General features: G+C 35.1%; 2 protein-coding genes across 3 annotated transcripts; one reads left to right on the top strand and one right to left on the bottom strand.

Moving 5' to 3' along the window:
• Positions 1 to 10,592: 10,592 nt before the first annotated feature.
• Positions 10,593 to 21,829, bottom strand: LOC123526578 (60S ribosomal protein L22-like). The gene is made up of 4 exons (XM_045305811.2): positions 21,708 to 21,829; positions 13,814 to 13,939; positions 12,996 to 13,117; positions 10,593 to 10,820 (listed from the first exon to the last, which is right to left on the bottom strand). Exons 1-4 carry the CDS (start codon positions 21,717 to 21,719, stop codon positions 10,673 to 10,675), a joined length of 408 nt encoding a protein of 135 aa, XP_045161746.1. The 5' UTR covers positions 21,720 to 21,829; the 3' UTR covers positions 10,593 to 10,672.
• Positions 21,830 to 30,785: 8,956 nt separating this feature from the next.
• LOC123526577 (AP-2 complex subunit mu) lies at positions 30,786 to 56,252 on the top strand. 2 transcript variants are annotated; one of them, XM_053523076.1, is made up of 10 exons: positions 30,786 to 30,903; positions 43,313 to 43,431; positions 43,679 to 43,783; positions 45,051 to 45,211; positions 45,672 to 45,754; positions 46,201 to 46,478; positions 52,143 to 52,274; positions 52,931 to 53,066; positions 54,669 to 54,766; positions 56,104 to 56,252. In XM_053523076.1, exons 2-10 carry the CDS (start codon positions 43,358 to 43,360, stop codon positions 56,219 to 56,221), a joined length of 1,185 nt encoding a protein of 394 aa, XP_053379051.1. In that variant the 5' UTR covers positions 30,786 to 30,903; positions 43,313 to 43,357; the 3' UTR covers positions 56,222 to 56,252. The 2 variants fall into 2 exon arrangements, with proteins under 2 accessions (XP_053379051.1, XP_053379050.1); XM_053523075.1 differs by having other exon boundaries at positions 46,201 to 46,499.
• The last annotated feature ends 12,394 nt before the right edge of the window (positions 56,253 to 68,646 follow it).

Raw genomic sequence — 68,646 nt, 5'->3', positions numbered from 1 at the left:
GCTTTCAGGGTTCGTAACTCCTGAACCTGATTGGATCGGACGGATTCATCATGGAATCCAAGATCTATTTTTGTTAAAGACATTTTGCACATTTGTATCAAATCAAACCCTAAATGTAGTCTCTATATGGCTGCAAAAGCCAAAATAGCAAATTTTGGCACTTTAAGAGGCCATAACTCTGGGGCCCATGACGGGATCTGACCAGTTTTCGAAAGGAACATATGTGACGCACCATGACATTTTGGGTCCAAATTCGGCGTTACGTCATTTGAGAAAACATCGATTAAAGTTACGTCACAAAAAAAATGGTGGACGTTACCACGTGTTCGCGGCAATTAATGCATTTCTTGTTTTCAATAATACTCTACCTTGCCACAAGAAAAAAATGAAGTGACATTTATAAACATTTCCGTGTTTTGCAATTCCGTTTCTTTAAAAAATTTAAATGATTGATAATTTATCGCCCTTTGAATCGACACGCCATTTGTAAACATCGAAGGTCGCGGAGAAAATGAAACTACCAAAAACAATTATTTGATGATTTATTTCGATTGTATAAAGAATGACAGTTAGCGAATCTCAAGGTAAGTAAGTATTTAAGCGATATGTAGTGTTAAAAATATTATTTGAGTTCATATCGACTGTTTTGTCCGATATCTTTTCCAAAAATAGCCCGAAATTGACACTAATGACATATTCGAGGTAGATTTAGCGCAGTTCACATTTTATTTAAAAAGTGTAAATATTGTGTTTTATTTTTTTATGAATTGCCAGGGAAATTAAAATTTTTTTAAATGGGTTTTTTGCCTCTTATTTCCAGTAAAAATGTATGAAAGGACAGTTAAAGGGAAGCCTGGGGCCCGGGGTGCCAGAAAAAAATTACAACAGCAGTCAAAATTTTTTTTTTATTTTAAAAATTTTTTTTAAAATTTTAAAACCCCTGACCCATTTATAAAAATACCCTTTCCCATAAAAGTGACTGATTAAGAATATTTGGAAAAAATTTTGCCCAGTTAAAACCATAAATTTTACATTGAAAGTCAAACAGTCCATCCCAAAAAACCTTCAAACAAGGATAAAAAAATTTTTTTTTCCCCTTGGAAAGGGGAAATTTTTTTCCAATTTTTCTTTTTTAAATTTTGCATCCGTTCACTTGGCCATTATTTGGATTCTCCCCTTTTGTATTTTTTGGGCAAGGACAAAAAAAACCACTGATAAAAAAAAATAAACTTTAGTTTCATTTTTTTAAAACCCCTTGCCGGGAAATTCAAACCTATTACTTTTTTTATGAAGTTTTGGCTAAAAAAAGTACAGAGCTAATCCCCGGGGGCCTTTTTTATCTCCCCTTTCGTTTTTTCAGTATTTTTTTTTCATTTACGATAACCATGGGTTTTTGGGGGGGTTGATGAAAATGCCCCAAACATTGAAATGATTTTCCGGGAAGGTCTTTACACAAAACCTGGGATTTTATGGGGGTTTGAAAAATTTTCCTACTTTTTTAACTTACTATATGCTATTTTTGGGAAAGTAAAGCCCTTAAAGTCCCAAAAACCCTTAAATGATTATTTCTTTTCAAAACCTTTTTAAAAAGAAAAATTGATTTTGTTTATAGCCCCCCAAAAATTTTTGTGAAATATATTAAGAAGTGAAAAGTAATGACCAAAAATAATTAAATATATCAGTAGGTTTTTTTTTCATATTTAAAAAATTTTTTTTTAAAAGTATTTGTTTTTAATTAAGTTTGATTGAAATAATTGAAGTTGTCTTTTAGGAATTTAGTAGTTTATGATTTTAAAAAGCTCTTTTTCGCATAAAACACTGTAAAAATCTGGAGAGTTTATATTTAAAAAAAATCTGTTTTCAGTAAGTTTTTTAAAAAAAAGACCTCAAAGCAAAAAAAAGGATGTTCAGTCTTATATTCGTAACTTTATACAAATCTTATTAAAAGAAGTTCTAAGTTGATAAATTTTTTGTTTTGCAAAAGATAAAAAGAAACCTATGAATAGGTAAGGGGGAAATGAAAAGAAGGAAAAATTATTTTTAATGATTCCAGCTGAAATCATGTGGGGAAAATTAGAGGGCAGTCACAAATATTTATGAGAAAATTAACCCAATTGCCCCAAATAATGTTTGTTTCCGCCTCATGACCTGAAATTTTAAAAAATTCTAGTTCAAATTAAAAAATTTGTTTTTAAAAAAAAGCAAAAAAAAAATAAAACGTGAAAATTTTGGGGTTTTTTAAAAGTAGTGTTTTGATGTATGACAGTGGAATTTGGGTTTTGAAGCCCCCTTTTTTTAAAAATTTGTTCTAAAAATACAAAATTTTAACAAAAATTTTTCCAAAACTGAAGGCTTTTGAAATACAAAGGGAATGTCTTTTGGGAAATAAACCCCTAGTTGTTTCAAAACTAAAAAATGTGTGACTTAAAGCAAAAACCTTTGGAGGTAAACATTTTTACAATAAAAACGTTTTCCCAAAGTGTGGTGTGGGGAAGGGGTTTTTTCCCAAAAAAAGGGCCCAAAAAAACTACCAATATGCAAAAAAATTTTTTTTACTGGTTGAAAAAAAGTTTAAAAATTTCAAAAATTATCATTTTAACCATGGTTTTTAATTGTTTTTTAAAAGATATTTTTTACAAAATTTGAACTAAAAAAGAAATAGCTTTTTTTTTTGCAAAAATTTTTGTGAGTTGCCTTGGTCCCCACAAATTTGATTTAAATTTAGATTTTTTTGATTATGTAACAGAAGTGTTTTCTTTATATTCTGCAAATTCAAAATTTCTGAAAGGGAAAAAAATTTTTATGTTTAACCATCAACAAAAAATTAACAAAATCTGTAAAAAAGGGAGAGTTTGTAATGCAGGTGGGCAAAATCAGGAAAATATGTATTTTGGGAAAAGACAAGTTAATTTAAATAAAATGATGTTTTTTTTTTTATAAATGATAAAATTTGCCCATTTGTGGTGTAAAAAAATTTTTTTTATAAACAGATGCTAAAAAAAGGTTTGTTTCCCTTTCGGGAAAATTTTACAAAAAATATTTATTTAAAGAAAAAGTGTATTGTCCCAGGGTAACATTAATTTAATTTTTAAATTTTTTGGTTTTCTCAATGAAAACAAACTTTCTTTTTTATTGTTAAATATTTTAAAAGCTGTATTAGGGTTAGTGAATTTTTTTTAAATGTAATTTGGGAACCCAAAAAAGCAAAGGGTTAATTACAAAGCCTCCCTTAAAGTGGAAAAATTTCTTGAAAATGGAGAGGTGTATCGAAAATTTGTTTTTCTAAAACCTATTACTTTTAATTTTCCCCCGGAAAATGAGCTATTTCCTTTTTTTTTTAATAAGAAAAAGACAGTTTTTTTAAAGTAAAAAATAGGGAAAAAAATTCCAATTTTAAATTTTAAAAAAACAAATTCCCAAAAAAATATTAGTATTTTTTTAAAAAAAATACCAATTTTTGCCTTGGTAATTTTTGTTTTTTTGAATGGTAATGTTCATGTTCAGTAATCTAAGATTTTAAAATTTTTAGCAAATCCATTTGATAAAAAACCCGTCAATAATTAAAATTTTTTGCGTTTATTCTTTTTTTGCGGGTTTAATGATAAATTTGTCTTTTAATAATAAGATTAATGTCCTAGTTTTTGGGATGTTGTCTAATCTGATATCAAATGAATTCTGTATCTTGTTCAAAAGAATGTCATAAACAGTTGTCTGTAAACTGTAGCACACTAGAAAAAGTTAATTGTTTATTTATTTCACATTCTATGTAATTTATTGCCAGATTCATCAAAAAACTGTTAAAAAAGAGGTATAACAACAGTGTTGCTATAGAAACGATTTTTAGAACATAAATATTTTTATACTACATGAAAGAAAGAGACAAAAAGAAATACATTCCATTAATTGCATGTTGCTTTTGTTATTTTATCATGTATTTTATCTTGATATTATTTAAATATGGTGTCGTTATTAAGATATACTGCCTCAATTTTGATACAGTTAGACAAAAACATGGTGTCCGAAAAGTGGTAATATCTCCATGACAACGTCTGATTTTTGTTGTCAAATTGAAGATTTTTACTCAGAACGGATCAGTCTGTCAGATTAGCCCAAAACCACATTTTTGACCAAAATTGCATTTGGACCCAAAATCTCATGCTCTGTCACATATATTATGCAAATACACGTAAGTTTGATTAAAATCAATTGCAAAATGTGGTCTCTATCGTGTTCGCAAGCTAAAATAGCAATTTTTGGCCCTTTAAGGGTCCATAACCCTGGAACCCACGATGGGATCTGGCCAGTTTTCGAAAAGACCCAGATATTATGCCAATACGAGTTGTGTACAAGTTTCATTAAAATTGACTGCAAAATGTGGTCTCCATCATGTTCACATGAAATTGTGGACCGACGATCATAAAAGCTCACCTTGTCACTATGTGACAGGCGAGCTAGAAATGTGGCCTCTAGAATTTTTTTACCTAGATCTCAGGAAATCATTTCAAACTTGACCTAGATTTTACAGATACATTGACAAATTTATATGAAGACGAGGTGGAAAGTGTGGCCTCTTAAAAGATTTCCTATTAATTGACCAAGTAAAAATATCAGCAGACTTTAATGAGGGTTACATGCCGACATGGTTTCATCAAGACTGGGTCAAAATTGTGATCTAGAGTGCCAAGAGTCAAACTGTCAACGAAGTACAAGGACACAGGGCAATCACAACAGCTCACACCTTAGAACTTTTAGTTATAAGTTTGAAACCATTCTTTGACACTTCATCCTAAAAAAGGGATTATAATTATACGGACCATAATAATATAAAGTATGATGGCTGTTGTCCCGTAGTGTTCTTCTGTTAACGATTGCTAAGGATCAAGGTCACTAAAAATTAGGGTCATGTAGTGACTACAGGCAATCATTCAAGCAGTCTGCATAAATTGAACATGAATCAATTGCAGTCTTCTGATTGTAATGTGATCTGTTGACCATCAAACCATTGGGGTCAACTACTGAACATAAGCAATCCTATTTTGACTTCAGGCAAAAAGAACTGGAATCCAAATTATCTATCAACAGACCAAGAAATGAACAGGGGCAAAACATTATACCAATTATCATTCAACGGGTGATGATGATATTACAAAAGTACTGTTCCTTTGTGCGATTAAAGACTGCAAATATTTCTTTATACCAGTAAAACAAGACGGCAAAGATGCCCCCATGTCGCTCACCTGTGTAACACACCACAACAGTGTAAACATGTTTTACCTAGTGATTTCATGGAGACAAAATATTCTGACCAATTTTCATTAAGATTGGACCAAAAAAACGTTGCCTCTCGAGTGTAAACAAGCATTTTCTTTGATTTGACCTAGTTTTTTACCCCACATGACCCAGATTCGAACTTGTCCAAAATTTCATGAAAACAAACGGGAAGATTGGAGCAAAAAAATGGCCTCTAGGGTGTATACAAGCTTTATGATTTGACTTAGTGACCTAGTTTTTGACCCACCGTGACCCAGATTTGAAAGCATCAGACTTAATGATAACATTCTGACTATGAAAAATGTGCCCTCTATGGTATAAACAAGCTTGTTCTTTGATTTGACCTGGTGACCTAGTTTTTGACCCCACATGTCCCAGATAAAAATTCATTCGATATTGCAGACAAACATTCTGACCAAGCTTCATGCACACCAAATGAACAAGAATGTTAACAAGCTCTTCCTTTCATTTGACTAGTTTTTTACCCCATATAAACCCAGTTTAAAAACTTGGCCTAGGAAATCATCAAGATAAACATTCTGACCAAGTTTCAGAAAAATAGGGTCATAATGTGGCCTGAAAAATGTTAACAGTTTTTCCTTTGATTTAAAACTATGCCTAGTTCCTGACCCCATATGACCCAGTTTCAAACTTTGCTTACATATCAAGATAAACATTCTGACCATGTTTCATGAAGATAGGGTCATAAATGTGGCCTCTAAGTTGTTAACAAACTTTTCCTTTGATTTGAATTGATGACCTAGTTTTTGACCCGACATGACCCAATTTCGATCCAGGCTTAGCAATCATCAAGAAAATCATTCTGTGCAGGTCAGTATCAAATCAAAGCATAAATGAAACTTCTGTATGGCTGAAAGGGCCAAACTAGAAAATTCAGGGGCAGTAACTCCAGAACCCATAATGGAATCTAGCCGGTTTTCGAAAAGAACTGAGATTTTATTTAGACTTAAGTTGGTGTAAGTGTGGTTAAACAAGAGCTCGTCAAACACGAAATGCCCCACTTATGCATTCAGAAAATGCAAAAAGGGAACAGAAATTATATGCTCACTTTTAAACAAAAGTTCTACCATTTTGGTTTAATCTGACCTTGACCTTTAACCTAACAAGAGATTACAGAGTGATTTTGGCGCCATCCACTGAGCCATTTTTTGAATGTTCCAAATTTCAAGACTAGCTCAAGGCCCAAATTTCATTTCGGTACAAAACAATGTGTTTTGTTGGTCCAACTATGGCTTGAGAAATGTGAAAGCAGTCACTGATAAATTTTTCAAGGTCAAAGTTCATTTCGGTAGACAGAACTGCATGTGCTTTAAATTTGGAGGCTGTAGCTTGAGAAATGTGAAAGTAGGTTAGGTAAAATCAATGTCAAATTTCAATTCAGAACAACAAAAATATGCATGTAAATCCAAATTTGAAGCCTGTAGCTTCAAAAATGGGGAAAGTAGGTCCACTAGGTCAATCTCAAGATCAAAGTTCATTTCGGTACACAAAACTATGCATGTGGTTCAAATTTGAAGGCGGGTAGCTTGAGAAATGTGAAAGAAGGTCACTAGGAAAAAATCAAGGTCAAATTTTATTTAGGAACACAAAACTATACAAGTGGTCCAAATTTGAAGCCTGTACCTTCAGAAATTTGAAAGTAGGTCACTAGGTCAATCTCAAGATCAAAGTTCATATGAGTACATAAAACTATGCTTGTGGTTCAAATTTGAAGGCTGTAGCTTGAGAAATGTGAAAGTAGGTCACCAGGTTATAATCAAGGTCAAATTTTATTTTGGAACAAAAAACTATGCATGTGGTCCAAATTTGAAGCCTGTACCTTTAAAAATGTGGAAGTAGGTCAGAAGGTCAATAACAAGATCAAAGTTTTTTTCGGTACACAAACCTATGCATGTGGTCCAAATTTGAAGGCTGTAGCTAAAGAAATGTGAAAGTAGGTCACTAGGTCAAGATCAAGGTCAGCTCATGTCAAGGTTCATCTTGCCACTCAAAACTATACATGTGGTCCAAATTTGAATGATGTAAGTTATGGACATGAAGATTCTAAGTTTTTCCCTATATAAGTCTATATGAACCACACAAACATGCACGTGGTCCAATTTGAAGGCTGAGCTAAAGAAATGTGAAGTAGGTCACTGGGTCAAGATCAAGGTCAATCATGTCAAGGTTCATCTTGCCACTCAAAACTATACATGTGGTCCAAATTTGAATGATGTAAGTTAGGGACATGAAGATTCAAAGTTTTTCCCTAAATAATCTATATGAACCATATGACCCTGGGGCGGGGCCCAAAATTTTTGACCCTAGAGAGATACCTTGAACAACTTGGTAGAGAACCACTAAATGATGCTACATTACAAAATATCAAAGCCAGTCTTTTGGTTTGGAAAAGAATATTTTCCCATATGTCTATGTAAACCCATGTGACCCCAGGTGGGAGCCATATCTGACCCTAGGGGAATAATTTGAACAACCTTAGTAAGGACCACTAGATGATGTCATATACAAATATCAAAGCCCTAGGCCTGTGGTTTTGGACAAGAGTTTTTTTCAAAGTTTTTTTTCCTATTAAGTCTATATAAACCATGTGACCCCCGGGGTGGGGCCATTTTTGACCCCAGGGAAATAATCTGAACAATCTTGGTAGGGGAAACCACTAGATTTTGCTACATACCAAATATCAAACCCCTAGACCCATGGTTTTTGGACAAGAAGATCAGAAACCGTTTTAACTGTTCCTGCCCATGTGACCTTGACCTTTGACCTAATGACCTCAAAATCAAAAGGGGTCATCTGCTGGTCATGGCCAACCTAATTATCAATTTTCCTGACACTAGGCCCAAGCGTTCTTGCCTGGAAACCATTTTACTGTTCCTGGTCACTGTGACCTTGACCTTTGACATACTGACCTCAAATCAATAGGGGTTTATCTGCTGGTCATGACAAACTCCTTATCAACTTTCGTAACCTAGGCCAAGCATTTTGAGTTTAATCCGGAAAACCCTTTTACTGTTCAGGGTCATGACCTTGACCCTTTTAAATATGACCTCAAATCAATAGGGGTCATTGCGGTCATTCACGACCTCCTTATCAACTTTCATGATCTTAGGCCCAAGTGTTCTTGAGTTATCATCCGGAAACCGTTTTACTATTCAGGGTCACTGTGACCTTGACCTTTGACCTCAAAATCAATAGGCGTCATCTGCTGGTGATGACCAACCTCCCTATCAACTTTCATGATCCTAGGCCCAAGCGTTCTTGAGTTATCATCCGGAAACGTATTGGTCTACATTCCCACCGACATCTGCAAAACAATAAACCCTTCCTTCTTCGAAGGGGGGCATAATCAAATATAAAATGCCACTTCTATTGTGTTCACAAGGCAAAAATTAACAAATTTTAGCTCTTTCAGGGGCCGTAACTCTGGAACATATGATTGGATCTGACAAATTCATCATGGAATCAAGATTTAAATTTTTGTGAAGATATTTTTGCAAGTTTGTATCAAATCAAACATAAATGAAGTCTCTTATAATATGGCTGCAAAAGCCAAAATAGCAAATTTTGGCCCTTTAAGGAGCCATAACTCTGGAACCGATGATAGGTTCTGGCCAGATTTCGAAAGGAATCAAGATATACCAGTTCAAGTTGTGTGCAAGTTTTATTAAAGTTGACTGCAAAATGTACTCCCTATCCTGTTCACAAGGCAAAAATAGCAGATTTTGGCCCTATAAGGGGCCATTACTCCGCAACCCATGTGATCTGGCCAGTTTTCGAAAGGAACCAAGATCTTATGCCAATACAAGTTTGATTGAAGTCGATTGCAAAATGTGGTCTCTATTGTGTATGTTCGGGTTTAACGTCTTTTTCAACATTTCAGTCATATAAACGACGGTGTCTACTTGTAGCAGTGAGCGCAATGCCCAACTTTATAGTACTGCCTCACTGGAATATCACGCCAGACACGTGACACGATACCCCACCCAGTCACATTATCACAGACACCGGTCCTAGCAATACCTTTGTAATGCTGTGCGCCAAGCGAGGAAGCTGCTAGTACCCTTTTTATGTCTGGTATGCCACAGCCGGGGATCGAACCCACGACACCCCGCACTCGAAGTGGACGCTCTACCACTAGGCTACCGAGGTCTCTATTATGTTCACAAGCCAAAAATAGCAAATTTTGGCCCTTGAAGGGGCCATAACTCTGGAACCTATGATAAGATCTGGCCAGTTTTCGAAAGGAGCCAAGATATGCCAATTCAAGTTGTGTGCAAGTTTTATTAAAGTTGATTGTAAAATGTTGTCTCTATCGCGTTCACAAGGCAAAAATAGCAAATTTTGGCCCTTTACAGGGCCATAACTCTGGAACCCATGATGGGATCTGGCCAGTTTTTGAAAGGAACCGAGCTCTTATGCCAATACAAGTAGTGTGCAAGTTTGATTAAAATTGATAGCAAAATGTGGTCCATCTTGTTCACAAAAAAATGTGAACAGATGACAGACAAAATGCTATCACAAAAGCTCACCCTGTCACTACGTGACAATAAAATGTCACTTATAGTGTTCACAAGGTAAAAATTACCAAATTTTAGCTCTTTCATGGGCCGTAACTCCAGAACCCGTGATTGGATCCGACAGATTTATCATGGAATCCAATATTTGTTGAAGATATTTTGCAAGTTTGTATCAAATCAAACCATAAATGAAGTCTCTATATGGCTGCAAAGCCAAAATAACAAATTTCAGCCCTTCAAGGGGCCATAACTGTGCAACCTAAGACAGAATCGGGCCAGTTTTCAAAAGGAACCGCGATATTATGCCAATACAAGTTGTGTTTAAGTTTTATTAAAGACGATTGCAAAATGTGGTCTCTATCATGTTCACAAGCCAAAAATTGCAAATTTTGGCCCTTTACAGGGCCATAACTCTGGAACCCAAAATGGGATCTGGCCAATTTTCAAAAGGAACAGAGATATTATGCCAATACAAGTTGTGTGCAAGTTTGATTAAAGATGATTGCAAAATGTTGTCTCTATCATGTTCACAAGCAAAAACTGGCAAATTTTGGTCCTTTAAGGAGCCATAACTCTGGAATCCATGATATGATCTGGCCAGTTTTCGGAAGGAACCGAGATATTATTCCCATACAAGTTGTGTGCAAGTTTGATAAAAATCAAAAACAAAATGTGGTCATGTTGACAAGGAAATTGTGGACGGACAGACGTACAATGGATGATCACAAAAGCTCACCCTGCCACTACGTGACAGGTGAGCTAAAAGAAGAAACTACAAGCAAGTGAAATGTCATCCCACTTTTATTGAAGTATAGTACAGAACAATGCAAGTGTCAGGATGACACGTCAAGTAGGACAGATTCCTACTCGTCAGCCTCGTCTTCCTCCTCATCTTCATTGTTGATCTGGAAGTAGCGCAGCTCGTACGTATCCTTGGCAGCGGCCACCACTCTCAACCAATCTCTCAAATTGTTCTTCTTCAAGTACTTTTTTGTAAGGTACTTCAGGTATCTGAAATATCAATTCTAACACTTTGAAGAATTTCTTTTATATAAACAAAGGATTTTACCGTGTCCTGTCGAACATGTTTCGCAAAATGACCTACTTTTGGCTATTCTGCCTAAAATAGGATTACAGATTAGTACCCCTTCCTGGTGTAATTCTAACATGTAAGAATGGAAACAGTTTAGTTTTGCATGCTTTGTTGGCATATAAAACGCGTTTTTTTTTTGTTCAGATGCGTCGTAATTAATCACTCGGGTATTCGTGATTAGATTACTATGCATCTGAACTCCAAGCAGTGTTTTATTTGCCGAGAAAACACGCAAAACTAAAATATATTTCCTGAATATAACGGAACACTTTTTTGTATTTATTTACTTAGGTTACTAACAAATTGAAACAAAGCTGTCCATAAGACAGCCAAGCTCGACTATTCGAAATATGTCACAGAAGCTGGAAATTAAATTTCCAAAATGTTAAATATCAAAAAAGTTTTAAGTTCAAAAGGGACATATCAGAGTTAAAGGGACTTGATGCCATCAACTAGTTTTATAACCCCGAAGAAACATGTTAAGTTTCAATTCAATATCTGCATTAGTTTTGGGGATAGTAACTTGCATGTAAAACTTTAACCAGAATTTTCTAAGTCCAAAAGGGGGCATAATTTGCTCAAAATACATGTTAAGAGTTATGGAACTTGACCCAGTGAGGTAGGTAATTGATCTAGAAAAAGAATAAATAAGTTCCAAATCTATATGCCTTTTAGTAATAGCTGTATGTACTTGCACACAAAACTTTAACCAGAATTTTCTAAGTCCAAAAGGGGGCATAATTTGGCCAAAATACATGCCAGAGTTATGGGACTTGACCCAGTGAGGTAGGTAATTGATCTAGAAAAAGAAAAAATAAGTTTCAAATCTATATGCCTTTTAGTAATAGCTGTATGTACTTGCACGCAAAACTTTAACCAGAATTTTCTAAGTCCAAAAGGGGGCATAATTTGGCCAAAATACATGCCAGAGTTATGGGACTTGACCCAGTGAGGTAGGTAATTGATCTAGAAAAAGAAAAAATAAGTTTCAAATCTATATGCCTTTTAGTAATAGCTGTATGTACTTGCACGCAAAACTTTAACCAGAATTTTCTAAGTCCAAAAGGGGGCATAATTTGGCCAAAATGAAGGTCAGAGTTATGGGACTTGGTGCTATCAACTAGTTTTATAACCCCGAAGACACGTGAAGTTTCAATTCAATATCTGCATTAGTTTTGGAGATAGTAACTTGCATGTAAAACTTTAACCAGAATTTTCTAAGTCCAAAAGGGGGCATAATTTGCTCAAAATACATGTTAGAGTTATGGAACTTGACCCAGTGAGGTTGGTAATTGACCTAGAAAAAGAATAAATAAGTTTCAAAGCTATATGCCTTTAAATGATAGCTGTATGTACTTGCATGCAAAAACTTAACCAAGGTGTGACGCCGACGCCGACACCAGGGTGAGTAGAATAGCTAGACTATTCTTCGAATAGTCGAGCTAAAAAATAAACTGTGTTGTTGGAGGGCAGCAACAATGGCAGGGTTGCTACTTAGTTGAGAAAATGAAATTCACTGACTTTTCCCCAACTAAACCATACTTTTCAATGACCAATAACACCATATTTTTTTGGCCTCTTCCTCCCTACAGCCGTTCAATCCACCCTTTTATACTATTTTGTTTCAGATATAACAAACTTCCATAAGCAAAGACTCATTCTTCAAACTTCCAAAGTTGACATAAAAACGAAATTGATTCAAACTCATTTAAATTATTTTATACACAACTACATCAAAATGTGTTTGGAAATACTTATAAATACTGCTTGAAGACTGCCATAGCCACTGAACATTTTAAACATTGACCCAGAATTTCATTTTTCCCAGACTTCCCCTCCCCCCATCTTTTCTAAAATTTCATTTTTCCCTTACCATTATCAAGATTTCCCTGACAATTCACTGACCTTTAAAAAAAAATCATTTCTCTATGACCACTTGATAAGTGGCAACCCTGAATGGACTCGACACTGGAAGTTCAATTAATTAAACAGGGCATAATTTTTGGACCCATATGTCTAGGGCGAATCTTTTTCCAATCTTTTTAAGCTACAACCTGACTGAATACCCATGAATCATACTAAGCTACACGTACCTCTTTGAGAAAGGTATGTCAGCATTGAGAATGACCTTTGACTTCTGTCTCTCCAGGGATACATTATTTCCCATGTTGTTTGTCTTGCCTTCTACCTTGATGCGTTCATTCAGGAACTTCTCCTACGGAACAACAACCATACACAGGTTAGGGAAGAGAACCCTAACCCAGGCCAGGGGAATTAACCCCGGCCTAGACTAGGGAAGGTTACCCTAGTTGTGTACAAGTATGTTAGTAAATTATGAAGCAACCTTGCTACAATACAAAATATTTTGCTGTGCATAGAAAAGCAACATTTCTTCAAATTTATGCAAGTCATTTCTAATTGGTCATAAGCTCCTAGAAATAACCTAAAAACTCAAGACGAACTAAAACTGAAGATGCCGGACACATCAAAATGATAAGTGAGAAAACTCTCTTCGAATTGTGTCATTTTTAGTCCTAACAAAGATATACAAAACTATTACCATCAGATCATCTTTAATATCACAAATGTCAACAGGGGGCCTCCGTGGCCGAGTGGTTAGAGTCGTTGACTTCAAACCATTTGCCCCTCATCGATGTGGGTTCGAAACCTCATTTGGGGTGTAGAATTCTTCACGTGAGGAAGCCATCCAGCTGGCTTACGGAAGGTCGGTAGTTCTACCCAGGTGCCCGCTCGTGATGAAATTGTGCACGGAGGGGCACCTGGGGTCTTCCTCCCCCATTAAAGCTGAAAAGTCGCCATATGACCTAAAATTGTGTCGGTGCGACGTTAAATCCAACAAAACAAAACAAATGTCAACAGAAACATTTGTATAGAAAACTTGAAAGCTTACAAAGCTGGCTACGTCCATGATTCCATCCTCTACAGGGTGAGTACAATCCAGTACATAGTGAATGGCAATCTTCTTCTTCTTGCCCTTACCACCTGAACGGGGCTTGCTAGCTGGCTTGGCTACTTTCTGCAATACATGTATAAGACATTAAACAACATCTAAGTTTTATGAAACATAATTTGTATTCTGTATTCTACCGTCTGTTTTTTTTTCTGTGTGATTTACTGCCATCAACTTAATCCTTCAAAAGTCAACTGTCTACCAGGAATTTAAAAATACCAGAAAACAAAAGCCAGCTCAGAGCTGACTATCTACAGCTCACTCCTTGGTCTTTATAATAAACATCAAATTGATAGAATTTTACCATCATTGTTAAATAACTTGAACATATTATGCAGCCAGTTAGTTCAGTCTAGGGGTCCAGTAACCAGATTTTTAAACATGCAGGTATTATTTTGGGGTGTGATTTCCGTGATATCAAAGAAATCGCACCGAAAATGAGAGAAATTCTCGCACTAAAATGGGCTGCCTCAAGGTAAAGTAATCAACGGTAATATCGAAAATGATAGTTGAGATAGTTGCAAAATCTATCTAACAGGAACTGATTTCAACAAGAGCACCGCCCTGCGGGAGCAGAAGCTCATCTGATTTTTTTTGTCTCTGTACAATATTTTCCAAGTCCAAAAGGGGCCATAATTCTTGCAAAAAGCAGGATGGAGTTATGTTTCTTGCTGTACATACAGAGTCAGCTATTGAACAAGTGTTGCAATTTTGCAACTATCTCGAGTCGACATCATTTTCGATATCACCGTGAAAAAATGCTAGGGTCGGCGGGTTTAACTAGGTAGGATCGGGTTACCCAAAATAATTGAGAATTTGAACCAGTCCATTTTGGCCGGTTCTTATTGACAACACTGCAAGTGATCACAGACACTTGGTGGTCAGAACCTGTCCTCACTCCCAATCTGCCCCTGCCAACCTTCAGCCAATATATTTTCGCCTTTAAAATCAAACTGAGCACGTCTCGATCATACAACAACTTCTGTTACCATTTCAACATGTTTAAAAAATCTCCCATATACTATCAATGCTCAGAAAAACTAAAGACAACTTACTTCGAGCGTTTTTAACACAAAAATAATATTTTCATTTTCTTTTTAACAATACATTCTCAAGAAAAAAAAATCATTTAAAAAAAAAAAAAAGAATAGAATAAAAAGATAGCCCATAGCGCGGAGCGAACCCGCAGTCCTGCCCAAAAATAACCTCACAGAGCAGCATCTGTACTCGCTCGGCCATTGCGGCAGTTGACATTTTGAGCGAGTATTTTTATTATAACCACCAACGATACTGTCCGTGTCCAGCGTTCGACACAAACTTTTTTGCCAGGTATCCCAAAGGAATACCTGCTGGGAAATTTAGGAATCCCTGCTGAAAATTAGGAGTCCCTGATAACAAAATGTGGTAACTAAGATCATGAAAAATCTAAAATCTAACAAACACAACTGTTTACAGTACTACATGTATTTTATTTCCACTTTATTTCCATTTTACATCAATGACAACAATAGACTGTATGACTTTTGCTGTAAAAGAATAATGTCATTTCTGTCCAAGTCCTCTTCCCCCTCATCTTCACTACCATCGCACTCCTCTGCCATTTGTTGTAGTTCGTCTAAATGTATGCCGCCTAGTTCATTCCCCCTTATAACCCCCTTATTTGTAATCATTTTTTTGACATAAAAAAAATTCCGAAAAGTCTCCCTTAAATAAAAAAAAAATCAAAAAAAAAAATGTTCCGACCTACCCAGGGCCCTCTCTACATTTTGGGGGATTGGGGCCGGGCCCTTGAAAGGGGGGAATTTCGCGTCGTTTTCAAGGGAGGGGGGAATTCATTCTGGAGATATGACATTGAACATAACCCCTTAAATTAAAGGTCAGTTGAGTAATTACAGATATCAAACTAATGTAAAATATATCTGAAGTATTGTACAGAACATAATCTATTGAAAACAGGCAACTTTTATTTTCTTTTATTAAATCAATTAGGTGACATCCAATCGAGGTTCACATGTCGTCATTAACGGAAGCACTAGCAGTATCCACGGACATTGTCTCAGCAGCAGCCGGAGCAGTGCTTCCCTTCATCATATCTACCTGATTGTGCATGTCTGGCCCTGATGAAACAGCGGTGCCCGTGACAGTAGTTTGTTTTTTGAGAGCATGCTGCTTAAAAAGCAAATCTATTTTTGCGCATTTCGCCCCAGTTGCATCTGTGATCTTTTTACTGTATGATGTACATTATGCAACATTTTTTTTTCAAAGGGAAGTAACTTTGCATACACGCATCCGGGGAACTGAAAAACGAGCGTATTATACGGATCAGTAAAACCAGGGGTTCCACTAGACCTGAAACCAAGAGTCCGGGACCCTTGGGTCCAATTTTGAAGGGTCCCTTTTCAAAATAAAAGAGTCCGCCCCAACACATCGATACAATTGACTATATTTTCTTTATAAAGTAATACTACGTAATTAAATAGCTACTAAAACCCAAAGACATGTTACAGCATAATAACAATTTCTGTTTCAGGTCATAAAAATCTCATATTGTAAATAATTTTTATCAAAATCCATTTTAATTTGATGAGGTTTTTCTTCAATATTTTTGTTTGTTAGCAGAAAAGTGCTAAAACACTCTGTAAAAATGTATCCAAAAACTTTACTATCCGGATTACTGGTACACTTCTGGAATGTCGTCTAAAATGTTGTTTTTTGCCAGTTCTTGGTCACTAAGGTAAACCAGAGATAGTTCCTAAAATAATGATGCTACTTTTCATTAAAATTGCATTGAAAGTCAAGTTTTTAAGGGGAATTTTGGAAAAATTTGCATATGTCATCGGGTGTAATTAGAATCGTGAATGGACATTCTTACTTATTTTTACTTTCCAAATTCATTTAAATTTGTGGATTTTCTCGTTGAAGTTAAGGTACAATCATTAAAAAAATGATCTAATTTAAAGTTTGCATGAAGAAATCTTGCAGGACACTTTTACATGCTCGGTAATCAGCTGGTCGCTTAATTACGAAAATTTAATAATTGGCGCCTTTTTTGACAGTATGCAGGCTCAATACGGGTAACGCTTTATCAATAAATTTAATGTTAACACTTCATTGATTCTCATTACCTTGTGCACTCGCCGTGACGAAAACTTGCTGATAAAGAAAAATCGCGTGGCCATGTCCACAGGATAAAGGGCGGGAATTTAGCAGAAGATCAAGGCAGGAAGGAGGGCATGACCGCGAGTGTTTACTTTGAATACGTGTTTATCGTGGACATAGTTTTACTTTGGGAAATGACTGATAAGAGGAGGATTATCAAAGGAAAATGTCTCCGGGTCCCGAGTGACGCACAGGAAATTATCATGGTCCTTTGAGCGTCGTTTGAAAACTCCCGGCCCCGGGCTCCTAAGGGGACTATCGGGTATCGATTTTTTTCTTGATTTTTTTTTCTTTCGAGGGGGAATTTTTCTATACTTGGGGGGGAAAGAAACATACTATTTCGAGGGGGGAATGGGGCCGAATTTCGGCCCCAAAAATCGGCAAACGAGGGCCCTGCCTACCTACCCCAATTTTTTGAGCATGTTACCAGATACAAAGATTTTTTAGGCCTTATTAATGCAACTCCCACAGACTTTATCTAAAACTAGTACATTGGTCATAACAGATTTTCTTAAACATTTCATATTTTAGTTGTTTTATTTTGCACATTGCCTAAAAGTGGGTGGGGTTTAGTGTTTGCATGCTTTTATTATCAGCAAATTCTTCTAAATAAGAGCTGCTTTGGCAACAGTGATCATATTTTTTCGTAAATGCAGACGTTTTATTGGCTTTTATTTTAGTTTGTACTAGAAAAATCTTGTAAGAAATGATAAAAATGTTCGAAAATGTCGGTCTAGAATAACGAGTGACAAATACGAAAAACAAAAGTAACAGTTAAAGTTCTTGAAAAGATAACTGTTTTAACTTTATTTTCTCTCATACCATGTATAATTTCTGCTTCTATTTAAGGCCTAAAAAAAATATGTTTGTTTCCTGTAACTGAACGACCGTAAGTTTTTACCGACCGACCGCATTTTTTTATGGGCTGAATTCGAAGATTCTGATCATGTCTTAATTGATTATAGGATAATTTAGTTGTACCCGACCTCGTCTGCGCATAGTCACGAACGTTCCTGGTTCTGTCGACATGAAACAACCATGGCGAAAAGTCTGTTTGTCGAGGTCCGGGTTTTAACCCGCGAAAATCGAGAAGTTTTCTTTGATACATATCGAGTTCAAAAGTTCTGCCCTTGTCAATCAAAATCTCGGTGAATTTCAATACTGTTCGCCCGCCACAAGCGGAAGTATGGCAGTAGGCGGAGCGTCATATACTAATTAGCTACTGACAGATGTCAATCACGCACGCGCCGACTGACACGTGGTTATCTCGCGGTTTGTATTTTAGTACGTCATTATGAAAGGTGTTTATTGATCAAGGTGTAAACGTTAATTGATAAACAATTCGTAGAAGAGCAGTCTATTATCATGTTTGTACCACTTGTTCAGGGGTCACGCTATCGGTTGCACTTGAGCCATTTGCGACAAAAGATTAATTGTGGCCCCGAAAATCTCTGATTGGCAAAAAACGGCCCGAAGCTATGTCTGTCTGCAAAATATGAACTTTGCCTGTTACACAAATGTTTACTGAACAAAGGAATCAGTGTAGAAAAAAAACTTGTAGAACAACATCTGTTATTGAAAGGGCGGGGAGCAAATTTTCAACAATTTTATTTGATTAGTAATTTAAAATTCAGGCCTCGACCTTAGCTGCGGGGACCGTTAGACCGACGCAACCCAAAAATATCGGCAGGTCCACTATCAAAGTTGGGTAGACCGACGGTCAAAACCAATTTTCAGTCACGGTCTGCAAATAAAATAAAACCATTAAAAGTGAAAAATTAGGGGTGGTGGGGGATCGTATCCATATCGGCGAATTCACAAAACGAAAGTTGATTTTGCCTTGTACGGCATTCTACAGTTATAAGCATTGGCGGTTAAAGTCAGGATAGTACGAATGGACTACTCCACCGATCGGGTGAGTGGTTTTTACGTGGTAACTTGACAATTGAGTAATACATCAGGCAAAATTACTGGATTGACTGGAATTTACCGCGATGTCGTAAAAATATCAAAACGTCATGCTGGTAATTTTCCATTCCACAAGCACGTGCGCCCTATCGTAATACTTAATTTACATCGCAGTTTACTTTTGACACAAAAAACGCGCGTAGTGCATTCATTTTTTAATATAATCGCTTCAGATATTCAACACCGCTTGAGAACTAATACAGTTTGAATTCTATAACAATTTTAATAAGATATCGACAGGAATGTAGGCAAAATTCTTTTAAAACGATCAAATTTTCATATAATGTTTCGTAAAATTTCAAACAGCGCGATCTTGATTATTAATTTCCTTTTTAAAGTAAATAAACGGTACATATATGGTAATAAAATTCAGACTTTTGACCAGAAAGTACAAAAAAACACAATTAAAAAATCTTAAATAATGAAAAAAGCGGCAGCAATTTAAATACATGGAGTAAAAAGATTTTTTGGCAAACAGATTTCTGTTAGCACGGCAGAATAGGTTACGTGACCTCATGAACGTAAATAGAAATGTGGTTTTAAAATGAGGCAGTATGATGTCGTTGCGATTTTTAATAAGTTTTAAATGAGTCTTCGTACATATATTTTTTGACACAACACTTTGTTAGATATTCTTCTCAACAATAATGTAAATTTCTTGAGGGCAAATAGGTCAGCATCGTTCACGGTCTGACACATTTACATGTCAGTTTATTCGGGATATTGCACATTTGCTTTTAAAACATTAAAGAAAAAACTTTTTTACTGATTTCTTCTCAACAATTAAAGGAATCGAGAAAGTATGATCAGACAGTGATGTGTCACATTGCGCAAACATGACGTAATGCAATGACAATCTCGTGGAAACTATACCGCTTTGATTTCCACTGCAGATGCCACAATAACCGACACACTTCTTTTAGCTCTTTGAGGGGGGTGTTAATTGATGATGAAAACGAGGCCAATTACTTAGTTTATCATCAGAATGATTACCGATAATTGCTGATGTTTTTTCTTTCACTTTCAACACTGGTGCTGATTGTGTCCATATTTTGGGACAATTTTCAAAATAATTATTTTTCGGGATAACAGATTGCTACAGTCTTTCATTTTTAATTATTTAGAAATAAGTCCTGTTTCTTTGAGTCATATGAAGTTATGACATCTACAGCATCACAATTTATGAGATAGAATTGGAGGTCCACTAAAGTCTGAGCAGGTCTACTAGATTTTAGCAGTTGGTGAACCTGCTGGCAACTGCTGAAAAAAGTTAAGGTTGAGGCCTGATTAGGCAGTTAATTGGCGATAATAAGGTTACTAAACACTGAAATGTTCTGGACACCTACTAAAAAAAAAATTAAAAAAAAAAAAAATTCCCTACCTACCGACCCCCATTTTTTTCAGCATGTTACAGGAAACAAACATATTTTTTTTTTATGCCTAATTTGTTTCGCCCAAACAAAGCCTCGGCAATGATAATAAATTTGTTATAGACCGTAACGGCCGACCAGCTCATGTAATCGTATCGAGCACACAAAATAATGGTACAAACACAATAATCTAAGGCTGCATTGTTTATCAATTAACTTGTAAACATTAATCAATAAACACCTTTGATAATGACAAGGCATATTGTACTAAATACAAACCGCGAGACAAGCACATGTCATTTGGCGCGTGGCGTGACTGACATCTGTCGGTAGCTAATTAACATACGACGCTCCGCCTCAGTACTGCCATATTTCCACTTGTGCCGGCGAACAATATTGAAATTCACTGAGATTTTGATTGACAGGGGGCAGAACTATCGAACTTGGAACGCATCTAAGTAAATTTCCGCGAGTCAAGCTGACGCACGTGCTGTAATTTATGCGGGTAAAATACGAGTTTTTCTCGATTTTCGCGGGTCAAAACCCGGGACCTCGGGTCAACTGAACGCCCTGGCTTAGCAAAAGACCGATGTTTGAGCGAACAAGACTGGGGAAATATAATTTTTTTAGAATCATTTTTATCTGAAAATCAAGAGTCCTGACGGAACACCGAAATTGTGAACTTTAGGATCCCTTGCGGATTTTTGGTGTCCTCGGGATCCCGGGACACCGTTAGTGTCGAACGCTGCGTGTCCCAGCTCTGTGTAGTAAATTTGACTGCGCAACATCAAGCTGGGATCTATTCTCCTATTCCTTGGACAAGAAAATCGTGTTACATTGCGAAGTAAGTCATCTTTGTGTTTTTTTGAGCACCGATAGAATTTGGTAATTCATTAAACATGTTGAAATGGTAATAGAAGCCGTTGGATGATCGAGACATGTGCTCAGTTTGTTTCAAAAAACGAATATATTTTGACTGATGGTTGTCAGGGGCGGCCTGGGAGGGGGAGGGATGATGACCCCCATGACCAAGTGTCCGTGCAAGTGATGACAATAAACTAATCGTTTTTTTCTTTTTTCAAAAATCAGATGAGCTAAATATTGTGGTTTTTAAACATGCTGAATTTGTAACCAGGCATATTCAAATAAAATTATTTTTGTTCGAGATCGGATAAATTTTGGCAGAGCACTTTCACTCTTCACAATAAAATTGTCAATGGCCGCGCGCTACTTTTTCATGAGACTGCGATTGTATAAACTTTTCTAAATCTAAAATATGAATAATTCTTTTGATGAACATATAAGTTTTCGAAAATGTTACATCAAAACTGCATTACCGCTGGTGCCATGGCGGTGTCGTTGATGAAAAGGAAGAAGCACGTGGTTTTCCGGGACTGGTTTATTTGAAATACCGACAAGGAATTAAAACTACTAAAAAGTGGACATCCGAATCGAGCATTCTGTGCCCGATTACTTCTGGAGTCCTTCCTTTTCCTTCTTTATAAAAATGAAACCCCAATTAGGTCACGTCCTAGGTGCACCTATTTGCAGATGAAACGGCAAAATATATCACTATAACTTCCTACTCAGACTGTACAAAAAAAACAAAGACAAATATCAAACAGGGAATGCCACGTACCAAAAACACAGCCTCCTCAAAAAGAAACCCACAGCACGCAGACGTGCACACCACAAACACACATATACATACGCACACACACAAAGCCAACACAAGAGGACAAAACGAACAAACAATGGAACACAGTGGAGCACCGCCTTGGGACGGTCAGTGGCAAAAACACCACTGGGGAGCTTAAACCGGTTTATGGTGCGCACCCAACCTTACTCTTACCCCCACCATATTCCAAAGACACGGGACAGTGTAAATAAAAGTAATCCCCTCCAGGTTAATCTCTAACACACGTAATGGAAACAAAAAGGCATGGCGCATGTAAAACACAAAAATACTCGTGTATAAATATATAAAAAGCAAACCTTTAGAACCAAAAACGTATGTACTCAATGCCTTTTCAGAAGACAGAGCAACAAGAGAAACACCCTTAAGGACCCGACGAAACAGGCCAGAAGACAGATATCAAAACAGTTCAGTCCTGGTAGGATTTAAAAACTGCTTATCATAGAGTCCTCCCCCTCTTCCGTCAGACACAATCAAAGAGGGAAGCGTAGCGTCCAACTGTAAACGGGTTGAACACTAAACATGCGGTATGTCTCAAAACAGTTGGGTCGTAACCTCTTTTAATAAAACGTTTTATAATTTTACCAAATACATTTGGAAAATTACCCTGACCCAATATCTTACGAACTTTGTAAACCACATCCCCATAAAAAACGGGTTTAGAAATACCTTCTCGCAGAAGTGTCTTTAAATTACTACTGAATTTTAAAACTAAATCAGAATTACGATAGTAAAATTTAGCAGGTTGCACAATGATCTTCGTTAAAAAATGAGAAAAGGTTGTGGGACAAGGAATTTAATCCAAGTTGGTGTAAGGAATTTCAAATTATCTGCAATAGGAAACCCACTGAATTCCCTAACATGTGTGCAAAACTTGAGGAAATATGACAGTTCCAAACAAACATATAATAATATATGTGACATATATGGAAGAAGTAATTAAGGATTTCAAAATGATCGACTATTGCAGATTGTGTATTACACACTATGGTTTTTTATTCGCTAATTTTCGCAACTCATGCAGTAAGTCAGATATTCGACAACATTGATATGCAGCATGCCTTAAATCACTAACACGTGCCACAGATTCTTAACATGATATCAAACTGCTAACCATGAAAACTGCTTAATAAATCCTAAAAGAAAATTACCTAATCTACCATATATGTCATAGAATCTTGAAAGAGAGACATGTAAGTGAGACAGGACGATAGTGTCCAGCTAAGTAGATAGATATCTGTTATTTCATCATAAGATGAGAAACATGTAATACAGACAATTGATAACAATTACACATATGAAAGTGAACAAAATAAACAAATTTAAGCTACTCATATTTCATAAAGTAATCAAGATATCTTGCGAGCAGAAATGGTGTTCTCTCTCTAGAATAATGTATAATGTGGATAACATTGTTTTTGTTTTTTATAATTTCAAAAATCTCTTCTCACAGAAAACATGTATCATATAATAAATGCGCAATGATGTAAAATGGAAAGGATCTTATAGGTGACTCCATCATATTTTACTTATGGCATTTTCGACAGCTTCTAAGTATGTGATTTAATTTCCCATTAAATGTTAAGATGAAAAACATTTCAGAATTAGTGGCTGAAACTGCTGTACAAAGTAAACTTTTAAGATACATTACGCTGTTGTGTAATCATCTTACGAAACAATGACCGCGTTGAACAATAGACTCGTGCAGTTTATTAACCAGGTTTTCAATGAAAACCTGAGTTATAAGATTGGGGTAGATGTCGGTCGGGCGGGCGGGCGGCGGCGGCGGTGGCGGCGGCGGCGGCGTCAAACTGGTGTTTCCAGTCAATAACTTTTGTTTCGGTAAAGATATTTGAATAAAACTCGGTATGTATGTAGCTTATATCAAGACAAAGGCTGGGATTGATTTTGGGGTTTCTGGGGTCAAGGTCAAGGTCACTGTTACTTAAAATAGAAAAAGGGTTTCCGGTCAATAACTTTTGTTTCGGTAAAGATATTTGAATAAAACTTGGTATGTATGTAGCTTATATCAAGACAAAGGCTGGGATTGATTTTGGAGTTTCTGGGGTCAAGGTCACTGTTACTTAAAATAGAAAAAGGGTTTCCGGTCAATAACTTAACTTAGGAATGAGCTATCATGATGAAACTTTGTGTATAGAAAACTTATATAAAGTTGTAGCTTGGGATTGATTTTGGGGTTTCTGGGATCAAGGTCAAGGTCATTGTTACTAAAAATAGGGTTAGGGTTAGATTTGGGTTAGGGTTAGCATATCTTCTACATGCATGGAGGGATTTTGATGAAAGTTGGCACAATTGTTCACCATCATGAGACGGAGTGTCATGCGCAAGAACCAGGTCCCTAGGTCTAAGGTCAAGGTCACACTTAGAGGTCAAAGGATACAAGAATGAAAACTTTGTCCGGAGCATATCTTCTTCATGCATAGAGGGATTTTGATGTAACTTGGCACAATTATACACCATCATGAGACGAAGTGTCTTGCGCAGTTCCCTTCTTTAGAATTACTTCCCTTTGTTGTTACTATAAAAAGCTTATATTGTAACTTTTTCATTACTAGACGTAGGGAAAAATCGAGACCACTTTTCTGTAGTACAACATGCATGTTACATCCAATTTTGAGGTGTATTTTGACTAATCTCTACCTGGTAAGGATTTCTGTGTGGACTTACAATTTTTTTTTTTTTGTATTTTTTTTTTTTTTTTTTTTAAGATTAACTTCCCTTAGTTGTTAATATAAATAACTTATATTGTAACTTTTTTATAATTGACCGTAGGGAAAAACCAAGACCACTTTCCTGTGGTACAACATAGTTGTTACTTTCTAATTTTAGGTGTATTTTAAGGTATCTCTACCTGGTAAGGAGTTTTTTTGTGGACTTAGAAAAACAAAAGAATTACAATGATTACTAAACAACCACAAAATTAAAATTACATCTGCAAATACAGGTGCTAGAGTAAAGAAATTTGCTGTGACGGGCGTATATCGTGACATTCTGGCACTCTTGTTTATTCTTATGAAAAGTGTTGAAAACCTGGTTTCGTGGCATTGCCGCGTTTCTTGTTTTATTCATTAATTTAGCAAGATCTTAAACCAATATTTTATAAAATGTTATGTAAAAATAAATATTGATTATCATTTTATCATGATAGACATGTCATTTTAAGTTTTCAGCCAACGCAAAACTACGTTTAAGAACATTAAAATAACGTTTATATTGAAAATAAAACAGAAAAATAAACCAGTTAATCACTAGTTTTAAGAGTCGAGTATTTTCTGTGCCCAATGAAAATGCTGCATTAAAATACCTTTATGTTGATGATCGCTGGGTAATCCTTATTGGAGCAGTCCTTTAACAATTTCAGTTTTGTTTTATGCCGGCTTAAATCTGTCGATTAAAGAAGATACGTGTGAAATGCACAGTAGTTAGTTAAAGAAAACACGTGTGATATAAATGGTAGTAACACGTTATTGTCCCCGCGCTTGACTAATAAACAATTTTCAATTGTGCCACATAATTTTGATTTAATCAAATATAATAATGCTTCTCCTAATAACAATTTGAACGCGGTTTCCTTTGAAATTTAAAGGTGTTAAATGGCATTAATTTTGACTTAGGGCGTAAGAAATCAAATCGATTTTGATTTTTTCTATTGATCTTAAATACCTTAATACTTAAATATTTTTTTCCATAATCATTACTGAAACTTTAAAGTATAGATAAAGAGGAAAGAATGCATAAGCATAAGAAAAACACCGATTGTCTTTCCCTTTAAATAATTACTTTAAACGGACGATAAAAATACCTCAAAACAGTAATATTCTAATAAATATTCGATTGTAAACAGCAGATGTAAATTTATTTAACCATATTATTATAAGTATCCTTATACATTGAAATTTGAAGAACTTATGAACAGTAGAAATAAAACACTTGACCCTAACAAGTCAAATCTGTAAATACACGGAGCACAAAGTACTAAATATCACTAAACAACCCGAAAATCCACCTGTGATTAATTAGAATTTATTTTATGTAAAAACAAATTAAGATAGCGCCGCTATTTCCACGAGGTCACGCCGGTCCTTTTTGATAAAAATGAAGCTAAAAGTTCGCTATTGGTGGTTATAACACTTTAAAACTACTTCATCACACTTTGAGCACTATCTTGCTTCACACTAGCACAACTAGAGTTTAAAAAACTTATCAAAACTTGATAAAACACTTTGCTTAATTTTTTTCTCCCCAAATCACGTCCGCCACCATTAACCTTCATCGTCGTTTTTTTGCTTCTTCTTCTTTTCTTTGCATTTTTTTGTTACTCAAATCACATGGCAGATCTATGCTTGGCATGTAGGTAGCATTATCATAATGAAATAACAACATGACAGAACGTTTCATGGAAACTTAGATCATTCACCACCACCAACACTACAATTTGGGGTCTCATTTTTTAGCTGATTTTGCAGCCCTCTTCTCTTCCCCCCCCCCCCCACCCCCCTCACAACACACACACTTTTCTTTTGATTTTTATTCAGCACTGACAATATTCTTCAAGCAAATGTAAGTTACAGCCATTTAAAATGGGTCCCAGCCTCTGTATCATTACAGAGAGGCTGGCGGTGGTTACATCTACATCTACAGGTTACTCCCCAACAATCAACAAAGATTATGACTGGGAGGTGCTAGTCAGGGAAACAGTGTTAGTCTAAAATAAAATAGTTAAGTGCATTGGTAAAAAGGTAATAAGATAAAAGGAGAGTGCAAAGTTAAAATTAAAATGAAGATAATGCACTAGAGGTTGACCGTCGCCAGCCTCTCTGTAAAGATATTGAGGCTGGGACTAGCTTGGATGTGACCTGGGAGAGTATTCCAGTAGCGGATAGCTCTAGGAAAGAAAAAGTTGAGATGGTACCGTGTTCGAGACTGGGGTATGAGGAAATTCAGGTTTCTAGTGTGGGTCAGGTGATCATGATCGACAAAAACTAACTGGTGTTGTATTTTGTAGAGGAATATTAGAGGAGTTATAGACCCTTCTTTGGTATAATGATTTCCAATGTAGTTCTTCTAACATCTGAGTAACACTGCTCGTAAAGTCATAATTGTTACAGACGTACCTGGCCGCAGCTCTCTGTACACTTTCTACCTTATTGGCAAGATGTTTCTGCCAGGGGTGCCAAACAATTGAACAATATTCCACCTGGGGTCTAACGTAAGTTGTGTAGGCAGCCTCCTTAACCTTTTTGTTTGTTGTTTTGATGTTACGTTTAATAAATCTAAGTGAATTGTTTGCTTTGGATGTTATGTTATCTATATGCTGTGACCAGTTTTTTTTTCTTTTGAAATGGTAACCCCAAGGTATTTTGCCGAGTCAGTTGCTTTGAGTATTGTGTTATTCAAGGTATAAGGGAATATTAATGGTTGTTTTTTCCTAGTAATTCGAATGACCTCACACTTGTCAGGATTAAACTCCATAGCCCAGTCTCGTTCCCTGTCTTCTAGTTTGTAAAGGTCATTTTATAGGGTCTGTGCGTCGGTCTGTGTGCTGATTGTTAAGTAAACTATAATATCATCAGCAAATAGACGGGCCTTACTCTTGATGGATTCAGGAAGATCATTAATGTATGTAATGAAGAGACAAGGACCAATAACCGAGCCCTGTGGGACACCTGATAGTACTGGGAGTTCCTCAGATAAGTGACCATCAACCGCTACTCTTTGAGAGCGGCTGTGTAGAAATGACCTAATCCAATTGACAGTTTCTGAGTTAACACCATATCTGTGATGTTTATGGATAAGCTTGTGGTGGTCTACTTTGTCGAAGGCTTTTGAAAAATCCATGACTATCACGTCTGTTTGTTGACCTTTTTCTAAGCTATCACATACTTCTTGTGTAAAGCTGACTAGTTGTTTCTCACAGCTGCGTTTTGACCTAAATCCATGTTGGAAGGGACTAAGAATGTTATTGCTATCAAAGTAGTTCATCAAGCTGGAGACTATTATATGTTCCATGAGTTTGGAAGCAATACAGGTCAGTGAAATAGGCCTGTACCCAGATAGCAGACAGGCGTTGGCCCAACGTTGGGCCAACTGCAGACTCTTCGTTGGACTGGCGAAGATTTCCAACGTTGGCCCAACGCCATTTTGCTAATTGGTGCAACGTTGGCCCAACGGTTGGTACACTGTTGGCCCAACGACTGGTATCCTACACTTATCGTTGGCCCTCCATTGGGCCAACAAATGGTAACCTACATTTATCGTTGGCCCTCCATTGGGCCAACATCAATTTTTCGTCTATTATGGTTGGTCGAACGTTGGGCGAACTCTATTTCTTTGTTGGCCAAAAGGAGAATGCCAACCCTATCCCAACGATCACGAATTTGTAAAAGAAACTAAAACTTATATTATTAAGCACACATTTTATTTCAAAATAATTGTAACTGTGTTAAACATTTAACAAGAAGAAATCAAACATTTACTTAAAGTTTGTTTGTAAGTTTGCTGAAGAAATATAACCGAATATTTCATCACTACAACATGTCAAATATTGAGTCAGCCTTTTATAAATCTAACTAGTTTTCTTTTTTCAGTCACTGATTAAAAATCCTGTTAAAATGAATTACTGTCTGTATTTTAACTCATTAGAATTATATTCTAGTTCTGTCTGGTTGTTTTCTTTTCTCACTGAAGTTGCAGCTTTCTATCTTTTTTTTGCCTGTGCACTACAGTGCTAGGCGCTCCATTATTAATCTCTTGAACAGCACTCTGTAAAAATAAAAACGAAAATCATAATTTTGCTTAAACCATCTACATCAAATTGATAACAATAACTATAAAGATGCACACAAACCTCTGGACATAAACTTGTGTAAAATGTATGAAATTTATTTTTGTCTGTATTTAACCAAGGAAAATATATTAAAATTAACAAGAATATGAGTTATTTTATTAACAGAATTAAATACTCAATACTATCCGCCATCCGCCAGTTTTAGATAAAAGTACTCAACATATGTTCAAGTCACATGGATACTATATGCATACAGGCTATAAAAAAAAATTCTCTATAAGATTCCACAACTTATCAAAAAACAAAACAAAAAAAAAACCTAACAAACTTCAACTTACAGTTTATAGCTTGTAGACCGGGCTTTTGTTAAATCATCTATCACATGTATAATAGTTCCATTTACATCACATGTCTATGCAGCTAGAAATCTCGCCTAGAGAGTAAAATAAACCACATTTTCTGGGATTTCTTACATAACTTGGGTTAACGAGAGTTCATGTTCTGGAATATTCAATAGGTTTATTGTAAACATTTTATGACTGTACAAAATTAAATATTTGTTATAGGAGTTTTTTCTTCAATATCTTTTTTCACAAATTGGATTCTTCAGGTAGTAGATTTGAAATAGTTCAAAATATTATTACGTCTGCAGATAAGTATTAAGTTTAATTAGTCCAAACTATGATTACGAATTGGTGCAGAAAAGTATCTAATTAAATACTGCATGTAACACCTATACAACGTGTTTACCTGTAGGGACTTGTGATAAAATAGTGATCTGTAAAATGTATAATTATTGTAGTATTACTTCTAATGGGCCAGTTTTGGGCCAATGCAGAAATATCTCTGACTGAAATTTAAAGTTAGTTCAACGTTGGCCCAACAGCTATATTTACAATACTTATTAATCATTGTTAGGCCAACAGTGGCCCAACAACGATTATCCTTTGACGGTTTTCCGTCGTTGGCCCAATGACTTCATGTTTTCAGGGGTAATTGCTGGGCTTTGACTTTGGGCCTTTCTTATAGACAGGGGCTACTGTTGCTTTTTTCCAATCCTGAGAGACAATACCAATGCGAAGAGAAAAATTGAAAATTTCGCAAAGGATGGGAGCAATTTCAGAGTGCGGGTGCGACACCTTATGTACCAGTCACTTTATGTACCAGACACTTTATGTACCACTTTGAAACTTAGTGTACCACCTATATATTATATAGTAATTGTGAATATGTGATAATTACCTGTGAAAACAACTTTGATTTAATGAAATTAATCAGCTTAAGTCCATAGAATGTTGTTAACATTTCTATGGGAAAGAGTTAAATTTTACCTTATTAATTATGAAAATTAACTTTTAAATTTAGTAAAAAACATTTCAAGTAACATAAAATGTAACATTTTCATCAAATTAATACAAAAATGATCATCCACTATATATCATTTATGTGGTACATAAGGTGTCCAAAGTGGTACATAAAGTGCTGGTACATGAAGTGTCTGGTACATAAAGTGACACATTCTCAGAGTGCAATTCTTTGAGGACTCTTGGTGAAATTTTATCAGGTCCATTTGCTTTATTTGGCGAGAGACTACATAGTAACTTATCTATACCTTCCACAGAAATAGTAATTACTATGTAATTCTTCCATTCTGTCCTATTTTAACTGTAGCATACTGATTTTTTATCTTTTACTTTTAATACTGTAATATACTAAATTTCTCTAACAGCTGTCTCTCTGACAGCGCCGACCAGTCATAATCGGAAATCGATTGTTGGTTGTACCGATGTAGATGTAGTTGTAAATGTAGATGTGTGCTGCGGCCATTGCAAATATGTCAATTTTATAAATAGAATAAAGAAGAACAGCTATTTAGTGTGTTGTAACCTATCTGAAATCTTACCGGTACCAGTCTGTTTACTTTTTGGTTATTTTTAAACTTGTGTGTTTTCAGTTGCAATGAATTGTGGGTAAAATACAAAACACCCACCGAATAAATTTGTCTAGCAAATACTTTTCCTGCTGATTGGTAATAATATCACTCTTTATAATTACTTTTGTACTTCAGATTTTGATAATTTTTAATACTGTACCGTAAGGAACAATTTGTACTTAACTTTCTCCACCTAACACGTTACAGATTTGATCCAGTCGCCGGTGGGTTGGACTTGGAATTGGATGGGCGTAAGTCAAAAGTGGTAACGGTTCGATAAAAGATGTCAAAAGTTGGCAAATAAACAAATAATAACAATAATACTTACTCCTAGCTTCGACATTTAGGTCATTGTTGGTGCTGTACCAAATGAATCAACAGAATTATGACTAGAGAATCTTGAATTAGACTTGATCTTGATTTCGAATACTTTCGGCCGCGTTAACACATAATGTTGTGATTTCCAACCTGAGTTAAAATGTCACAATGTAAATGTGGGTAACCAGTGCTCTGGATATTCCTTAGTCAAAAAAATTTGATGTTTAGAATGTTTTGTTTTTTTGTAGCCTTGCTCATTTGGCTTATCGGGATGACTTATTTTATGATCTGATATTTTATAGTTGTCATCCCTCTAAGCCTTACCCGTATCTGCATTTTACTGTTAGGTAAACAAAGACATTAAAAAAGCCATAATATACTGGTCAGACTTATTTGCCTTAATAAATTAAACATTAATATTCATGTAGAAACTTCAAATGGGTTGAATTTAATCCATAATTTTAAATAAGAGACTTAAATCTTTGAAAATATGATGTGACAGGTGTGAGGAGATATATCCCTGACACCGGTTTCAATAACAACAGACTGTCGATATGACAGTAATTTCTAAATTACAGTCAACTCGCCTATAGAGAATCACTGCCAATAGCGGGTCACTTGGAAATTAAATGTGAATCTCTCTTAAACATAGAGTATACAATGTTTAAGTATCCAGTTATATAAACTTATCATTTAGCAATTATTAGACAAAAGAAGATGGATCTAATCTAATGAGTTTGAGTTCCATGAGTAGATAACTCTTGCAACCATGTTTCCTGACTTGGATTTTAGCACTCTTGAATTCTTCAAAGTAGAATATTTTTGAGCATACCTCACATTTTTTAGATAAAACCACACAAATTTGGTCCCATTTTGAAGAGTGAAACACACACTTTCATAGGAATAATATGATTATGAATTTTAGATTGACTTGAAAAAAAGTGCCATCAAACAGCTCTAGGCGGCCATTCAGCCAGTAGAGAATCACCCATTTCAGGGATAATCAATAGGTTGTTTATTTCACTTAAAAATACAAATCTACATAAATGAATAAAGTTCTGTGAATCAATATTTTGATTTTAGTTTTAGATATAGGTGGTGCTAATTATGCATAGAAATACAACTTTGAAAACTAGTGCTATATTCTTTGACTTAATATCTCCTGTTTGAAATGTAAACATACTGTGTCTCATCATATTCTGTCTTGAAATATTTATTTCTAATACCATAGTCATGTTTTGTCAGAAAAAAGACTATTTTAAATGGATAGAAAATATGATTAACTAGGTGACCCCCTATTTGCAAAAGTGACCCCATATTGGTAAATCAGACAGGTATAAATATTTCATCATAACTTCAGACATAAAAGAATGATTCAAATAAATCAAACATTTAAATGAATTCAAGCAATAGTTTTAAGTGTTAGTACTTTTTAGTAGGTTTAGATATCATGGAAGTCTAAACATTCTTCACTATATGCTAAAAGCTTAGATAGTGACCCGCTATTGGCGAGTTATCTGTACCAAAATACTTTCATAAAATGTCAGCGAGGATAGTTTATGCTTTAATGTAAACATAATTATTCATTATCAGAGATGTAATCATTACAAATACGTTGTACATGTACCAGAAAACGTTCCCAACGGATTTTAATTGGGGATTTCCTAACAGAAATATGCAGATTGAATAAGTTTGGACATGAAGGAGACAGCGACAGTCAAAAGTTATCACGCTGTCCCGAAATGTCCTATTATTTGGACTAGTTTTTGTGACAAGCAATCTAAATGTCAAAACTTCAAAGGCCCAAAAATAATGGAGAATAAATCACAGTACACAAGTCATGTAGGGGTGTAACGATACATTGAACTATCGATGCATTGCGATACTGAGTGTCCCGATAGTATGCATCGATAGAAAAGTCACGATCCAATAACAATCACCGATAGTTCCTTCAACAATCGATAGCTTCGATAGTTCTGAAATTTTAGTAAATAGAGAAATGATTAATAATTTATAAACCAAGAAACAGAGCCAGCTTTCATTTGCGCCTCGGAAAATGTTTACATCTCCATTACAATAATTACAGTACCCTCACGGAATTAAACTACCATAAAGGACTGAGAAGTCTGGGAGATAATGAATAAATTTAGTTTCTTAGAAACTTTGATTAAATATATTTAAATAACTTGTTAATCTTAAATGAGAAAAAGTACTACGGACATGGAGAAAGTAGGCGACTTTTATCATATAGCAAACTGTTCGGTAGGGCCCTTCATTTAGTGCTGGTACACCTTAGTCCGACCCATCAATTTTCGTCTTTTTCGATGCTTTGAGTTATTAAAAACTTCGACATTTGCAACAAAATGGCCGATTGGTTTGAGTATACCTTGCATAGGTTTATTGTTTTACTTATTGTTTCAAAGCCAAGGAAGGCAAGAAATAGAAAAAATGGTAATGAAAAAATATTAAATGTTAGTGGTATTTCTGTCTATTTCAGTTATAGAAACATCTCAGTGTGTATTAAAAGCAGTTATAAACATTGCCGTGTCTTACACTGTGTAATAATGCCAGTTGGTAGTTTTACTGTATAAAACATGGTGGCCGATAACTATTGCAATAGTATCGCAATAGTAACCTGCAATAGAATAGTATCGCAATAGTTTTTCAGCAATATCAATAGTATTGCAATAGCAGGGTTTTCCCGGACGCAGGTTTTCTGCGTCCCTGACGCGCTTTGACTGCTTTGGACTCGCATTTTGTAGTGCCTCTGCGTCCACTGGACCCGCAAAATCGGTCACGAAACTCCTTTGCGCAGATACCCATGTAAAATGCGCAGTTTTTTACCACCGGGACCATCCCCGAATCGTGGGTGCTCATTATACACAGGTATAGACGATTTTCCAACTTCAAAACAAGTTTTGTTACCGATGTTCGCCATTTTGGTAAAGGGAAACTACTCTCCGCGCTAACTGACACCGCTAAAATCTAAGATTGCCGTTACGTTCCGTAAAAGATCGAATGGTTTATTTTTCTATTAAACAAAATTAATTTCATGCAAATTTAAAGTATTTTGATGAAAAAATATTACTAAATCACAAAAATTATGATACTGTGATCAAACTGTGAACAACATAATTGACACGAGTTGACACTTGATTGCCGGTAATTACTGGCTATTTGATCATAACAAAAAGACTGTCACACCTTTTGTTATCAGTCTGAATTGAGAAGCTCATGCCATTTTGAAAGATACCATTCCGAAATACTGAATCAGCTGCTATCTAAATTAAAAAGATACAAGTTCATTCGGTTTTAGGATAAATTTTTTTAGTAATAATGTCCATTTTCAAGATCAATAATTTGTGGACCCCCAAAAATTATTAGGGACCCTTAAATTAGCAGCCATGGGAGTCCATGGACTCCCAAATAAAAAACCCGAGGGAAAACCCTGCAATAGTTAAAATTGGCCTAAATAGTCACCCCCTACAGTCATGTAAAGTTACTTGTTTTATTATTTGCACATATTAGCGTGTAGACGCAGTAAATGTTAATCGTGTACATTACGTACATAGGTTTAAATCACCAGAAAATATCGTAATTTTGGAAATTACTTGATAATTTTTACACAAATCAATGAGGAATTGAAACCCCTTTTGTCATGTTAGTTTTCTTTTTTCAATTTATGGCCAATTCGTGGCATTATCAGCATTTAAACCAATAGCATGATGTAAAGCGTTGGCAGCAATGGAAAATTTCCTCCACTATTTTGGTCTTTCGAGTGTTTGACAGGAGTGGAGATATTGCCCAGGTGAAAGAATTATCTCAATATTTCCTAGGATAGCAGTGTATGAAATTCGGATTTGAATCCACCAGCCTGTTCGTGCTAAATTTTCAAGCCCGACACCAAATTCACTAGCCCAAACTTAAACGCCATAAAATATCTATTTTGCGCCATAAAACATTTTCGTTTACGGACATCTGTGCGTGTTTGAAATAATAAAAAAGATGTGTTTGCCATGTTTCCAAACAATTTATTCTCGGCTGTACAGAGAAAGAAGTCTGTCAACGGCAGACTCTGAATACTCCATATCATCATTGTCGGAGTCCCCATCATCAGACACGTCACTCTATGAGTCTGAGTCTTTGCCGAACGAAATCAAACCTCAAAGCAAAATTCCAGGGTTTCCTCTGGGTCAATTTCACTTTGCGCCAGTAAATTCGCCAATCAGGAAAAGTTTGCGCCAGTGGCTCTCAAGTTGGAGCCAGTAGTCTGTGATGGGCCACATACAATGTACCATTTTCTTTTTCAATCTCTTTTTCATTTGATTCTTTACAGTAACCATGCAATTTGCTCTTGAACCAGTCTATCAGAATCTTAATATCACATTGAATCAAAAATAGTTTTTAATCTTCTCAACCATTTTCAAGAACATTTTCTAAACAAAAGTGATTGCTCAATCTTTAAAATTATCCCTTTATATAGTTTGCCACTTTTAATTATCTCCCTTTAATTGTCATTTTCACTAAATAGATGTTTTTAAAACATGATTATTTACCTCTTTATTCTTTTAACTTTTTATTTCAAAATTTATTTAGGTCATTTATCAAAAACAATGTTATTTTATATTATTTTGTAACTTTTAAAAAGCTTTTCAAAATGCTTAAGTTTCATAACATGTATATATATAACTAAATTTCTATTTCCTTTCATATATACTAATGTATAGCGAAAATACCACCTGCAGGTATTATTGGCACTTTGTTTTGAAGCTATGGGGTTGAGCTTTTAAAAATTGTCCCCGTGTATCAATGCTTTACGTTGGGCACGTAAAAGAACCAAAAGAACTGCTGTAGTTCATTTGTATCTCAAAAATTCTTCGATTGAAATTATACGACTGTGACTGAAATTTACGAACGCTTAGATTTATTTAACAACGCTTGTGCAAAATTTATCTGTTTACGATCGGATAATATGTGTATCTTTTGATCGCGCTTTGACGTGTCATTATTTCCGACATTTTCTCGGTCTCAATTACTTCGGCGAATCGGATTGTCATTAAAAATAACCTGTAAATTTATCTCGCGTTTTTTGCATCATAAAATAGGTGGTGCATTAGACGAAGCACGCAGCTAATATTTCGTTTCATTTCCTTTCATATAAGTAGGCGGGGCTAAATTTGGCAAATCAGATTGACTGATAATCGTTCTTGCGTGGAGGAACGCACTAGTGACTCCGCGAAGTTTTAAATTTTAAATTATGCCCCGAGGTGTAAATCGATATTGACACGTTGTGTATTGTCTTCGTGTAGTGTTAAATATCGGATAATCCGTTATTGCCGTTATTGCATCCTTGAGAAAGATCAGAAGATCAGATCGACGATTATCTTGTAGGCGCCAATGAAATTCGCCAATTGAAGATTTTTAGCGCCAGAATTTACATTTTGTCGCATTTGGCGCCATTGGGGACCGACAGCGGGAAGTCGCCGGATTTTATTAGGATCCACTCTCGCTAATTAATATCTGCTACTCGAACTGTTGACAATTTGCAGGATGTTGAAATGAGTGACGATACACATACACACATGCCGTTTGCATAATTTAAGCTCCGTCTACATTAGGTACTTGTGAGATTTTCGCGAGATGTGTGAAAGCGAATTAAATTATCCATTACACCAGAGGTGATTGTATTCAGCCAATTAGCGCGGCAGTTACGTCTTTGACACTTTGTGTTTGATTGTAAACACATGAAGAAATTGTTGATTAACCATGCATTTAATTGGAATTGTAGAATTATTTGGTATCCATGGTAAAAGAACGACATTGTAAAGTATTAACTACGTAAAATTGACTTTCTGAAATTCATCAATAGATTTATTAGCTCATCTGATTTTTTGAAAAAAAATGATGAGTTATTGTCATCACTTGAGCGGTTGTCGGCGTCGGCGTCTGCGTTGCCTGGTTAAGTTTCATGTTTAGGTCAGCTTTTCTCCTAAACTATCAAAGCTATTGCTTTGAAACTTGGAAGACTTGTTCACCATCATAAGCTGACCCTGTATAGCAAGAAACATAACTCTATCTTGCTTTTTGCAAGATTTATGGCCCCTTTTGTACTTAGAAAATATCAGATTTCTTGGTTAAGTTTTATGTTTAGGTCAACTTTTCTCCTAAACTATCAAAGCTATTGCTTTGAAACTTGGAATACTTGTTCACCATCATAAGCAGACCCTGTACATCAAGAAACATAACTCCATCTTGCTTTTTGCAAGAATTATTGCCCCTTTTGGATTTAGAAAATCAGTTTTCTTGGTTAAGTTTTATGTTTAGGTCAGCTTTTATCCTAAACCAGGGCCCTCTCTACATTTTGGGGGATTGGGGCCGGGGCCCTTGAAGGGGGGAATTTCGCGTCGTTTTCAAGGGAGGGGGGAATTCATTCTGGAGATATGACATCTGAACATAACCCCTTAAATTAAGGTCAGTTGAGTATTACAGATATCAAACTAATGTGAATATATCTGAAGTATTGTACAGAACATAATCTATTGAAAACAGGCAACTTTTATTTTCTTTTATTAAATCAATTAGGTGACATCCAATCGAGGTTCACATGTCGTCATTAACGGAAGCACTAGCAGTATCCACGGACATTGTCTCAGCAGCAGCCGGAGCAGTGCTTCCCTTCATCATATCTACCTGATTGTGCATGTCTGGCCCTGATGAAACAGCGGTGTCCGTGACAGTAGTTTGTTTTTTGAGAGCATGCTGCTTAAAAAGCAAATCTATTTTTGCGCATTTCGCCCCAGTTGCATCTGTGATCTTTTTACTGTATGATGTACATTATGCAACATTTTTTTTCAAAGGGAAGTAACTTTGCATACACGCATCCGGGGAACTGAAAAACGAGCGTATTATACGGATCAGTAAAACCAGGGGTTCCACTAGACCTGAAAACCAAAGAGTCCCGGGACCCTTGGGTCCAAATTTTGAAGGGTCCCTTTTCAAAATACAAGAGTCCTGCCCCAACACATCGATACAATTGACTATATTTTCTTATAAAGTAATACTACGTAATTAATAGCTACTACAACCAAGAACATGTTACAGCATAATAACAATTTCTGTTTCAGGTCATATAATCTCATATTGTAAATAAATTTTTATCAAAATCCATTTTAATTTGATGAGGTTTTTCTTCAATATTTTTGTTTGTTAGCAGAAAAGTGCTAAAACACTCTGTAAAAATGTATCCAAAAACGTACTATCCGGATACTGGTACACTTCTGGAATGTCGTCTGAAATGTTGTTTTTTGCCAGTTACTTGGTCCACTAAGGTAAACCAGAGATAGTTCCTCAAATAATGATGCTACTTTTCATTAAAAATTGCATTGAAAGTCAAGTTTTTAAGTGAATTTTGGAAAAATTGCATATGTCATCGGGTGTAATTAGAATCGTGAATGGACATTCTATACTTATTTTTACTTTCCAAATTCATTTAAATTTGTGGATTTTCTCGTTGAAGTTAAGGTACAATCATTAAACAATGATCTAATTTAAAGTTTGCATGAAGAAATCTTGCAGGACACTTTTCACATGCTCGGTAATCAGCTGGTCGCTTAATTACGATAATTTAATAATTGGCGCCTTTTTTGACAGTATGCAGGCTCAATACGGGTAACGCTTTATCAATGAATTAATGTTAACACTTCATTGATTCTCATTACCTATGTGCACTCGCCGTGACGTAACTTGCTGATAAAGAAAAATCAGCGTGGCATGTCCACAGGATAAAGGGCGGGAATTTAGCAGAAGATCAAAGGCAGGAAGGAGGGCATGACCGCGAGTGTTTACTTTGAATACGTGTTTATCGTGGACATAGTTTTACTTTGGGAAATGACTGATAAGAGGAAGGATTATCAAAGGAAAATGTCTCCGGGTCCCGAGTGACGCACAGGCAATTATCATGGTCCTTTGAGCGTCGTTTGAAAATCTCCCGGACCCGGGCTCCTAAGACTATCGGGTATCGATTTTTTTCTTGATTTTTTTTTCTTTCGAGGGGGAATTTTTCTATACTTGGGGGGAAAGAAACATACTATTTCGAGGGGGGAATGGGGCCGAATTTCGGCCCCAAAAATCGGCAAACGAGGGCCCTGTAAACTATCGAAGCTATTGCTTTAAAACTTGCAACACTTAATCACCATCATAAGCTGACCCTGTACAGCAAGAAACATAACTCCATCCTGCTTTTTGCAAGATTTATGGCCCCTTTTGGACTTAGAAAATATCAGATTTCTTGGTTAAGTTTTATGTTTAGGTCAACTTTTTCTCTTAAACTATCAAAGCTATTGCTTTGAAACTTGCAACACTTGTTCACCATCATAAGCTGACCCTGTACAGCAAGCAACATAACTCTGTCCTGCCTTTTGCAATAATTATTGCCCCTTTTGGACTTAGAAAATCATTTTCTTGGTTGAGTATTATGTTTAAGGCAACTTTTCTCATAAACTATCAAAGCTATTGCTTTAAAACTTGCAACAGTTTTTCACAATCATAAGTGGACACTGTACATCAAGAAACATAACTCTATCCTGCTTTTTGCAAGAATGATGGCCCTTTTTAGACTTAGAAAATCATGGGTAGGACAATATTTCTATTATACAAAAAAAATCAGATGAGCGTCAGCACCCGCAAGGCGGTGCTCTTGTTTGAATATGTATTTTCTAGGTCAGTAATTCAATAAGCATTCTTCAATCTGGACAATGCGTGATACATTCTTGACAATGGAGATGATATGAAATCATATTTAATTAGCATGTTTTTTTAATCACATAATTATGGAAAAAAACGGTAGTCTGGTCGGGCTTGTATCGGCGGGAAATCTGTAGCCCGAGCTGAAATCCAGTAGCCACGGGCTATTGGACTACCACTAATTTTGAACACTGGGATAGCGTCAAATTTGTTGGACTAGATATTCCTTTGCTTGACGTAGATCTTCCTGTTTGGCATTTTTCACTCTTGTCATTCAGTGTAATCAAATTATTATAAACCCAGGGATTGAATTTAGTGGTCACTAACTCACAAACTATTTTAAGTAAGAATAAAAAAATGCGAGTAGGAAATCATGGCACTTGAATATTTTCGCGATCACATTAAAAAATCAACGAATCCATTGCTCTTTAAAAACTCCTTTGCCAGGTAGTTATTTTACCAATAATCATGTGACCGCTTGTCGCTTTATACAAATGTAATTATCGGATATCTAAGTATAATTTAGCGTCTAGATGATATTTAATTTCATTTTGGTCGGTGATTAGCAACTGCGAAAATGGAGAAAGTTTCTTCGGGCAAAAAAGACCCGCGGAGACCGAAAATGCTTGCGACACCAAGGGCAGTGACCTGAAAGAACCTTAAACTTCCGAGTCCAGCCAAAAGTCCAAAGAATCATTGAGTACTTTGGTTTGTCTTCCGAAACTAGAAAGTCCCGGCCTGTTCGAACTGTGAAAAAGTGGAAAACGGAGCTGAACATTAAACTTTTATACAAGAAAACAACTTAATAAATTTAGCACATAAACAATAAATAATTGCTAGTGGAACCCAGCATTTTGCTAGTGGAATAAAACGGCACTAGTAAAAAAATTGCTAGTGGGAAAAAAAGTTAAATTCGATCCCTGAAACCTTACTTTTAAATAGTAACAAAATTGCTTATGATCCTGTAACACAGGCCATGAACTGCAAGCTAGTATTTATCTTCGATTACTGCTTAACTCGCCTTTTGGATATAAATTATTAATAGCAGTATGCAAGAGAAAGATTTTACAAAAGTATTGACAGTGTGATGTCAAAGTGATAAAGTGAAACTGAAAACAGTTAATAGTGTTAGATATATACATACAGACAATGTTACAGTTATGGCAGAAGAGTTTCAAGACTTGTCTGACCTTTGGTCAGATGAGTTTCTGTTTGGTCATACGGGTTTACGACCTAGGTCGTAAAGAGTAAACAAAAACAATTAGATATGTTAATAGTCAATGTTGTTATGATGTATTGCCAGAAGTGATGAAAAATGAATAAATGCGTAAGAAAACTGTGTTGTAAAAAATTCCTTTGGCAGTAGTAAAAACTGACCCACTCGGTACTGTCTCGTACATAGGGTCCGACGTCCCAACCCTCAGCATTGGACCTAGTCATTTTTGGGATTTCGACATGACTGAGAATAGTAAAACATGTAAAAGCAAGCACAATGATAATTATTGAATGCTAGCAAACTAACGGGTTACTGGACCACCAGGAATGTTTGAAATTATTTTACCATGTTGTCACAACAACAAACTAATTAAATTCGATATTTTAAATGGTAATTAAAATAACATGTGTCTTTGTACTGAAAAACTATTTGGGCAGTGGCTAGATGTCCAGTTACTGGATCTATAGAAAACAAATATATTGGCTGTCAGGATGTCTCACTCTGGCAATCTATATGAATACTGAACATGTTATTTGCTTAAAGGTTTAAATGAGCTATTAAAAAGGACAATTTTGCTGGGTTTTTTAGCAGATACTAGGTGATATTCCCAATTAAAAATGAGTATCTTTTTCTCTAATTCAAAGAAGTAAATTTTCTATTCATGTGCTGTTAAAACAGCACTATTTTAGGATTCTAATGTCGAAAAAGACACTAATGGGGGACACTATGTACTGTCTACGCTATAGAGTGGTGGAACCTATGCTCGCGTTATTTTTGTACATATGTAATCTTTTTAAGAAGCAAGAAAAAATTATTATTTCGATTTGCCTATGCAAAAACTTAAAGTTATCCTCCTTTTATCGAAACATATTGTCGATGTGCGTCATCACGAAACTTGGTCGTCTCGTGAGCTATCGACACAGCATACGTGAAAAGGTGAAAATTCGCCCTGAAGGGAACCTATGCTGTTGGTATGTAATATCGATTAAACTAAGGGCGAAAAAAAAATTCAGCAGGCTAAAAATGAACAAACAAACATATGCGAATATAATATTTAGAACATTACACATTTATTATGTGAAAAACAAAATAAATGGGGATAAAATTTAGTATGTGCCTCTATGTGTATATTTCCCTTACAGAAATGGAGTCACTATTAGAACAAAGCTTAAAAACATATAATAATGTTGTTTAAAAACAGAATGTTCAAGTATTAAAGATTCAAACAACGACAGTGATTAACTCGCTAATGTTTTCTACACTTCTTTTTTGTGTAGGAAATTCACTCCTTCCTACATCTCAGAAAGAACCATTTGGACTTTGTCAAAATACTAAGATCAACATCGATTTCTTCATGGTTCGAAAGGCTATCGTAGTGTAGCCAGGCGTCACATTCATCACATGTTGCTCTTAAATGTATCTTATATCTGAATGTAATGCATGATTTCTAAAAAACTAAATTTAGTTAGTGATTTTGACATATATTTGTGTGGGATTTGTGCGACGGATACAGATTGTGTAAAATGTATCGGCTGCTTTATACATCATGTGAGCGGCACGCGCGGCTATTGCTACATTTGTTGTAAAGGCATTTCACCACTGGCCGGTGTTGAACATAGCATGATGAAATATTTTTATCAGTGCTTTTGCAGAGAGCATATTTATCGAAATACCGCGAGCATAGGAATACCGCGAGCATAGGTTCCACCACTCTACAATTTATGTCTTGTGCAAGTTTAGTTGCAAGATGTAGAATCGACATTAAGACTACTTGGAAAGGCTCGTTGTATGATTCCAAATCTTTTCTGCATTGCCTAATTACATGATTCCTTTAATCCAAGGCTTTCTGAATAATATGATTTGATGGGGTATTGAATTACTATGTAGCCACTTGAATGCAAGAAAACTACAAGCTTAGAAAGGGATGTTTTTGGCAACTTTCACGTTTCTACCGTACTTTACACCTAACACTATCTGCTTTTATTTCACATTCTCACTATCTGTTGGGAACTGTCCTAGTAGACTAGTGTTTAAATATTTTCCCTTAACTTATCATGTCACGCAATCCTGTCCATAACATTCAAAATAGGGGTGTGACAGTAAACGATAGATAGATTATGAGGACTCAACAGGAGGCAGGTAATTAAAGAAAAGGCATGATTGCACTAGGTTTTGTTTTAAAGAAACCCTTTTGAGAACTATCTGTTATGAAGTTTTTCTCTATTTCAGATGATGTGATGGTCTTCTGTTGCGAGTAGAAAACCAGACAGCAGGATGATTGGCGGGTTGTTTATATACAACCATAAAGGGGAGGTTCTCATTTCCCGTGTCTACAGAGATGATATTGGGTAAGTTTTTTATCTAAGCATCTAATAACCCATGTTGATTTATGATAAACTTCTTTGTTATTTAAACATGCAACATTTATGGGTATATAATAAATGTCAGTAAGATCGTATCATGGCAGTAGTACTAAAGGATGGTAAATGTTCTTTTCTGGTAATTCACAGTGGTTGAATTATTTGGCTAAATTTGATTTCTAGTTTGCCATAGAACTAACACTAACTTACTGTAAGATTATACTTTGTGTTGCAGGCGTAATGCAGTAGACGCATTCCGTGTCAATGTTATACATGCGAGACAGCAGGTTAGATCACCAGTGACAAATATAGCTAGAACAAGTTTTTTCCATATAAAAAGGTAAGCTGTCATTTAAAGGTTTGTAAATTAGCAAAGAACTTTGTTTTAAAGTCTCATCTATAATGAAGATCAAATGGTAAAGATTTAATGGTACAAGAAGACCTTTGCAAATAAGAAGCCCTCCAAGTTTAGTGCAGTTGGTAGACTGCAAAATTTCCAGTGTGGTGGTCCATTGATTTGTTCAGAGTACAGGACAAGGCATACGCTTACGATGACAGACTTCAGGAGATGCATGGAAGATGATTGCTCCTTCCATCATTAGCTTGACTTTTCGAGGAAAAATTAGACCTATTGCACTCACCCAGGCATTGGCGGCGCTGTTGGTTAAAGTTTTGATAAAGTCAAATATCTCTGTTACTATCAAACTTTTGACTTGAAACTTAAAATAGTTATTTACTATCAAAGTCATCAGGAGAAACAATCCCCATAATTCTGATTTGAATTTTGACAGAGTTATGCCCATTTTTAATTTAGAATTATTTGGTTAAAGTTTTTACTGGCAAAGCTCAAATTCAGAGTCAAGCACTGAGAAAAGTTTAGCGTGGTGTCTTACAGACAACTCTTGTGATTCCTGGTGTAAGTTACTAAGAAAAACACTTTCACAGATTCATTCTGGTTTAGAATCCAACATCCAGAGTTAGATTAACTGATTGGGCACTTTATTGTAACTGAAATACTGTTTAATAAAAGTGTTTAACCCAACAAAATAAAAGATAGGATTGTTTTAGGCACAGTAAAGTTGTGCAAAGATCCACTGACCTTCAACATTCAGATAGATGGCTACCTCTCATGAAAGTAATGTACATGTACCCTGGTCAGAGTGGAACTGACATTTGATGAAAGGCAGTAGAAAAGCAATGTGGCCAACATTTTAAATGAACAAAGCAACCAAAAGAATTTATGATTAATGTTCCTGATAAATTTACATTTTAGCTATTGTTTATCAAATATAGATTTGTGAATTTTGTTTTAATAAGAACACAAAAAATTATTGCATTTTTTTTTTGTAATCTGTTTCAGACAGATCTTTTTCTGTCTTTTTACTTTGTCTCCAGTAGAAAAAGATTCTTAAAATGAATTTAGAAATTGGCTCCAAAAGGTTGACTATCAATATGCATGAATTACAATAACATACACCTTTGGTCTCTGTTTAGACAGATAATCATTAAAATTATTCATAAATGATAGTGATTTTTAAAAATTTTCTTTGAAACCTATGTGGGGCTTTAGTATTTGAGAGAACTGTTTTTGTTTCAATTAATTGTAGGTCAAACATCTGGTTGGCTGCAGTGACAAAGCAGAATGTCAATGCTGCCATGGTGTTTGAGTTTCTACACAAGATGACCGATGTTATGGCAGCCTACTTTGGAAAGGTTACTGAAGAAAATATCAAGAACAACTTTGTTCTCATTTATGAAATACTCGATGGTAATGCTTTATCATTTATAATATTTGGTCCCTCTTGTTAAGTTTTATTTTTGCTCTATTCTCTGTTTTTAAATAAGTAGATACTAAATTATTTTTTTTGCAATTACAAGTTTCCTGTATTGTGAATATTCTACATTGTGTACAAATTCTAATTTCAAATAAAGCATACACTGTAGAGAAATATTTTAAATACTTACTGATATATCGGTCCCCATGCAAAAGCTTATCATAGCAAACATCATGTTTTCAATATTCAAATGTGTTATTTAAATGCCAAAAACAACATAAGAATGTATATATACTGAATGCTCGTGAGACATTTTAGTTGTAGCTAAAATAATCTCTTCTAGATTAAACTTTGAGAAACCACTAGTACTAGTATTAGGGTCATGACAATTGCTTATTCTTAGTACTATCTGATGTCAAATACCATGTTTTGTGTTTTTGTTTCTTGTTATAGAAATTCTGGACTTTGGCTACCCACAGAATACTGATACAGGAATCTTGAAAACGTTTATTACACAGCAAGGAGTGAAAACACAGGTAAAAACTCTTACACATTTACAAGATAAAGGCAGTATGTTACATTTTCTCTCTTGAATTATAATGTAAAGTTTGCATGTACATTGATCCTTTATTGTGTGTCATCTTGTTCCAAAAAGAAGAACTGTTTTACAAAATATTATATTGTTGAACAAATATCTTTTAAAAATTTGAATGCCAATTTTTGGTTCTTACTTAAATGTTGCAGAGATAAGTAATTACTTTTAAATGTAGAATATATTTAATGATTAGGCCAAATACGCGAGCTTCATAAATTTAGCAAGATGCTCATTTGTCAATTGATGAAAGATTAATATAGTTTGAAGTTTCCAAATGATTTCAAAGTTTCAGCTATACCAACAAAAATAGAGAAATAAGTTCATATTATTTTCAAATGTTGGTCATGCAATATTCAAAAATATATTTATGTTTGTTACATTTATAAGTCGAAAGAAGAAACCAGTCAGATCACGTCTCAAGTCACCGGTCAGATTGGATGGCGACGAGAAGGAATCAAATATCGTAGAAACGAGCTCTTCCTGGATGTCCTGGAATCGGTGAACCTTCTCATGTCACCTCAGGGTCAGGTCCTGTCTGCCCATGTCGCTGGCCGTATTATAATGAAAAGTTACTTGTCGGGAATGCCAGAATGTAAATTTGGTATTAATGACAAGGTCTTAATGGAAAGCAAGGGAGGCAAATCTGGACAAGATGACGGGCGTGGGTATGTGAAGAGCACATCGGGGTCAGTCTATACCTTTCCTCCCTTTTCCATTATCTGAAATATCTTGATAGTCAGCTTTTGGTTAAACTGATGGTAAATGAAATTTATCTGCAACCTGATGTCTGTTTGGGAAGTTGTAAATTAGTGTTGCTAGAGATGGTTTTAGCTTTAAACTAGATACTTTCCACATCACTTTAAATTGGAAATTTGATACAACAGACAATTTTTTTTTTGTCAAAAACGTGTGGGTCTTTGGAAGATATTTCTTATGTTTTGAACTTTGCTGCAGCTTTGTTTTCAATACTGTAAAATCATTTAATTTTGTGGGCACTCATTTTCATGGTTTGTGCTCAAATGGCTACTTTATGGGGATATTTGTTCATCAATTTCAAATTTTGAATTTAAAATGAATGGAAATTTTATTGGTCTGTTGAGATTTAATTTTGTAGAATCACTCAAACACTAAATCCACAAAAATTAGTCCCCTTTGAATATTTATGATTTTACAATAAAAACGAAAACATAGGCTATTGTCCAGTCCAAGAGTGAGTAAAAAATCTTTTAGTATGAAATAAAGGTCTGCAGTCAAATATTAAAGAGAAGTTTATTTTTTTTCTTTGAATCAGTTTACTTTACATAAAGAACATTCTATTGCCTGTTCTGATTTTGACCATTGACATAATCACTTTTAAATTCAGATTAATCTGATGGGTACTTTTTATATGATAAGGCATATAGTGAATGTATATGAGCCGCGTCATGAGAAAACCAACATAGTGGGTTTGCGACCAGCATGGATCCAGACCAGCCTGCGCATCCGCACAGTCTGGTCAGGATCCATGCTGTTCGCTTTTAAAGTCTATTGCAATTAGAGAAACTGTTAGCGAACAGCATGAATCCTGACCAGACTGCGCGGATACGCAGGCTGGTCTGGATCCATGCTGGTCGCAAACCCGCTATGTTGATTTTCCCATGGCGTGGCTCAATTGTATTTCAAGATTTAAGACATATTCATGCTATCAAGATATTTGGGATATATTTTGTTTCATGGATTGTTTGATGGAGTTTCGTGAAATAGGAAAATCGTTTTGATGTACAGGTGAATATATATAGTTCCCTTAATATCTCCATTATATATATATTAGAATTTAGATAATTTTGACATGTATCACAGCAGTACAATGTAGATTTATTGCGCCTTTAAACATTTGTAACACTGCTACAGAAATGTCTTTCATTAGTTTAGAGCTATGTCAGGATGTGGAACCTTCCGTCAAACAATCCATGATATGTTTTCATATACCTATTAAACTTAATACTTATACTACATGTATTTGACTAAACCTAGTTTTGTTTCAAAAACTTTGTAGGTAAGTTGATTCTTTTTAGCTGGAAACATAAAGTTACCTTTTATGAAGTAATATGTTATTCAACAAAATATTTCCAGTCTTGGTCCAAGGTTATAAAAGTGGGGTTACAGACCAGTCAGAAAATGCAGGTTTTTCATTGGTCAATTTCAAAACAGCCAATCAGATGCTGGAATTTTAAGACTGGTCGCCGAACTTGGTTTTATAGTCTTGGATCCTTGTCTGCTATACCAGCATTTGCACATGTTCATTGCCACTCATCCATGCATTGCATGCATTCCGTATAATCTTGCTAGAAGCTTTCACAACTCATAGCTCTTTTTCCATTCCAACATATTCCATGAATTTGTTTTGTTAAATGCATCACTTGAATCTGTCCTTCTGCATCAGATATGAAAAGTGACATATAGATAATTCAGCTTTCTTTTCGAGGCTAGAAATTAGTAAATTTGTCCTCCATTGTTTTAAAAAATTACTTTATTAAAATGAGTGACTGTTTTCTATCGCTGAATTCTTAATACTAACCCTGCATCATGATCTCTGCAGGTTCAATCTTTGCTTGGATTATTGTATGAGGAAGCCAATTATCTGACTTGTGTATTATCACAATGGTTCTACCTAGAACTGGGGTCTTCATCCGCCATGTGAAAGCTTGAATGTTACTATATGGACGAAACATTGTCGGTACATTTATCCGAACAAATAAATAAGAACTAACAGCTGTTGAGCATTAACAGAGTTGCAATGTTTCCTCTTAAGCATGCAGTTTAAAATTTTCTTGTTTGGTATTTTGGTGACAGCTTAGTCAACGCTTTCTAATAAAGTCATTGGGTTACATTCTGTTCAGTACCAGCAGGTTCTTATTTCATCTTTTTATCGTTGCATTCATGACATGTAAAATTGCTAAGGTCATAAGAAATTACTTGCTCGATTGTCATCCATGCCTGCCCTTGATTTTTAGCTCGACTATTCATAGAATAGTAGAGCTATTGGACTCGCTCATGCGTCGGCGTCCGCGTCCCGATTTGGCTAAGTTTTTGTATGTAAGCTGGTATCTCAGCAACCACTTGTGGGAATGGATTGAAACTTCACACACTTATTCACTGTGATAAACTGACTTACATTGCACAGGTTTCATAACTCTGTTTTGCTTTTTTACAAAATTATGCCCCTTTTTTGACTTAGAAATTTTTGGTTAAAGTTTTGTATGTAAGCTGGTATCTTAGTAACCACTTGTGGGAATGGATTGAAACTTCAAACACTTATTTACTGTGATAAACTGACTTACATTGCACAGGTTCCATAACTCTATTTTGCTTTTTTACAAAATTATGCCCCTTTTTGGACTTAGAACTTTTTGGTTAACGTTTTGTATGTAAGCTGGTATCTCAGTACTCACTAATGGGAATGGATTGAAACTTCACACACTTGTTCACTGTCATGATCTGACATGCACAAAGCAGGTCCCATAACTTTATTTTGCTTTTTTACAAAATTATGCCCTTTTTTCAACATAGAAAATTTTGGTTAAGTTTTTGTATGTAAGCTGGTATATCAGTATCCACTAATGGGAAAGGATTGAAACTTCACACACTAGTTCACTGTCATGATATGACTTGCAGTGCAAAGGGTCAATAACTCAACTTCGCATTTTACAAAATAATGCCCCTTTTTCAACTTAGGAGTTTTAGGTTAAATTCTTATATGTAACCTGATATCTCAGTACCCACTAATGGGAATGGATTGAAACTTCATACATTTGTCCACTGTCATGAGCTGATAAGCACTATGCAGGTTCCATAACCCTATTTTACTTTTTAGCTTGACTATTCGAAGAATAGTCTAGCTATTCTACTCACCCTGGCGTCGGCGTCTGCGTCACACCTTGGTTAAGTTTTTGCATGCAAGTACATACAGCTATCATTTAAAGGCATATAGCTTTGAAACTTATTTATTCTTTTTCTAGGTCAATTACCAACCTCACTGGGTCAAGTTCCATAACTCTTACATGTATTTTGAGCAAATTATGCCCCCTTTTGGACTTAGAAAATTCTGGTTAAAGTTTTACGTGCAAGTTACTATCTCCAAAACTAATGTAGATATTGAATTGAAACTTCACATGTGTCTTCGGGGTTATAAAACTAGTTGATAGCAGCAAGTCCCATAACTCTGACCTTCATTTTGGCCAAATTATGCCCCCTTTTGGACTTAGCAAATTCTGGTTAAAGTTTTGCGTGCAAGTACATACAGCTATTACCAAAAGGCATATAGATTTGAAACTTATTTTTTCTTTTTCTAGATCAATTACCTACATCACTAGGTTAAGTCCCATAACTCTGACATGTATTTGGCCAAATTATGCCCCCTTTTGGACTTAGAAAATTCTGGTTAAAGTTTTACATGCAAGTTACTATCTCCAAAACTAATGCAGATATTGAATTGAAACTTCACCTGTGTCTTCGGGGTTATAAAACTAGTTGACAGAATCAAGTCCCATAACTCTGACATGTATTTTGGGCAAATTATGCCCCCTTTTGGACTTAGAAAATTCTGGTTAAAGTTTTACATGCAAGTTACTGTCTCCAAAAACTAATGCAGATATTGAATTGAAACTTCACATGCGTCTTTAGGGCTATAAAACTAGGTGATAGCATTAAGTCTCATAACTCTGACATGTATTTTGGGCAAATTATGCCCCCTTTTGGACTTAGAAAATTCTGGTTAAAGTTTTACATGCAAGTTACTATCTCCAAAACTAATGCAAATATGGAATTGAAACTTAACATGTTTCTTCGGGGTTATAAAACTAGTTGATAGCATCAAGTCCCATACTTCTGATATGCATTTTGGTCAAATTATGTCCCCTTTCGAACTTAAAACTCTTTTGATATTTAACATTTTGAGTAATAATTTCCTGCTTCTGTGACAATATTTTGAATAGTCGAGCTTGACTGTCTTACGGACAGGTCTTGTTTACTAAATTATGCCCCTTTTTCGACTCATATTCATTCAAGCGACAAGACTGTTGAATAGTCGAGCGTTGCTGTCCTCCGACAGCTCTTGTTTATGCAGCCCAGCTCATTATTTTCACAAAAAAAATAATAGAGTTGAAAAATAAAGTTTTACTTGTAATTGATTGTGGGAGACATATTGATTTACTCCTGTCTGTGTGTCTGTCAATCTGTCTGTCTGTCACAAATCTTGTCCGCACCCTCAGTCGAACATTTCTCATCCGATCTTCACCAAACTTGAACAAAATGTGTGACCATAAGTCCTCGGCCAGGTTCGATAACTAGCCAAATTCGCATAGGCACTTCAGAATTAAGGCCCTTGAATTACAGAAAATCAGCCTTTTTGCTTTTGTCCGCGCTCTTAAGTCAAACATTTCTTATCCGATCTTCACCAAACTTGAGCAAAATGTGTTTGACCATAAGTCCTCGGCCAAGCTTGATAATTCGCCAAATCGCCTAAGGTGTTTCAGAATTATGGCCCTTGATTTACCCAAAATCAGCCTTTTTACTCTTCAAAGGTATATTTGTAGTGAGTAAACAGTATAAAAAGACTGACTTACTATTTAGATGATTAGGCAGTTGTGGGAGACATGCGCTTTTTTCAAAAGCAGCTCTAGTTTCAGCTTATCATTTTAATGTTTTCATACAAGTTACTGTCATTTATCAGAAATAAAGGATAACAAATAAAATTTCTATCCCTCCTCCTAATCCCCCACCCCCAGCCCCAATCCCCATTTTAAGAACAATTTGGATGATAATCTAGCAGTTAATTTATAAAAGCCTTAGCAGTTATATATTTAACAACAAATCCTTTTGAGTTCTAACACCTTTAATAGATCTACTAATTGTAAAATACAAGAATAGAATTATTAAGATAGTCAAAATATACATTAGCCTTTTATGCACTTTCAAGTTTAGTATAAGTGATTGACTCCTAGTAAGGCTTTGCTATTTGAAAATGGTGTTATTCTACATAAAAAAATTCTGATGTTTTTGATGCCTTTTGAGGTGGTCAATGCTACAAAGAAATCCTGGACCAAAGTCATTTAAACATTGTTACATGGAGCATTATACCCAAATAAAGAAGTTCTCATTAAATTTTATCGGAATGGAGTTAGTTTTTCATCATTTCAGTGTCATTTGGTCTTCATTTGCTAACAAGTCACATATGCACAATTATAAAATGCTGCCAATCATTGCCAGAAGATATAATGTTACACTTGATTTTAGTCATTTGCAATTTGGAGGACTTACATTGACAAAATATGTTTGATTTCAATCAACAGGACATCGTCATCAGGGAAGACATCTATTGCAATTGATGACTGTCAGTTCCATCAGTGTGTGAAACTGAGCAAGTTTGAAACAGAACATAGTATCAGCTTTATCCCACCAGATGGAGAGTTTGAACTAATGAGGTAAGCCAGTTAAAAGTGTGACAAGTTTGAAACAGAACATAGTATCAGCTTTATCCCACCAGATGGAGAGTTTGAACTAATGAGGTAAGCCAGTAAAAAGTGTGACAAGTTTGAAACAGAACATAGTATCAGCTTTATCCCACCAGATGGAGAGTTTGAATTAATGAGGTAAGCCAGTTAAAAGTGTGACAAGTTTGAAACAGAATATAGTATCATTTTTATCCAGTCAGCTGGATAATTTGACTTGTATTAGTGAAAAATCTGAAACCGATTATAAAATAAACTTTAAACCACCAGATGGAGATTTTCAATTGATATTAAAGGTAAGTTGATTAAAAGCATGCTAAGTTTGAAACAGAACATTCTATCAGTATTTTTCTATTAGATGGAGAATTAATGAGTAAAGCCAGTTAAAAGCGTACCAAATTTGCAACAGAATATAGTGTCAGCTTCATCCCACCCAATGAGAATTTGAAGTTTTAAGGAAAGTCAGCTACATGTGTGACTAGTTCATGCCATATATCCTGTACTGTATTGTTGTGCAGTAAAACCAAATTCCACATTCACAAAAAGTGTGTCTTCAAGATTAAGTTCTTTAGATGTTTAAACGAAGGCTTACTATTCAATTATGTTCAAATTTGCTCTTTGATTACCAGGTATAGAACAACCAAGGATATAAGTCTGCCATTTAGAATTATTCCCCTTGTACGAGAGGTCGGCAGACAGAAGATGGAGGTCAAGGTTGTCGTTAAGTCTAACTTTAAACCTTCACTTCTTGCCCAGAAAGTTGAGGTAAGATATTTTGTTAAATTTAGCATTTACCTGCTTGTCTAGGTTAGACATTTGATTAGTGATTAGGTCATTCAAACTTCGGATGAGGCATTTATTCTTCTTTTTTATTGTTTAAAGAGAGTATATCTAAAAGTCAGTGCTCAGCATCTGATGTTTTGAAGATGTCAGTTACTAAAGGAAAGCAGTAAATATTGGTAAAGAATCCAAGAACACTTGTGCAGCCATCTGGAAATCTGTTTAATTAGCTCGACTATTCGAAGAATAGTCTAGCTATTCTACTCACCCTGGCGTCGGCGTCGGCGTCGGCGTCACACCTTGGTTAAGTTCTTGCATGCAAGTACATACAGCTATCATTTAAAGGCATATAGCTTTGAAACTTATTTATTCTTTTTCTAGGTCAATTACCAACCTCACTGGGTCAAGTTCCATAACTCTAACATGTATTTTGAGCAAATTATGCCCCCTTTTGGACTTAGAAAATTCTGGTTAAAGTTTTACATGCAAGTTACTATCTCCAAAACTAATGCAGATATTGAATTGAAACTTCACATGTGTCTTCGGGGTTATAAAACTAGTTGATAGCACCAAGTCCCATAACTCTGACCTTCATTTTGGCCAAATTATGCCCCCTTTTGGACTTAGAAAATTCTGGTTAAAGTTTTGCGTGCAAGTACATACAGCTATTACTAAAAGGCATATAGATTTGAAACTTATTTTTTCTTTTTCTAGATCAATTACCTACCTCACTGGGTCAAGTCCCATAACTCTGGCATGTATTTTGGCCAAATTATGCCCCTTTTGGACTTAGAAAATTCTGGTTAAAGTTTTGCGTGCAAGTACATACAGCTATTACTAAAAGGCATATAGATTTGAAACTTATTTTTTCTTTTTCTAGATCAATTACCTACCTCACTGGGTCAAGTCCCATAACTCTGGCATGTATTTTGGCCAAATTATGCCCCCTTTTGGACTTAGAAAATTCTGGTTAAAGTTTTGCGTGCAAGTACATACAGCTATTACTAAAAGGCATATAGATTTGGAACTTATTTATTCTTTTTCTAGATCAATTACCTACCTCACTGGGTCAAGTTCCATAACTCTTAACATGTATTTTGAGCAAATTATGCCCCCTTTTGGACTTAGAAAATTCTGGTTAAAGTTTTACATGCAAGTTACTATCCCCAAAACTAATGCAGATATTGAATTGAAACTTAACATGTTTCTTCGGGGTTATAAAACTAGTTGATAGCATCAAGTCCCATAACTCTGATATGTCCCCTTTTGAACTTAAAACTCTTTTGATATTTAACATTTTGGGTAATAATTTCCAGCTTCTGTGACAATATTTCAAATAGTCGAGCTTGGCTGTCTTATGGACAGCTCTTGTTTTTGACTGGTAATCTCCTGCTTTCTTATTTATTTTTTTTTAATAAATTGAACTTGTATCATTTGAACTTAACTTGCGTATATTAATTAAATGCAAGTTGTTTAGTCATTCTTCCTAATTTAAAATGTGTGATTGAATGCAAATAACAAATATATAATGTATTACAACAGCATGATTTAGAATGTCTTCTACATTATAAACACGGTACTCTTCAGGTTCGAATCCCAACTCCATTGAACACAAGTGGTGTGCAGGTGATTTGTATGAAAGGCAAAGCCAAATACAAGGCTAGTGAAAATGCCATTGTGTGGAAGTAAGTAAAGAATAACTAGAAATCAGAAGTTTTTTGCTGCGTTTTCAGCAGAAGTAGTAGCAGATCTGGATAAGTTGACAAATGTCACTAAAGTAAATTGTGTTCAAAGTCCAGGCTCATACTAAGATTAATTGTATGACCATGATATTATATGTTGATAAACAGAATACTGTGAAATGGTTTGATTTCATTCAAAGAGCTATCAAAATAAATAGATCGGCAACTTGAAAGGCATATATAGAGCAAATCTTGCCAACGTCACGTGATAACTGAATGAGATCTCGTTTACCGGAAGTAACGCTTTCTCCGCACGCCATTTTGTATTCGAAATTAATCATTCATCAGTAAATTAATTATCACTGTATGACCACGCTTCTTTTGATGGCAAGAAACATGTACTTTGTGTCTTAAGACTATTTCACATTAAACTTACGTTGTTTTAGACGCTAACATGTAGTTTTAAAGGTACAAATTGTAACTCCATGCACGCCGATGTTTGTTTTTACGGAGATAACGCCAATTCACGCTCTGATACAAGATCGCGCGAGATTACAGCTAGTTGCCATTCTGTGTATTTTATACTTCTTTGTTTCATTGGAATAAATTTTGTTTTCAAGAACCCAACTGTTATTTCATGAAGAACTGAATTTTTGCTTTCCCATTATTTAAAGGTTGAATGAATATGAATTTTGTGTACCTGCTAGGATATAATCTTATGGCATGAAGTCATCAGCTACTCAAGATCAGTAAATGATTTTATACTAAAGCTTCTGTTTAAGGATACTTTCATTGAATATCTTTTGCTTGAATACTCGAAGAAAGAAGTCTGCTTGATCTCGTTCTACCTCAGTCTACCACTTGTTTGGCAACACATGGACACCAGTCCCGTGGCTGAGTGGTTAAGGTCTCTGACTTCAAATCACTTGCTCCTCATCAATGTGGATTCGAGCCTCACTCGGGGCATTGAATTCTTCATGTGGGGGAGCTATCCAGCCTGCTTACGGAAGGTCGGTGGTTCTACCCAGATGCCCGTTTGTGATGTAATAATGCATGGAGGGGCACCTGGGGTCCTCCTCCACCATCAAAGCTGGAAAGTTGCCATATGACCTATAATTGTGTTAGAGCGTTGTTAAACCCAACAAAAAAAAAGAAACGAGACCAGTCCATCATGAGGGGCAGAAAAATAAACCCAGCTGAGAATCATCATGGATTACTTATCATTGTAAGTTCATAACGATAATTAAATGTGAAAGTGTAGAAAATTGGTATGTAATTTTATTTTTTTGTACTGATTAATAATCTGTCACATTAAAGACACTGGAATGTTGATATTGTAGGATAAAGAGAATGGGTGGTATGAAGGAGTGTCAGCTGAGTGCAGAGATAGAGCTACTCAATACCAATGATAAAAGAAAATGGACCAGGCCACCTATATCTATGAACTTTGAGGTATAGTTTGTGCTTTTATATCTCTACTTTGCATTTTTACAAAATTATGCCCCTTTGTCAACTTAGTAGTTTTTGTATATAAGTGGGTATCTTTGTATCGCTTATGGGACTTCATGCACTTGTCCACTGTTGTCAGCTGATAAGCATTGTACAGGTTCCATAACAAAATTTGCCCCCTTTTTGACTTCTTAATGATTCAATTGACAAGGTGTTGAATAGTAAAGCGTTGTGTTTCCCGGCTCTTTTTTTAAGTTTGTATTTTTTATATAATTTTAAATACTATTTTATACATTTTATTTAGTTGTTATTGTACCAAGCAGGACAGTTTCCTTTAAGGGTATAAATAGTTTTGGGATGGTCACAAAAACCCAATACCAACTGGTTGTTTCTGAAAAAGGGTCCCAAAATTGACCAGTGGCAATTTGTATTTGAGACGGTTCTAAAATTTCATTTTTTATTATCTTCCCCAGTACTGCGGTCAGATGGAGGAGACTTCTTGATGAACATTCGTCTTCATTTAACTGCCAAAACCCGGCCAAAACATCTAGTTTCCCCTGAACTTGGCGTTGTAAGACCCCTAAGAAAAAAAAAATATTTGGGGGCTAAGCTTGTTTTTTTGCAGTTTTTTGACATCAAAGCCGTCCACTACTCTGTCTCTTTGAAGTGCTGGCTTAGTGTTTTCAAATTTCAGAGGTATTCCAGAATGGTTTAAAAAAACAGTATTGGTTTGGGAAAAGGGAAACTTAAAAGTGCTATGACAACCTTAAAGGAAAACTTTAACAGTCCACAACTTTAAAACGGATGAACAAAATCCACATTGATTTCATAGAATTGGTCCCAAATTGACACTTAACCATAAATTTATAAAGGCTTCTTGATCGTCAGAATTATGGCTACTATAGGATTGGTCCAGTTTTTCCTCATAAATCTTTGTTGCAAATTACAAATGTAAGCTTTGCAGAACATGCATTTCTTGTCAAAAATTAATTTTTCCCTATGAAAAACCTGTTGTTTGGAAATATGTGCTTTGTATTGGTATAAAACACCCCCTTTTAAAAAGTGGGGGGGAAAAGTAGATAAGATTAAGAGGGAACTGAAGGTCTTTCCAGATCTTACTTGGTTTTTTAAAGTGTTGATTGTAAAATTCTAAGTGTATAGAAAACTTCTGGTTGCCACTACATTGTATTAAAAAGTAGAAGATTAGAATATTACGTCTTTGCTATTGTTCTAAAGAGGAAAATATTCCACAAGGATAAATGTTCACTTTAAGACGTTGTTTCAAGAAAAGCAGTCCTTGAAAACCTAGAAAAGGACCTGTAAAATCTTTGAAAAATTACAAGACGTTTGTCTAGCATGTTCTGTGTTAAACATTAGTTAAATGTTTCTTCTGAGAAAGTGAGGCAAAGACATTGAAATTGTTCTACATGAACAATTGCTTGGTGGAGTCAGCTTTCCCAATTTATTTGGCTATGTAGAACACTTTTCTTCTTTGAAAAATACCAAATCAATTTTGCAGTCTACCATACACTTGTGAATGATGCAAGGCTATATACCCCACTTTTTATGAATGTGAAATACTGTGAAATTTTTAAATTCGGGCATAAAATTTCCGAAAACGTGAAAAGGGACGTTTGGGGCGGGCTTTAATTTGCGCATTTTAAATTTAAAAATGAAAACATAAAATTAAAAATAATGATAGCGCGGTCAAAATTCGTGCATCGGTCCAGGCGAAAATAGCGAAAATTCGTCTCGCGAATAAAAAAGATTTCACAGTACATGAATGTATTTTATAACTTTTTCTTGAAAAGGGCATAAAAGATTTTGCGCCCTTCCCTCAAAAAGTACTTACCCGATAAAATATTAGGGTTTGTTAGTTGCATGTGGCTTGTGCCCTGGTGTTGTTTGGGTTTTTTTTTTTTTTTTTTACCCCTTTGTTTAGAAACCCCCAGAAATCTGTATAAAGAAAAAATTTACTTCCAAGTTCAACTTCATAAATCCCGCTTAACGATTAAATGCAAATGTTTTATAAAAAAAAAAACCCCTGTCTAGTTTTTGAGCTTCCGACAATTGTCATAAAAACCATGGGCTTAATTCTGCCCAGTCGATACTTTTCTCCAAACACATGACAATTCTGAAGTATATCAAATGAGTAAGTGAATAATTTTTGTTGTTTATGAAGGGGAAAATAACCCCTTTTGGGGGATCAAATTCCCCCGTTCACAGTTTGTGTCTATGGTCTTACTGCTGCATATCTAATAAAATGTCGCAGTTGTTAGTCCGAAAAGTTTACATCAAATTTACTTTTTTATGTTATTCAGATAATTCCATGCTCAAGTAACATGCTTTTAAAATTTATTTTCAGGTACCGTTTCGCCATCGGGCTTCAAATTCGCTATTGAAAGTTTTTTTAACCAAATGATATGTGCCCACGTTTGTTAAAGGGGGTCAGATAATGGGGACGTAGGGGCCCTGTATGAAACCATGTTAGTCGTAACAATTAGAACCTCTACAAGTAGACAGTTCGAATTTAATATTGGCTTAGAAAGGAGGATAACAAAAAAATAAATACTGGCGGCATAAATTTAAGTTTTTGTAAGCAATAATAAAAAGTTTTTGATGTAAAATATGTATTTTTTCACTTGTAGAGGCGAATTGGGGTAAAATTGCATATTTACCACTTTTGTATTTATTTTTGTTTTTGACCATTTTTTGGGATCTAAAACTTCTACTTAACATTTAAGCAAGTGTTGTACTGTTTTATGATAAACTTCTTTTTGGGCTTTGAGTTTTTCAAATGAAAATGACTTGGTATGTGTTATAAGATTTTACCCAAAAAAAGGGTTTTTTTGATTCAAAAAAAGGTCCAAATATTAAAGGAATACCCTCCAAAGTTTTAACCCTTATTCATGCTGAACACGAGTCTGCCTTTGCGACCAGTGTAGATATTGACCAGCCTGCACATATGTGCAGTCTGATCAAGATCTGCACTGTTTGCCATTCAGTCAATATCTTTTAGGATAGACACCCCTTTTAACAGTTAATGGTACTGTCCAGATTGAATGATGGACAAGTTCATTATAGATATTTAGCAGGTAAGGGTTAATAGTTATTCGAAAGTGAAGCGGAGAAAGATCTTCTGACTTGAGTCATTTACTGTTATATAGGTCAATTTTTCTGTGTTTTTTTTTTACGTGTAATTTGTTTTTTACGACTTAGAAACGTAAATTTTGAACTCGTGTAGAAAACTTTATGTGATATTTTGGTTCGTTAGTGGCGAATATAAGTATTAAAATGTGAAAAAAAAATTATGTTTTTCCACACCCCCCTTTTTATCATGTAACATCATTTGGAGGCCCAAAACCTTCCAAACCCACCCCAATCATACTTTGTTTCCAAATTCAAAATTTGTCAGGGGGGCAGCTTGTTGTTTCTTGAAATTCTTCATTATACTCAAAAAATAGTTTAAATGGTCCAATGTGTTTAACCTTTAGACTGGCGGCAGCAAGTGTTTTCCCCCTTTGTGCCCATCAGGCCCCAAGATCAGCCTGCAATCGGTGCAGTCTGATCATGGTCTGCAAGGGTTTGCCATTCATCTTATCTTTTGAAATACTCTTTCAACAGTCGTGGTACTGTCTAAATTAAAGATGGCAATTTCTTTATAAAAATTTAGCAGAGTAAGGGTTGGGAATAGTCTTTTTTTTAATAACAGTGAAAAGTATTATTTACAGATAAAACAGAAACTTGTTTTTTTTTTGAGAGATGTCGTGATAGGTACACAGATGTATTGTTATTTAAGTGAACATGTTCTGCTATATAGTACGTCTATTTTGTCTAGGGTTTTTTTAGTGCATTTTTTTAATTGTACATTCATCTTAAAACCCACTTAAAAAATCTTTCCTTTTCCACATTTTTTTACTTTCTGTAGGGTTTTATTTTTGGGCCCAAATTTTGTTGAGAAATTTTTAAAAATTAAAACGTAAATGACGATTGGTGTTAATCGTATAAACATTTATGTTATAAACAAAATTAAATAGGATGCATTCTCTTTATTAAGTTTGGTAGTATGTTTGTAGTTATGATAGAATAATGCACAACAGATCAAAATTTTTTGATTTCATAATTTCAAATTTTTCTTGAATGTTTTGCATGCTGCTAATATGTCTAGTATTAAAATGAAAGGGAAATTTCCAAATGTTTGTCTTCATTTAATGAGGAAGATGTGATGCTACTGTGATCCTTAATTTCTAGAGACTAAATTTTCATGACTTTAGATTTTATTGATCACTAAAAAATTCCCCAAAAATCAAAGATTATTTTTGTGCTTTTAACAGTAAAAAATTTTAAACCATGAATTTTGACTACTTTTAAAAAATAGCAGTGGGTCAAAACCCCTAAAAATTTAATGCCCACAAAAATTTGAAGATTTCCGTTTCTTTTTTGTGGGTATCCGCTTAGTACCACTATGAAAAAACGGTTATGACATTTCTCATCCCCCTGTTTTAAAAATCTTCTAATAAAACCATACATTTTTTTCTAGTTACCTGTTTTAAAGTATTATCTTAATGCTAACCTGGCAATGTGCCAGTGTAAAAGCATTTTTAACGATAAAACAGGTGGTAGCTGGTGTTTAATGATAAACAGGCCTTGACATTTTCTCCAGTTGCCTGTGTTAATTCATTATCTTGATGATAAACTGGTCTTGAAAACTCGTTATCTTGATGATAAGTGGTCTTGACATTTTCTTCAGTTGCCTGTGTTAATTCGTTATCTTGACGATAAATGGGTCTTGACATTTTCTCCAGTCGCCTGTATTAACTGGTTACCTTAATGATAAACGGGTCTTGACATTTTCTCCAGTCGCCTGTGTTAATTTGTTACCTTAATGTGGTTCTGGGACGATCTGTGTATAAAAAGAATTGGAACCACTGCATGATGTAAGGCGACTAATAGGGGCTTAACATTGGTTTTGCGTAATCTTAATTCTCAGGTATGCAATTTTGATTCCATACCTCATGTTTTTATTTCGATTTAAAAAATAGAAACCAAAAATTTGTAGTCTGATTGGGGCCATTATAACCTTTTTGTGTTGGTTTGGGCCCTAAAACCCCTAAAAAAAAAAAAATAAAGTAAATGGTCTTGACATTTTCTCCGTCACCGTGTTAAAATCGTTACCTTAAAGATAAAAAGGGGCTTGACTTTTCTCCAGGCGCCTGTGTTAATTCGTTATCTTAATGATAAACCATTTATTAAATGGGTCTTGACATTTTTCCCGTTGTCTGAATTTTTTATCTTAATGATTAAAGGGGCTTGACAAAAGTTGCCCGTTTAATTTGTTTTTTTGAAACGAGTCTTGACATTTTCTCCAGTTGCCTGTGTTAACTGTTATCTTAATGAAAAATGGGTCTTAACATTTTCTCCAGTCACCTGTGATAACTCGTTTATCTTGTGATTAAATTTGGCTTTTTCCATTGCCTGTATTAATTTTTTTTCTTAATGATAAACGGGGCTTGAATTTTTTCCAGTTGCCTGTGTTAAGTTTCTTAATGAAAAAAGTGTCTTTGGGGCATTTTCTCCGCGCTTTTGTTTACCGTTACTTTTAATAAAAAAGGGGCGATTTTTCTCCCTCCCTGTGATAAATTTTTCTTGTTGATGAATGATTTTTAAATTTTTTTCCAGCGGGCTGTGTTTAGATTATCTTGGTAAACCCGGGATCTTTCTTCTCCCGTTGCCTGTTTGAAGCAAAAAAAATTTTTAAATGAAAACTGGTTATGATATATTAAAGAATATAACGGTAGGCAAAATGTGTTTTTGATAAAAAAAACACTATGGTGGGCATGTTTTTCAGACTCCCTGGCCTAACACAGTCGTTTTCTGGCATTATATCAGCGGACCCAAAAGTAGAACCAGCTACCAGAATATATACTGTTGGTAAAACTCACAAGAAATATTTTGACCTGAATATGAGATTTTTTAAGTGGTCTTCCCTTAAGATTCTAACTAATTTGAGTTCGGTCTTTATGTAATCAGTAAGGGGTGGTCCCAGTTTATGTCATATCGAAATGCGATCTTGTGAATACAGTAGTGACAAGTATGTAGCACATATCTAAATAAAGTAGCTATTATTTGCAAGTTTGTCCACTTACTCCTTTACGGTTTCAGTGTCTATACTAGGTTTTTTCACTTTGGAATATATCTCAAATTATTTATATAACTGAAAAAAGGTAAATATACTTTTTAGACAACATGTTGTGTATGTAACAAGTATGCATTTATTTAAGGTTTTATGTGCATGAGTTGCCCGTTTTTCTGCCTGCTAACTCTTTAATAGACTGCCTTGCAAACAATTGTTTTGAATAATCGCATAAAGCTTAATGTACATTTAGATCTGAAAGTACAATTGGAGTGATGATAATGTTAAAAAAAAATCAGAATTATTTGAAAAAAACGGTTTAATGGTGTTTTTATTTAAAAAACTTTTCAAAATTTAAAAACTCACCTGAACTTCTAGTACAATGGGGTGTTTTTGTCGTCGATTGTTGTATGTCAACAGTTTACTTAAACATCTCCACTCAAACTGCTGTTCGGGGGAATTGCACCAAATTTTCTATTCCCCCTTCTGGATTCTGAGTTTATTTTTAGCTCAAATTTACCCCTTTTTGGGGCAAAACCCGAGCTAAAAATAAAATAACCCCTTTATGTTCATCACCGACTCGGTCGTAGATCCAGGAGTTTATCTCTGTCAAATTGTTCAAAGCTGTATGACCCCTAGCCATTGCAAAAAAAAAAACTAATTTTAAGTCTCGTAAAAAAAGGGTTTTTATATCACCCTTCTTGACCCTGGCTATTCAAAGCCAAATGGTTAAGGTCAAGTGGGCACCTTAGGGCTATTCCGTTTTTGTTTTTTGCATTAAAGTTCTCAACGGCACACCCGCAGTTTACTTGCAGAGGGAAATTGTCAAATACTTTGGGGGGGAACCCTTAGAAATTGTAATACCAAAAAAAACACTACTGTGGATAGCGCGATATTGTTTTTAATTAAAATCCGGGGGTTTAATTTTTGTCAAATACAAACAATCTATGCCCTTCCCAGTGGGTTAGCCTTGCGAGGTTGTGCTGTACATACAAGAACCGTCCCATAACCGGGAACAAATCATTAAACGTGGCAAAATTACAAACCAATAAAACACAGAGAAACTGTTCTTTGCTTTTAACGGGGCAGCAGAAAATGCAATACCCTTTTGGGCGTTGGGTAAAAGACGGGGCAACTTCATTTTGGTCAGAACTTTAAATGTTCCCCGGGAGGCATATCTTAAGAAAACTTCAGAACTTGACGTTAAAAGTCGTGTAGCTACATACCCCCTGGAGATATGTTAGTGGGGAAAAAATACTGTAACGATTCTCTTTTCAAAACATTTGTTTACTAACATGTAAGATAAAAAGTCTATAAAAAAGTTTCCCATTTTCACCGTTTTTACTCACTCGTCAAAAATGCATTGAAGTAAAACGTATTTTCACAGAAAGTAAAAATTATACCAAAATGCAGCAGTTTTACCCCACGTTACAAATGTAAGGAAGTAATTCTGCACGATCTACGCACAACCTAAATTGGAAAATATATGAAATCAATAACACCTACTTCTTTAAGAATTTTATGTAATTTATTTACACATAGTAACAAAGCCAATTGGGCCCGGCAAGGGTCGAGGCAACCCAAACTCCGGGTACTGCAGTTATTTAAAGGAAAAAAATGAAAAATTGTTCAAATTTTTAAAATTTTCGGAAATTAAAAAAAAGTACTTTTTTCATTCAAAGGAAGGGGCCCCACGAGAAAATGTTTTTGGGAAGGTTTTTTTCCACTATTCAACATGTCTTCATGTCGTCAAAGCTTCTTCCTTGGTGTTGTGTTTTTTTTTACAAAGAATACCCCCTAAGTCGTTCTTTAATTTTTTGGGTTATAAAAAAATGTAAATAAGCTAAAATATTCTTTTTTGAAATTTCTTAAATAAAAAAAATGGGGATTTATATACCCAGCAATGAAGTAAAAGAGTTGCTTATTTAAAATTTTAAAGTTTTATACGGGTTTTTTTATGGTTTATTTATAGGGGGACAGAAAACTGGGATCGTGGTATTATGAAAACAGACGCATTTAAACCCCTTTTAAAAAAGCTTTCCCTTTTTACCGGCCCCCACGAGATGTCAACTACCCGGAAGCATTACCATGGAAAAGCAATAAACGTTTGACCCACAAAAAACGGACCCTTAATAACTATGACGTATTATTATGCTACGCTTATGACTATGTTATGGAACCCCCAGGGATTTATTATTACGGGGTTTCGCTTTGAAAGACAGTTTTTTATATATTTGGGGATTTTTATAAACGTGACAACACTTGCAAATATTCTTGTCAGGTTTTTCTTCGGGGAGAAATAGCGTAATGCAACAAACCTATTTTAATTTGCTTTTTCGCCATATCGGTTTTATGACTGGTTTAATACACTTCCCCGGGACAATTTACGCGTACCGCAATACGAAGAGGGAGATCTTGATTAACAAAAAAATGGTGTGAGGCGTTTATGAACAAGGGATTTCGTTAATGTGGGTTTCAACAATGCAAATTTTGGCTGACAGTATGCTTGGATTTAAAAGGTTAAATCTCGTTTTCCATTTCGCGCGCATTCAATTTTCACCATTCGGAACACTGTGATTATTATCCTCGTTGTAGTGTTTGTGGCGCCATTTTTACATATTTACCACGCGTTCGATAAAAAGGCGATTGACGAGGAATCTGGTAATTATTGTAAATGGAAGATTGAGAACCCCTGCAAAGAATCATGTGTGTATTTCTGGCTGATAATTGTCCTTATGCATTTCATTCCTTGCATTTTGCTGGTGATCTTCACAATCACAATGGTGGTAATGATGAACGATGCAACGCGGAAAATGAAGGATACACAGATGATCGCAAACAAGGCAAATCTTCATCGGCGCCATATGGAGAGCAAGAGAATTTCGTGCATTGTAATTGCTGTTGTCATAGTATTTCTCATCCCGGAAATACCCTATGGAATATTTCTCTTGGTTCAAGTTTGTCTTAAACACTCGAAGAAGAATTTACTTAAAGTCAAGACAAGCCGTGCAATAATTTGTGCTTATGAAATACTGCTTGTTCTCAGCTTCCATGCAAATTTCTGGATTTATTTGATCATGAACAGAAAATTCAGACGTGGTCTTCGCCGCACCTTCGAACCAGTAGAAGCCATTGTATATGCTATACTTAGGAAATTTGGAATCAAGCGACAAAGACCGCGCATGCCCAGTGATACAACAAGTCTCGGACAATCACCATCAGAAGCCCAAGCAATGCAAACACAGACAGTCCATTCTGGGATATCGCACTTGAATTCTCTAAACTCAAAGGCCCTTGAAATGAAGACGTACCATTTCAGTACAGATACAAAACCGAATGATGTTCGGCTTTAAAAACGTTATATTCGCAAACGCGTTGTAACAGTTCAGCAAAATATTTTGAAAAAAAGAGAGTTTTTATACGCCCGTTTTGATCAAAACCGGATGCCTTTTTTATTTCGTAATCCGGACTGTCCGTCAACATTGCTGATTTCGGAGTTTGAATCAGAAAGTATAGAAACCACGCCTTCAAACTGTACAAAATAACAAAATAACCGTTAAAAGAATGACCCTTTTAGTGTTGTGGTCAGCTATTCAGATATCAAATTCACAGAGACCAGAGCAAACTTTCTTGTTCTTTTGTGTGTGGTTTAATCAGAATTGCTTAATACTATAGCCACTACCGTGAAAATTATTCCCTTACGAAGTTATTTATTCTCTTTTCTTTCACAATGTATTAAAACTTGATATGTTTTATTTTGATTATCAAGTAATCAAGCGCGCCTGATTTAGATAATTAAATACAACTGTTCAGAGTTTAGATGCGCAGGAACTGAACCACGAGGGCGTTGGCCTATTGCTTAAATTTCTAAGCATCTGGAAGATGAACCATTGTAAATTAAACGATAAACCACAAGAAGACCTTGATTGTTTTAATTCTTACATGTGCATTAAATTATTTTGAAACAAACTATACTGGAGTTCATTTATCCGAGTAGTACTGAACCGGACGCCATGTGGCAATTTGACTTCATAACTGACGTCATAATGCTCTCTTACCGGTCCGCGCATCAACCGTTGCTTATCGCAGAATTTACATGGTTTGATCTTCTTTCTTGTTCCATTGGTAATCATATTGAGCAGAGTTAGAATTAATTAAAGCGGTGAAAAATATTAGATTAACAGTTGTCAATTTGTATGTGTTTTTTTATTATTATTTCATTATGTTCTATTATTATCAAACATTAAAGCATTTTAGTTATACAGTTGATATACTATGCAGTAGAATAATTTTTCATCTTTTATTCTTGTCCTTGCATTTTGTATCATTTACATTTACGTTATATTACATATGTGGACATTGTTATTTAAAAATATCCATTTTAGGTAATCTTTGTAGAATGGATTGGAATGGATCATTTATCTCAACCTCATATAGTGCCAAAGTTCATTACAAGAGGGTCATTGTGGCTCTAAGACGCTCTCCTGACATTGAACTTTTTCCTATCGAACTATCTGTACTAAACGCAAGTGCTGATAAGTCTTATTTGAAAAATCGATAATCTTGTAGCTTTGACCGTTATCTTCATTAAATTTATGAAATGCTAGTGGTGGTTTAAGAAAACGTCAGTAAATTTCTAGGCAAAAAGAGCTATAATTATATAATTATATAACATTTGTTCAATATTAATTTGCGATGAGCATTTTTGTGTTTAATTAATGCAATGCCAAAGCATATTACATGTAATTCATTGTTTTCACATGTATACTTTAGAACAATTTTATTATTGGATCAACTTACTGAAGCCACATTAATTTTTTGCTATTTAACTAAAATAACTAAATACACGTTGTCTGCCTACCTTTTTTTCTTATCTGTTAAAAACGCATTCTCTTACGCTATCAAAACTGAACTTGAATAAGTCTTCTTTTTTTTTTGATTGTCAAAAGCACATAAACTGTCTGCGTAAAACATGAAGATTTATCACGTTCTAGTTTTTGCATACAATAAATTAAGTTTCATCATTTATTGTGAATACTGTTGGTTTAAGACACGTTTTTCTTTTTTCATGTTCCATTAAAGTGTCCTAACTCTGAATAAAAACTTTGAAAGCAATATATGTATTTTGTATTCATATGCCGATAGATATATTCGTTCCTTCCACCGTTATTTCTATGATTATGGGATAATTAAAACAGACACTGACCTCCATATAGTATGGCAACGAAAAAAAGAAATGTTTAGGACTATCAGAAAATTATAACTGTATTTCTTCATAATATTTGAAATAAAATTTCACTTCCACCTCAATGATTTTCAAGTGTTGCTGGAATATGAGCATATCAAAATTGAAGTAGCTGGCAAATAAGCATACTGTGAAATCATTAATATTCGTGGGGGACTAATTTTCGTGGATTTCGTGGTTGAGTCAATCCACGAAATTTAATCCCAACGAACAAGTAAAATTCCCATTCATTTTATGTTCAAAAGTTGAAATCCACGAACTCATATCCCCACGAAATTGCCGTTTTGACCAAAACCACAAAAATGCTTGCCCACGAAATTTAATGATTTTACAGTAATATGTTAATCAGATAAAGAATAAAGTATAATTATCATTATTTTATGAATTGCAATTAAATGTCTCCTTTCTTTCAACGAAACATTATTATTGTATACAGTGGCATTGGTGTTCGAAACAAAACACTGAGGATTATACGTGATATGTACTCAAAAGTTAAAGTTCGTGTGATGCTCTGTTTTGATTGAAACAATGGTAGGTAATGTCCCCTTTATTTTTGTCATTATTCCTAGAAGATTTAGAGTGATTTCTCCATGACGCATTGGTTTAGATGATTATGATATTTGCAGACGACATGGTGATTGTTAGTAAAAAAAAAAACCTCCGACTTGCAGAATAGTCTGGATCGTCTGAATAATTATAGTAATACTTAGGGTTAGAAGCAAATCCAGAAATGAATAAAACTGTTGTACTTAGAAAACGTGGTCCACTTGAAAATGATGAAACATGGACTTGTAACAATGTACAAATAGAAACTGTAGATCATTTCAATTATCTTGACACTGTATTCAGTTATACCAGAAGTATTGTTCTGAACCAGGAAACATTAGCATGTAAAAGTCTGAAAGCACTGAATGCCGGTATATGCCATTAAAACCTCGTACACTGTGTCTGTTGTTTGGTGCCTTTGTTAGTTCTGTATTGAATTGTGCAAGAAGTTGTCTCTCTTTAAAAAAATAATGCCATTTGTAAAGAAATAACTATGAGCAATTTCTGAAA

Source organism: Mercenaria mercenaria, chromosome 14 (genome assembly GCF_021730395.1).
Source record: "Mercenaria mercenaria strain notata chromosome 14, MADL_Memer_1, whole genome shotgun sequence".
Taxonomy (NCBI): Eukaryota; Metazoa; Mollusca; class Bivalvia; order Venerida; family Veneridae; genus Mercenaria; species Mercenaria mercenaria.
This window is presented reverse-complemented; position numbering and strand designations above follow the sequence as displayed.

What these genes read in the sequence shown, in the direction of transcription:
- LOC123526577 (XM_053523075.1), top strand. Translation starts at nt 43,358, where the DNA reads ATGATTGGCGGGTTGTTTATATACAACCATAAAGGGGAGGTTCTCATT. An exon ending in TATGTGAAGAGCACATCGGG is followed by an intron (nt 46,500 to 52,142) that starts GTCAGTCTATAC and finishes TTCAATCAACAG; the next exon opens with GACATCGTCATCAGGGAAGA. An exon ending in TTCTTGCCCAGAAAGTTGAG is followed by an intron (nt 53,067 to 54,668) that starts GTAAGATATTTT and finishes GGTACTCTTCAG; the next exon opens with GTTCGAATCCCAACTCCATT.
- LOC123526578 (XM_045305811.2), bottom strand. An exon ending in TCATGGACGTAGCCAGCTTT is followed by an intron (nt 13,118 to 13,813) that starts GTAAGCTTTCAA and finishes GTTGTTCCGTAG; the next exon opens with GAGAAGTTCCTGAATGAACG. An exon ending in GACATACCTTTCTCAAAGAG is followed by an intron (nt 10,821 to 12,995) that starts GTACGTGTAGCT and finishes TTGATATTTCAG; the next exon opens with ATACCTGAAGTACCTTACAA.